A 72,089-nucleotide genomic window follows, 5' to 3' on the forward strand; every position below is an offset into this window, starting at 1 on the left:
CTGTCATGCCATGAAGGGGCCCAAATTAGCCCAGGGGAGAGACTGCATTGAAACTTCCTGAGACTATATGAAGGATGCAAGGGAGAGGGAGAGGAAGAATGAAGGGAGGGGTAAAGAGAGAGAGAGAAAGCGATGTCCCCAGGAAGCCTCCACTGGCTTTGTTTCAGCTCTGGGCTTTTCTAGCTCCTGACTACAACTGCATGTGATACCCCATGCCAGAACTGTCTATCTCAACTTCTCCAAAATTTCTGACTCTTAAAAGCTATGAGATATAATAAAATGGATGTTATTTTATGTCACTAGGTTTCGTGATGATTTGCAAAATATGAATAGATGACTAGATTTTTCTTTCTCAATTGAAAGCTTTCTTTTCTCTTCCTCCGTCCCTTCCTTCCTTCCTTCATTCCTCCCTTTTTCTTTCTTTCTTTCTTTCTTTCTTTCTTTCTTTCTTTCTTCTTTCTTTCTTTCTTTCTTTCTTTCTTTCTTTCTTCTTTCTCCCTTTCTCTCTTTCTCTCTTTCTTTCCTTCATTCTTCCCGAATGGAAGAATATTTAGAAAGGAGAGGGTTTAAAGTCTTGTTAAAATTGCCACCTCTTTCTAGATCCTTTGCATACTAGAGGAAAGGGGAAAACATAAAATTATTTATAAAAAAATCAAATAGTGGACATTTACTCCAACAGAAATTCTAGAAGAACACATATATAAAGTTCTACCTGATTTAAATATAATGCCATTGCACCTTGGTTTATCATTGGGAGAAGCAAAATGGTGCTGCATGACCTTGTGAAACATCAGGCTTATGTACATGACCTGGGAGCAGGGGTATTCTCTCGGCCTTAACTCGTCAGTGGATGGGGGCCTGCTCCTCATGGGCTCACTCTTCTACAGGCTTTGTCCAAGGGTCCTGGTAAAGGTTCTGATGGTGAATGTGCACTACATTCCTCCTCAGACCCCTTTCCAGTTTGACAAGCTCCAAGAAGCCAGCACATAAAGCAGCACAGGAAATGCAAGACATCTGTACTGGGGCCTGGGAACACACTTTCCTCAGTCCCCTTGCTAGTGTGGTCCTGGCATGGAGCAGGGCCTCTTGAGAAATGAATTAAAGAAACAAGTCCAGTGGAGAACATGGGATTCCACTTCCATTCATCTTCCTTATTTTGCAAACACCACATTCTGCAAATCCCATGCCAGTAAAGCTCTTGGATCAGCCCTCAAATTCTTCGGGATCCTTAAGGGAGGAGATGTCAGGGCTGGCCAAGAATCTAAGTGGAAACTGATGACAGAAGCTGACATTAATCAGCTACACAGTATGTTCTTCCCAGCAGGTTTCTTCCAATAAATCAAAGGCCAGCAAATCCGAGGGGTGTTTAGCCATGAGAGAGCAACTGTTTGCTGTTCTCTTTCCTTGCTAAAGATGATGAATTTAATGTTTAATTGAATCCAACACTGGTGGCCGTGGGAGTGTTTGCTGTAGGTGTTGGGTGCACATACCACGAACAGTCACATTTCCTCATAGACCAGGGGCTTTATCCAAGTATCCCCTATTACACATGGTTCATCGTTTATGTTAAAGTTTCCTGGCCAAATGGAGCCACCACCCTATCTAGTGATCTGAAACAGACTCACTCTTTCAAGTTGGAATCCTCAGGCTGTTTTTGGTGACCAAATAATTTCTTTTCCTTCCTGAAAGACCTAATTAAGATACTTAAAGATATTAATGTAATAATGTCTGTTTAAAATCCAACCAGGGCCAAGCTCTTTCAACATCAGTGTGTGTGGGGATCGGATGCTGGACTCAGAGAATAGGGTAGCTTTCTATCTAAGGCCATGACCCACTCATGCTAGCTGTGCCACCTTAACTACATCACTTTACATCTCTGAACTTCCTCTTGCTGTCTTGAAAATGAGAATTAAAACCTCTATTACTGATTTGTGATAATGATTAATGAAGAAGATGTGTGTGGAAAAGCTCCTATGCTGCAGAAGCACTATGAACACAAAAAAGTCAGATTATTATAATTTGTATTATTAATAACAAAGTATTTATTAAGGAGCCTGAAAAAAATTTGGACTGGCTTTTAGGGTAGAAATTTCTGAGTGAGGAGCATAAGAAAAGCAAGTGCCATGATCTCAGCAACAGATCCAACGTGAAACTCTCTTCTGAGACAAATATCTTGATAAAATAAGAAATTTATCTCCCAGGTAAGACTCATAACAAATCCACATTAGGCCAATAAATGGGAAAATTATTTAAAAAATTCAGCTACTTACGACCAAATAACAATTCCAGAATCAATTATTCGGATAATTAATGCAGCAATATTTCTTGGGCATGAATAACAATTCAATTGTAAAGTGATTTTGCATAATTTTGGAAGGTAGACCTAGTTATATTGATACGTTTCCAATTTTTCAAATTCTACCCCATAAAGATCTTGGCTTTGGTAAGAAAAGGAATATGAAATTTGATATTTTGTATTTTCTTAATGATTACCAAATTAATACTTATACAAATTTATACTTATACCAAATTAATACTTATACAAAATTACTTATGTTTACATATTTTAAAACATTATCACATTTGTTATGACATTAGATTCTTACGATGGTCCTGAAGTTAGCAGGGAAAATATCACATCCTTCTTCAGACACAGAAACTGAAGTTCAGGTTGGAAAAGAGATCTGCTCGAGGTCCCGAGATACCTGGTGGTCAAGTCCACACTGGGGCTGGTCTTCCTGATGATTCCTCATTGAATCACTCTGTGTTATACTTTTAGCAGTCACCATATATAAACCTAAAAAGAGTAGAAAATCAAAATGTTGAAGACAGTTTTGTGACATGCATCAATGCTGCTAGAAATTTCATCCTAGACATCTCACAAAAAATGTATCAAAGCACCCAGTTTGTAGACCAGTACCATACATCTAGAATATGTTCACAAAATGACTATAGATGCATAAGATACTTGTTCCACTCACTTTCTCTTCTACAAGAGACAATATAATATAATGTTTACACACAAAGGTTTTGGAGCTGAACAAATGTGGCACAAACTTTTGTCGGGCCACTTACTACTTTGTGTGACTTAGGCAAAATTCTTTCTGGGGCTTGGTCTCGTCCCATATAAAGTGGGGCTAATATCTAACCAATAAGATGGTTGTGGGGATGAAACAGCTAACGTATGCCTGGTTCTGCCTAATGATTTGTCTCAACTCTAAGTTTCCCCTCTGCGAGAGGTCTTTCCAGACTCCAGCAGATGTATAGCCCACCCCCACACCTCTCCCAGAATCCACTGGTGTTGATGCCATCATCCTATTTTCTTTCTTGGAGCACTTTCCGTTATATGAATTTATATTATTTGTTTGTTTATTAATGAGCTTATTGTTTGTTTTTTTTTTTAACTGCAGGTTTTAAAAGAGTAGGAACTTGACTCTTGTCTTCACTGTCCTTCAAGGATACTATAATATGGTGAGACACCAATTCTGGGAATGCTGCTCCTAATACACTGAATGTTCATAGCACCACTTTATGTTGTATGATGCGATCTTTCCAGTCATATATGTGGCAGCCTGTTGTTTCTCAGTGAATGCTTAGTAAGTTCTTTGTGCACAAAGTAAGTGTACAACAATAGCATTAAGCATATATTTCTTACCAGGTCTTAAAATAAAGGCTAGAAATGCAGCAATGAATAAAACACAGTCTCTTCTTACCATAGGCTGATACTCTGGTACTGAAATGTTTTATTGCCTTAACATGGTTCTAAGGTTAAAATACAGCTAACTTTATACAACCTTCTCTATATAGAAGTTATTTGAAAAAAATTTTTACTATTTTACATCATTTATGCTCATCATAATCATCATCATTAAAACTAAGACATGATTTCCTGAGTAACTGCTTCCTGAAAGCTTCTGTACTAGTCATTGTGGGGGCACAGAAATGACTAAAATATTACAATATGATATTCTATATATGGTAAATATTTTCAATATTCAGGTTTATATATGATAGAAATTCTATGACACCAGAAAGCCACAGGCAGTGTGGTATGTTGGCTTACACCTAAGATACAAACCTGGATACAGCATGTCCAATAAGACAGCTGTGGCACCTACTCCATTCATAGTTTGTGTGTGATTTTGGTGAGGAGAAGGAGGGGGAGGATGAATGGGGTAGATGACTAGCTAATAACCTAGTATAGAAAGGTCAATATTTGCCCCTTTACCTACAACTCTACATCAGATGATCCAACATGAAATCAGAGGTCTCCAGGTCAATCAATGGGGAAGACTGAAGGAAAGCTTCTAGATATCTACTCTAGGTATCTAGAGTCTTGCTTTGGAGTTCTGCAACCCTCTTTTAATGATAGAAGGCTGTTATTAGCAGAGGGGAGTGTGTTTCTGCACCCCCTTCCCATATCCAGGTGGACATTTGCCCACATTGCAAAGTCAGCACCCTGCCATTTACCGGTTACTTCTTTATCCTCAGAGAGGCCAGATCCTCAAAAGCTATTGAAGTCAAATTCCAATGGAATTATTGCTGTGACCAACAAGGGCTGCTGTCAAGATATGTGATAACCCCCAGAGCTAGTGCTGTAGCTGCTCCTGCTGTGTAATGTACATTAAAGAGCACGAGACACACCACATTAGACTCCAAAGACACAGTCAAGGGCATTGAGAAAAGGAGACAGCAGTGTCTTAAGACATATTTTAATGCCTTGCTTAAATTTCTAATCCCCTTTCTCTATTCTCTGTTGTTTCTTCCTCCAAATCATCTACAACTCTACCGCATATGTCTGTTAGAGCTTTATTTCTCTTTGGTCCTCCCTTACATTACTCCATTAATGCATTACAATCTCATTTACTCTTTCACAGACTCATACAGGGGAACTTAGAGACCATCATTTGCAACCATCAACTTACAGATGAGGATTTGAGAGAAAAGTTGGTTCCCAGAATCGACTAAAAGATTGGACTTTTCTTACCAGGAATGTGAGAAACCTCTACTTTCTAAAAAAAGATAAATGGAAGAGGAGAAGGATGATCTTGAGGAAGAATCTGGAGGCTGCATAAATGTCCAAAATATAGCGACTCATAGATTTACTTATGAGTCATCTAAATTTATGCAGTAGTGAGTGAGTATGCCAAATGAATGAACAGGTCCACACGTACTCCTAGGTTGAAGGCAGAGTTTAAAAAGGACAAAACAAGTTCCCTTCTCTCTCTCTCTCTCTCTCTCTCTCTCTCTCTCCCCCTCTCTCTCTCCTCCCCCCCTTTCCTCACTGCTCCCCCCTCACCATTATTATCATCCTCATCATCATCCTCACACATAAACTACTAGGAAAACTATCAGAAGAGGAGTTAAGATACCAGTACAGAGAAGTTGAAAAATGTAATGATGTAAACCAAGAGGGCTAAAACGGAACATTCAGGGATGATGTCAGATTAGGGAAATAGAAAGATAGTAGAGTTGTCAAAGGGAATCAAAGATATTTCTAGAAACAAGGCCTGGTGAGCCAAAGCAAAATTAAATGAATATGCTGATGTTTACTTTCCCAGCTCTTCATAGGAAATTGAAGATGGTTTTGTGGAAGGCAAGTGGGGAAAAGGTGAGTCTATAAACCATTATCCACTCAAAGTCTTGATTTAAAACATTTGCTTTCAAACACACTAAGGATTCAATATTTAGTTGTTAAAATTTGCAAAGTGAAGTTTTTTCACAATTTATTTGAAGAAAATACCTTGAGAAATTGGAAACATGCCAAACAGGAAAAAAAGATGTATAGCATAAAGCATACTGTTGGAATTTTAGGGGCTATAAGCCAGCGGCTCCCATACCAAAGAGATTTCCGCCCTTCCCCCATCTCCTAGATTTTTTGGTCTAAGATGGCAGGGGGCTTGTTTTTCAGGGACCACAGAAAACAAATGCCTAGCACTTGGCTTCAGAATATGTTGGATGTATTTCCAGTCATAGGTCACCTTTTCATTGTGGAAACGTAAGGACAGGAAGACTATAGACAAAGTCTTGTCCCACCTTGACTATCCCTGAAGAACAAGTCTGACTGGGTGTTGTATGGAAACTAATTTGACAATAAATTTGATATTAAAAAAATTTTTTAAAAAGGGGAACCTGGGTGGGTAAAAAAAAAAAAAAAAAAAGAGAACAAGTCTGAACAATGTTTCTCAATGTGGGGCCTGTCTGGGTAACTGGGAGTACTAGGGTATTCTGAAAAGCTAGATCCAGACTGAGAAAGAAGTAGCATGATTGAAGGCGAGCTTGGCTCATAGGAGGGATTTGTTCCCCTCTTTCCTCCCCCAAACTCCATCACTTCGTGATATTAGTTTCCCCCGATGGGTTAGAATTCGCCATTCAGAAAAGGTCTTGAAATCCACTCTGCCCTGGAGCCATGACTGGACAAAGCAAGGGCCTAGAGGGCACAACTGGATGGATCTCAGGGTCATTTCCTCAATCCCTGCTGGGCACTGGTCAGGAAACTCCTCTGTAAGCCACCAAAGGAACGGAAGAAAAATAAGGATGAGTGAATTGTCTAGGAAGAAAAACAAAGGTATCAAATTACTGCAGCTAGAAGAATTCTGGGGCCAGTAATTCATTGTACTGCCTCTGGTTGGCTTCTACCCTTGGAGCAACATTAGTCCTCAAGGTCTTTGGACCGTGTGGAGCAGGGTGGGTGGCACTTGCAGGTCTCTGGATCTCACTGGTCACTGCAGTTGGGCTTGGCGTGTGAAGAGAAGAGAAGAGTGCAGTGCACCCAGTGCAGAGCATGCAGTGGTCAACCTTCAAAGAATACCTGGAGGATGGCTATAAATGGAAAGAAGTAGATAATTGGAGAGAGCACAGAGGGAGATGAGGGAGAAAAGATGAAGGGAGTGGTGAGCAGTAGAGAACAGTCATCTGTGTACCTCGGCCCTCTCTGCCTCTTCTCTCCTGGACCTGTGAATAATGAACATACCATTGAGACCTCTTGCCATGATGTATAGTGTCTAAGACCTTCCATTATACTTTCTGCATATTATATTTTCATGATCACCCCACTGGAAAGTCAACCTTTGTGATCCCATTTTATGAATTAGTATATTGAGGCTCAGACATGTTTAGGAGTCCCTGGAGTCACCTAACTAATGAGGGGAAAGAAGGGTCTTGTGTCCCAGTTGTCCAGACAAAAGAGGGGGAGCCACAGTCATTCCTCTGGGGATCCACGAAAGATGTCTTCATTGCTCGGGGATCTCAGGGAGCAGCCAGGGAAACAGAGACACATGGTGAGAGGTCTATGGCAAGAAATGTGGAGGAGAAGGCCAAAGACCAGAGGTTAAGGAAAAAGAGGTGTGAAGGAAAGAAAACACTCTGTCTGCGGCAGTAGTCCCTGGGCTGATGTGTTTCACTTAACAGACTGTGTCCTGGGTTGGACGATGGATGAGAAGATGAACAACACCCACGCTGATGACTAAGGCCCTCAGGGGACGTGACAGAGTGGAAGGGAGCCACAAATTCTCACCCAGGCCTTCCAGAAGTGAGAAGGAGCGTGCCTGTGTGACCATCAGTTGTGGCCAGAGAGGGCAGGATGAGATTGGGAAGGGCAGACCCTGGGCAGAAGCCATGGAAAGCAGAGGGAGAGAGTAAGAGCCACAGCAGGTGTCCTCGCCTCATCAACTGCTAGTCCCTGATTAGCCTCCCCCCAGACCTCACATTCCAGAATGAGTCAGTGTCATTATTGATTCCTGCTGTGTATTCCAGGGCTGGAGGGGAGGAACCTGGCGAACAGAGGAGGCCCCTCAAAGCATGCATTTGGCCCAAAATGCACCCAAAATGTTCTGTTCTTTGTAGCTGTCCACATCCACAGGATTCTTGTAGCTAGAACACCTTCTGTGCTATTGCACCCCTGATGTTCTCATAACAACACTTTTAATTCAGTCAGTGAGTTGCTCATTCACCTGTTCAATAAGCATTATCGGGTGGCAGGTAACTTGCTGGACAACAGAGGTGCCTAGCCTTGAAGGTCCCAGCCTTCTGGGAGAGCACAGCCTAGGGGCACCCAGGAAAGTCAGCAGACAATTTCAGTTTAGTATTATTGGAAGATGTAATCAAGCCAGGTGCTGAACTTAGGTGCACGGAACCTAGTTGGAAGATAGATGGTGAGTGGGAGGAAAGTATGAAGCAGTCCAAGGGTGGCCTGACACTGCCACAATCCTGTAGGACTAGACTCCATCCCAAAAGATCCCAAAGAACATTCTATAGTATAGTACTCAGGGTGTGCTTTTGTCGTTATGGCCCAAACGGTTAATAGAGCCCCAGTCATCACCTCTTAGTGTTATAACATAGGCATGAACAACAAACCCCATGGAACTCATGCTACTCGATAGTCCTAGGGATTAATAAGAGACTTCTTCCCAGCTGTCTTTGTCATCATTAATTCACCCATACTCCCAACTTCAGTGTTCCTTCAATGCCCTATCCTGAATGTAGAGCATTAAATTGTACAAAAGAATGTAGTTGTACCCATCAACTCTCATTATTCATCATCACTGTACAAAATAATTTTTGCTGTACTTGGATCCATTGATACTCTTGCTTCTCAACACACACACGTGCACATACACATACACACACACACAGACATGGGCTGGATTATTAGCAGGGACCACAGAGACCTGGAGCTTAAAGATGCCATAAAGGGTTCTGAGTCCAGCCATCCCTCATAACTTTCAGTTTGCTGAAAATCCAGCTTCGCCACAGAGGTGGACTATTAGAACACTCAAGTAACTGCCATGGAGGGCTGAATGACAAGATTAGGGCCCCAGGTCATCTTCTGGACCCATAACTGGTGAGTTGACACCAGACTTAGTTATGGTCATGGGCTTTGATAATCTGGTACAACTTGTGGCTTTATGTACAGATTTATGTCCTTTCTCCTTTTTCTTACCACTGTGCCTTTCTACTTGGAAAGAGTGAGCCCACAGCCTGAAATGTTGTATTATCTAAGGGCTGAACGTGGACCCAGGCATTCAATGACTCTGAGCCAGGCCCTTTTAAAGTTCTATGATATGAGATAAGTCACTTCAGTGTTGAGGAACCTGCTTCTTGTAAAAATAGAGACAGTAATAATTCCTGCCTCAAGGTTTTTAGGAACATGAACATTTAAATGCAAATAAGTCTGGCAGAGCCTTTCAATAAAAATGATAGTTTCCTTTTTTTTCTTTAAAGGGTTTTTCTTTTCCAAAATATTTGCATCCTAGGAAATGGAGGGTCTCTGATAAAAGAAGTAAGTCGGCCACAAAAAAAAAAAAAAAAACAACTCAGTGCTGGCTCAGATTTGAGGAAGCTTCCATAACTAACAGCACAAATTTCCCTCTCTCTTGGCTGACAGAATTGGAGGCGAGAGCCTGATACTTATCTCCTTCCATCTGTTTCTGTGTGCAGACTTATTATAACGGATGTTTCTATTCCAAAACAGTGGCCCCTTCTATACAAATGTGCAAAACATTTCTCTTAATTTCCTCGTGCTTTTCTCTCAGGCTTCCAATTGTAAAAGTAAGAGGTGTTAAAAAGATGGCTTCCTCCTAACTTCTCTGCTGAGAGGCAGCCCCTGGGGAGAGTAGGGGCATGAAGTGAACTCTGGAGTGGGAGTGTTATCTCCAGAGACCTCCCTCACTCCCCAAATCCACCAGTATCCCTTCAACCCTTGCTGAGCACATCCTTAGTTTGAGTCCTATTCATTTCTTCATGTTCCCAAAAACATAGTCTTTTTCCTCATCTTGCTGATTCTGATCTATTCCCCCCGCCCCTTCATCCACCTTCAACCTTCACCCAAAGCCCTGATTCTCATCTGTAGCTCCCACCTGTCACCCCCAACCCCACCCCCAAGCTTGGGCTGTGCTTTGCTCCAAGAATTGGGAGAGTGGCAGGTTATGTTCTTAGGCTAGTCTGGGAGGACTGGGGCTTCAAGCATTACTTAGTGGGAAGCAGAGCCTTTCCACAGGCAGAAGCAGGCGTTGTTGGGGCTCTGCTGAAATCTCATGAAAGAGGTTGAATGCACCAGCTTTGCTGCAACCTCTTTACTTCCCAGGAACCTTCATTCCCATGGATCTAAGTCTGTACTTAGAAACTGTTATGGACTGAATGTGTCCTCTCCAAATTCATATGTTAAAGCTCTAACCTCTAATGTGATAGTATTAGATGGGATCTTTGGGAGATAATTAGGATTAGATGAGATCATAGGTCTTACTTCAGATTGCTATAACAAATGACCACAGACTGGGTGGCCTATACAACAGACATTGGTTTCTTGCATTTCTAGAGGCTAGGGGGTCCAAGATGAAAGCAGATCCCATATCTGATGAGGCCTCCTAGGTTGCAGACAGCCACCTTTTAGCTGTATCCTCACATGGCAGAGAACAAAGAGAAAGGGCAAGTTCTATGTCTCTTCTTCTAAGGGCACTATTCCCACTCAAGAGGGCTCCACCTTCATGATGTAATCACCTCCAAAGACCTCATCTCCTAATACCATCACATTTTGTGTTAGGATTTCAATGCATGAATTTTCAGGGGACACAAATATTCAGTCCATAACATGGCCTGATCTAAGACACCAAGGAAATTTAGAAGCTCCGATAGACATCGATATCCCAACATGCTTTTAGAAAATGCATATCCAGCTTGGAAACCCATTTAAACTGGTTGGTATAGCCTGACTTTACTGCAGGGCCTGGAACCTAACATTCTGGGGCTGTACCTGCAAATAGTAAGCTTGTAGGAAAGTCTCCTATCCTAGATTGAGTTGATCATCTTCTTTCTAGAAACATTTTCCTTTTTGCATATTTTATGCAATTGCTTTTACTCTAAGGAAACAAATGAACCTGTATGCCATGAGCATGATTTTACAGGTAAATCTGTAATTTAATCCTCAAAATAACCCAGTAAGCCGTGCCTGGGTGGCCCAGTTGGTTAAGTGTCTGACTCTTGGTTTTGGCTTAGGTCACGATCTCATGGTTTGTGAGTTGGAGGCCCTTGTCGGGCTCTGTGCTGATATTGAGGAACTAATTAGGATCTCTCTCTCCCTCTCTCTCTGCACCTCCCCCACTCACATGTGCATGCACAGGCATACCTGCTCTCTCTCCCCCCAAATAAATAAATCAACTTAAAAAAAACAGTGAAATATATATATTACAACTCCCATTTTTATACATGAGGAAGCTAAGACTTAGAGGAGTTACTTCCTCTAGTACTGTACAACTCATAAGTGGTAGACAGATTGAACAAATGTAATGTTCTCTACATCTAAATCTCTTATTTTCTAGTGCAATCCTTTTCAGATTCTCAATTCAGAATGCTGAAGTTTCTATAGACATAGGATTAGCATGACAAATCGAATAAAATAAATCTCCAAATCATTCTTAAATGACATCTCAGGACAATAAATGCCTGACTGCACGATCAAATAAATGTATTTCTACTTAGTTTTCTTTAGGTTGATCAAATAGTGACCATTTTTTCTTCTCTCTCTCTCTCTCTCTCTTTTTTTTTTTTTTAGAAAGAAATAACTCTCCCCCCTCACCCCCGTTTATTTTTTTTGTTTTTTGAGAGAGAGACAGAGAGAAAGAGAGAGATTGAGCTCAGGGGAGAGGCAGAGAGAGAGAAAGGGAAAGAATACCAAGCAGGCTCCATACTGTCAGTGCAGAGCCCGATGCGGGCTTTGAACTCACAAACTGCAAGATCATGATCTGAGCCAAAATCAAGAGTTGGACACTTCACATTGAGCCGCCCAGGCACCCCTACCATTTTTACTTTGGACTTTCACTACATCATGCCATTGTTATGGCATCTGTGACCCATGGGTGAATTTATTATATTACATGGCATGTGGAGTTAGAAGAACTTTGCACACAATAGGAGATCTCCTTGAGACCAGGAATCATAACTTAGTGACCAAAGAATGTCAACACTGCCCCCCGACCCAGGCAAAGGGGTATCTGCCACAAACTGCATGTCAAGCAGCCTTATACTTTGGAATGGCTTCCTGGATATTTTCTAAGTCTCCCTTGAATTCCAAAGGCCAGTTCAGTCTAGCAATTCCATTTGAGTGGATGGAGTTGTCTTAGGGCCTCATGGACAGGCCCTGGTTCTAGATTTCTGGGAGGGAATCTGGGGAGAAGTAGCTCTCACTGGCCAGGATAGTATTTCTTTCAGCAATGACATGAGATTGTTTTGCCAGGTACTGCTTACATGCTGATATTTGTGACTTAAATGTTTATACCATAAAGTATTTATCTAGAACCCTGTGTATCCATAAAGCAGCCTTGATCTGTTATCCGTATCTGTAGCCCCCAGGCACAAAGCATCTGCTCAGTAAATACTTGATAAATCAATGAATGAATGGATAAATGATCTGTGATAGTTCAAAATAAATTAAATTAGGAACATCTGGATTTTTTCTTGACTATGGAGTTGGCATTAAAGGCCATTTTCCAAAGACAAAGTGTATAAAACTCACTCCAGTATCAGAGAGAGTAACCAGTGAATTGTTCCCAGAGTCAACTTAACTCTGGGAACAGTTGATACCAATCTGTCCATTCAGAAAGCCCAGAAAGCCATTAAATATGCCTATATTCCTCAGTCATGGGAAACCTAGCATCTTTAAACAGCTGCCCTCCCCCTACATCCACCATTACAGGGTCACCAGGGCCAGGAAGCCCCAAAGACATTTTTAAAAAGCCTGATTTATCTCAATCTTGTTCAGGGCTAAAGTGACTTTTTTTTTTTTTTTTATTCCTATGCTGATGTTGAAATGAAATCTTCAAGACAAATGGCTTTTGAGTGGTGGAAATTCCAGCCCCAAGAGAGATGAAGAAAATGAGCTTTGTGTAGCAAGGGCTGAAGCCACCAAGACTGCGGTATCTGATTGGCTAATGTGTTATATTTTGAGTGAGGACTGACAAGAGCCTTATGTGAAACCATTATGTGATTCTGTGGAAGATACCTCCCTTATTTCTTACTACGTGATTTCCAGAGGACTTGGGCCTGTTGTCAAAAATAACATGCTTCATATGAAATACAGATTTATTGGGACTGGGATAAGTTATTTATGATCTTGGGTTTATGGCTTTAATAACCTATTCTTCCAAGAGGGTGTCTGAAGAAGGAAGGCCCTATGGCGAAGGGCCAGTGAATTACACACCATGATAGAGGGGGAGGCCAAGCATTCCTCTCCCATAGATGGCTTGTCCTTACAGATGTCTTGAGCAACGAGGATGTATGCATTAACCACTGAGCATATACATACAAGACATAGGTCCTAAACTCAAGGCCTTGTAACCAAACTGCTGTAACATGAAAACATCATGAATCATTTAAATGGATGTTTAATTTACACCATAAGAGTTAAATTCCCAGTGGACTGAGATTCTCAGAAAGTTAGTATATTTGGGGCAGGGCCCTGTATATTGGATTTGTTTGTGAGAAGTTTAAAATTCAGGAAAATATTTGAGTAAACATATGAATGAAATAATGTATATGGGAGAATTCAAGGTACTTTCAAGCACAAAAAAGAGGTCAAGAATTGTTGGAGGCTCAGGATTTGGAGTAGACCAGAGGAACTCAGGATAAAAAGGCAGATTTGCTGATTTTATCCTACCTCAATATTTCTATTTAACTAAGACATTGACTATAATAGTTTACACCCTTCTTGATAATTATAGAGAATGTGTCCCAAATAAGTCACAATGTTTTCCTCTCCCAGAATGTATGCATGCACAATATGCGCTGTATAAGACTATCCGTGTGTGGATGGCAAGTGTTTGGTGTGTGATGTGTACAGGAGGGCATGGCGGGATGCAATGATCTAACACGTGTTGTACTTGGATATACATGTTTTATGTGGAGGGTACATAACCGAGCTAGGCAGGAATGTCGCAAAATTTTCCAGTTATCTGAGCCCCACCCGGTGGGCCTTCTAGGACAGCAATGTGCGCAAGAGAGACCCTGGCCACGACATATGCCTTCTCAGGAAACAATCTTCCTTTATCATACCTTTTTGCCACACTAAGTCATAAATGATTTTATATTTCTGTTAAAAACAGAGGTCCAGAGGCAGGAGCCTGGAGATTTGGCCAGGTTACTTTGTTTTAAAGCTGTGGACAATGGCTCTAAAGGCAGTGATTCAGGCACTAACAACAAAAACACAGAACTGAGCTATGCTTTGGACCCAGAGATAAGCATAGATAGTTCCTACTCCCAAAGGTTAACTGACCAGTGGAACAGGTAAAACAAGCCCTAGTGAAACACAGGAGGTAAGTCAGGGCCCAGATGGAGTATAAGCTCTATTCTGCAACAATGCAAGAAAAGCACAGGCTGGAGACCTAGGGAAAGCATTGTGAGAGGTTTTTGTTTGTTTTGTTTTTGATTTTTTTTTTTGCTTAGTTATTTTTTTTAATTAAAAAATATTTTTTGAGAGAGAGTGGGGCAGAGTGGGAGAGAGAGAGAGAGAGAGAGAATATCCCAAGCAGGCTCCATGCTCAGTGCAAAGCCCAACACAGGGCTCGATCTTATGACCCTGGACCCTGGGATCATGACCTGAGCTGAAATCAAGAGTCAGATGTTCAACCCATTGAGCCACCCAGGCTCCCCAGTGATGTGAGAGTTTTTCAGCTGTGTTTGTAGGATCTTGAAGTTAGGAAAGAGATGGGGTGAAGAAATATTTCTAGGATGAGGGTGTCAGAGATACACAAAGCCAGACACTAGTTAAGGTAGATTTCAATCAGTAATGTACTATTGCAGTAAGGAAGAGAGTCCAATGTGAACTGGACCCTACTTCCATCTACACAGCAGTGGCTGCACATTATTAAGGCAGAATGAGGAGTGGGGGAGTGGGGTGAGTAGAGGCTCACTAGAGTCAGGAAAATGAAAAGTCACAAAAAGTGGAAAGGAAGGGTTGGTCCATGTGAATCCCAGCTGGGTTTGCTACCTGGTGCTTATTGAAGTCAGGTTCCCACTCTCCCACAGATGCTGGAAGACAAGGGGCCCTATCTTCAGGTGTTGGCTAAAACAGTGAATTCTTTTGACAGTCTTGAGTTTTTCCAGGAAGGCACTTTAACAGGGGCCAGGCTCCTCCTAGGGGTGCGGCCTTGAGCTGTTACAAACTATGTCAGTATTTTGCTCAAGTTTCTGAGGCCAATATTAGGGCTTCATCCAGAAAGTGCTCAGAGGAGCCTGGCTAGAGTCTGGTCAAGGGACAAAATGAGCTGAGGTACAGAAGCTTGGCAGTTTGCTGTGAATGTGGAGAATTATAGGTGAACCAGGGCATTTGGGCCACAGGTGCATCTGGTAGAGGTAGGCTAGTAAAAGAGTTGAAGCCAGATAAGTAGTTAGGCTCCAGCTTTGGGTAGGCTCTTTGGGGTTGTCTGGTGGGATGACTCTTGTCCTATGACATATGAATCCTGGTCAAGAAAATGCAATTGAGAGTAGGATAAATATAATGGGGTTATATATATAAGCTGGACTATTTAATTGGATATTGCTCCTTAATTCCCTTTAAATTCTCACAATAGGGAAGACAGTCCTCTAATCCTTAGCAACGCCTTATCTTCCAGTTGAATATCAGCTGTGCTATTGAGAAATAATGAACATTGTTAACAGAGACCCTTCTGATAGCAAGTGACAGAAATATAACTCTGTTAAATCTAACAAAGAGACATATAGGGATTGGATTAAGTGGATTTAAAACAATATCTAGATCATCAGAAAAGACATTGCTTTGGATAGCTGTTCGTGTCTGCAAAGGTCTCACAAGATTGTCCTTGATTATCACAATTCTCTAGAACCTTGCTACTCAAAGAGTGGTCCACAGATCAGTAGCACTGGCATCATCTGAGACCTTGTTAGAAATACAGAATCTCTGCCCTTTCACCAGAGATTGGAATCTGCATTTTAATTAGATCCTCAGGCAATATGTGTGCACGTAAAAGCCCTGGAAGCACTTACTTAAAACATCCTCTCTCCTGTGCCAAACACTGCAAAAAGGCAAAAGTGGAAATTTGAAAGAATGGAAGGAAGGATAAATGGCATGAGCTTTGAAATCAGACAGAAGTGGGTTCCAATTCAGACTGTGACGTTGAGTAAGTTACTTACATTAATCAATATCTGGAGCATATCAGGCGCTCCTTAAATGTTAGCTCTGTTTTTCCTCATCTTCGCCTAAATCCAGGGACACTAATACAATGTACCTTGATCTATACAGTCTGTGCAACACTTAATGGGTAGGTAGTTACTGGCATTTAGCATGAGCTGGGAAACAAACATTTTATGTATCAAACTTCTAAGATTATAATCTTAAGGGGTTATGTGGCATAATCTACTCTAATCTGGTTAGTATAAAATTAGTGGGACACCTGGGCAGCTCAGTCAGTTAAGCATCAGACTCTTGATCTTAGCTCACGTATTGATCTCAGGGTCGTGAATTCAAGCCCCGCATTGGTCTCTGTGCTGGGCATGAAGCTTATTTAATAAAAATTATGTATATATATATATATATATATATATATATATATATATATATATATTGGCTTGCACATCAGATGGTAAGAAGAGGTCCCTGAAAATACTGATATTGGAGGTGGTAAAAAGTGGTGGTGATTCATGGCACGCAATGTAGAAATGTTTGGTAAAATAATAAACAATTATGTCAACTTAATAAAGTTATGGCTCTAGGAGAAGGAGTGAGAAGTAAAAATCTTAATAGTGTGTCAATAAAGGTAGCATTTGGCAAAGTGTTATCGCAGAGATAGCTCAGGAAAGAGTCGACCAGTTTAAATGCAGAAATAATGGGAGGAAGAACTCAGAAAAGAGGGTGTGTCACCCAGTGCCCATTTCAGAAATGACTGAGAAGGATAAAAATGGAAAAGACCCTTCTAGAGGGCAGATCCAGAGACCAAAGAGAACGAAGAAGTAGGGCGTGTCTCTGCAGAGAGCAGCATCAGAACTTAATTAAGGAATATTCTCCTTCCCCAGGCCAGGGAGCTCAAGAATATTCCCCCAATTGGATTTCAGGATTGTCAGCTTAGTGCCTGATAAGTGTTCTCATTCTTTGCCTTTCTATGTGGCAGTATTTATTATGCCAACCCTGCTCCTATTCCATGATGGCCTATTGCCTTTTAAGTACATGAGTCTTGAGATCAAGGGGAAAAAATGCCCCAGTTGAGAGAAGGAAACAAACCATAAGAGACTCTTAACGATAGAGAACAGAGTTGATGAAGGGATGTGGGTGGAGGATGGACTAGGTGGGTGATGGTATTAAGGGAGGCTCCTGTTAAGATGAGCACTGAGTGTTGTATATAAGTGATGAATCACTGAATTCTACTCCTGAAATCAATATTGCACTGTACGTAAATTAACTAGAGTTTAAATAAAAATTTAGGGGCATCTGGGTGGCTGAGTCAGTTAACCATCTGATTCTTGATTTCAGCTCAGCTCATGATCTCAAAGTTTATGATACCGAGCCCACATTGGGCTCTGCACTGACAGCACAGAGTCTGCTTGGGATTCTCTCTCTCCCTCTCTCTCTCTCTGCCCCTCCCCTTCTCACTGTATCTCTCTCTCTCCATCTCTAAATAAATAAAGAAGCATGAAATAAGTTAAAAATAGATACATAATTTTTTAAGTGCCCAGACCTAACATACAAAATACTGTTCATGACTCTGACATCTTGGATGCTAACAGATTTGTGATGAATGAATGAGATTTTGGATTTTCTACTGTGGGCAGGAGGGTAAGTGCTTCCTGTGTGGGAACAAAAGTAATGCAGTCATTTGATGACGAGAGGGCAGATGTGATTGACATTGCAGGTACTGACCAATACTTGGTCCTTTCTCCTTCTAAGTTGACAGGGAATTACATTTCTCCTCTTTGCAGTTGTTGGAGACCATGTGACTGGTTCTGACCAAAGAAATATGAGCAGAAGTGACAATTGTCATTTCTTGGCTGACGCAGTAAAACGCCCATGTGAAATTATCTACTTTCTTTTCTTCACCGCCACAAAGACCAGAGAAGGGGCCCTCTGTCTACCCGGGTCCTCGAGTGGTAGGGGTTCCCCTTGGACGTGGGTTGGACATGCCATGCGAGCAGAGAAACATACCCCTTAATAGTAAGACCTGAGATTTCAGGGATTAATCTGTTACTACCATGTAAGTAAGACTACTTTGGCAAGTGTTATGATGGCCCCACAGAATCTTATAGAGTACAATTACTCACCCAACACAGGCTAACCCTTGAAATTCCATATGGATTAAAAACACTTTTCTTCTGGGTCCCTCAGCCTTTCCTTTCAGTTTGCCAAGGGCACCACAGACTACAGAGATTGTCACCGCTGTGAAGGATTAGCTTGCTTTTCCAGCTCTCTTCGTTTTAACAAAACCAATCTGCTGTGCTAATTTTAAATCAGAAGATGCTGCAATATGAGTCATTAGTTTGTAACTGAGAAATATCAAGAAAGATTTGCCAAAATGAAGAAAAGCAGCTGACTGAAACATAACTCTTTGGCAGGGACAAAGTAAATACCAGTCCAAACAGAGGGAACAGCAGAGAATATAGTCTCTCCGCTCTCTAGCAGTAGAGGGGACGCGGATGACAGACAGTGGGACCTCAGAGTACACTGGAGTGGTGTTGGTATCAGGGCGGGCATCTGGGGCATTTGGAATGAGGGAGTGGTTTTAAAAAGAAAGGATATCAAACCCCAGGACAACTGTGTTGCCCATCAGTTAAGCAATCACTTGTCAACGTATATGAATTACTTATTATGTGTCAGTATTAACAATATCAACTGACTGAAAACCATGATGTAAGGTATAAGGATTTTTTCTGACTGAGTCAGAGACCATTTTCAACCAGAGGATAGAATTTTCTGTAAAAACTCCCTTGGTAATTTATTCAAAGTATTGCATATTTCTCCAGAGAAGAAAAATAAGACAGTTTCCTTCCAAGCTCAAATCTCACACAACTTGAAAGTTCTAAAAGTGCTTTTGAGAAACTATTGTGGAAAAAAAATAACAAAAGAATCAGGCTCCATTCATGTTAAATGTATTAGCAAAGGTCTGAGTTTGCTTGAGTCAATAACCACTCAAATGGGAAAAGTCCATGTGAAATGTGGTGATCCCACCAACCAAGCTCTGGTTCCATGTGCACAGACTAAAAGTAAACTGAAAAGTGTAAACTCACTCCCTCCAAGTCAATGGCCAACAGACACAAGAGAAGCAGCGAGGCTGTTCCCCAAAGTTTTGTACCACAGTGGCTCAATCCTTCTGAGACTGGGACCTCATCTGAGGAAAACAGATGGCTTTGAGTATTCACATACCTGTGGGATGTAGCCATTGCTGCTTTTTCTTCTGCAGACTAAACACCCACTCACAGATCGGGCCTTCACCTGCTGGGCTCCTCTCTCTGCTCCAAGTAATGGAGAAGGGTGCCAGCTTCCTGCTTTAAGGGACAAATGGGGAGAAAAGTTTCAAACAAACAAACAATCTCCAGGCACAATCATAAAACAATGTAGCATAAGGAGGAGGTCTGTCAGTACAGTTCCTGCTTCCCTACCTCCAGCCTGTTGGGTTTAACCCCCTGTTCTTTGTCATGCCTCTGTGACTTCTACATGTGCTGGTTCCTCAAACATGGATCACGTTCCTTACTCTCCCATGTATTGAAACTTCACTTGTCATTCATTGCCCTCGGTGTCACCTCTTCCATGACAGTTTCCTTAGTCTCCCCAGGAGGATTCTCTGATCTTTTTCCTGCATTCCCTCTGCCTTGACCATATCTTTGTACCTCCATCAAATCCCACTAGGATGTGTGCTCCTTTGGAGAAGGACATTTTTGCCCATTTTGTATCATTTTTGTGTCCCAAATGCTCTTAATCAAAGCTTAGTTAACGACTGTTGATTGTGTTTATTATGAAACAAAGAAGTGATTTTGGGGGGAGGGGAGAGGAAGGAAGACAAAAGGGTTTGGGTTAGCTAAGGCTCTTGGGTGAGTTAGATTGCCAGAACATGAAAGGTACAACAGTGGCTGTGAAGGCCCAATAGTCTCAAAGGGGGTATGGGGAGCACTCTCTCCAAGATGAAAGTGGGAATAAAAAATATGTGTTGGGACAGGAAAGGGAGGTCTCATATCTGAGCCTGGTGACTCTAGATAAGTCAAAAGCAGTAGAGGTGGCCATCAAGCATTTGACGGGTAGGTGGTGGGACAGAATTTTCTCACAAGGGCCCTCTGTTGTGAATGTCCTCCTATAACCCTGTGAGGAAGCAATGTTACTTTGCTGAGAAAATTGCCAACTTTTTATTTAAATGGAGAAATACGTTCTTGAGGTAAATGAGCCTGTGGGTTCTGAGATGGGGTCTAGGAATGCTCAGTGCATTCATTCAGCTCAGGGATTGCTGCCATCCCCTTGGTTCTCATGAGGAGATGCTCCCTGGCCCCGAGGAGCTGCTTCTCCACCCATCCTGGCGCTCATGGTGGAGTCTCTGGGATCCATTTCACCCATATAATCATCATGCATGTGATCCACACATGCTTGGCTTTGTCACCACATTTGCACGTTTTCCCATCATGCCCTCCTTTTGCCTACGTGATTGTTACTTACTAGAGTAAGTTGCCCACCCAAACATTTCAGTGAAATGCTTCCATAGCTTAAAAAAATAATACTTAGAGTACTTATGGGTTCAGGGTTGTGTTATATGGTATCTACTTACTCACTGATTAGAAATAAAGGCAGTTTTGTGTTGGATATCTCAATGTAAAGTGGATAAAAGGCAGAATGACATGTGATAGAGGGGCACCTGGGTGGCTCAGTCGGCTAAGCATATGACTTCAGCTCAGGTCATGATCTCACAGTTTGTGAGTTCGAGCCCTGCATCATGCTCTGTGATGACAGCTCAGAGCCTGGATCCTGCGTCAGATTCTGTGTCTCCCTCTTTCTCTGCCCCTCCTCTGCTCATGCTCTGTCTCTCTCTCTCTGTCTCTCAGAAATAAAAATTTAAAAAAATAGTACAAAAAAAAGACCTGTCATAGAGATATACATCATATATTCCAGGAAACCAGCCCTACTGACCATGCTCTCCACAGCCTAGCTTTTCCTCTTCACTGCATTGTCTTTAGGCAGTCAGTCTGAGAAATCTCTCCTCCGGTCTCCTCTCCAGTTACTACTGCTTGTATGAGCAGAACCTGATGAGCCCACAGATAAGTGTCATACTTCCTATCTAGGGATATGCCAATACCAACAAAGTTACAAATGTGGTGCCGATTTTCCTTGCCCATAGGACTCCTAACATACTGATCAAGTGTAAATAAATTAAGTTTGTCAAACTGGGAAGCAGTCTGGAATGGTAATAATCTATAGCAACAAAATTCCTTGCTGATACTAGTTCATCCCCAACTAAATAAGAGCTGAACAACTATTTAAAAGACACTGGTTTAGGGGCACATGGGTGACTCAGTTGGTTAAGCCTCTGACTCTTGATTTTGGGTCAGGTCATGACCTTACAGTTCATGGGATCAAGCCCCTCATTGGGTTTCACACTGAAAGCATGGAACCTGCTTGGGATCCTCTCTCTCCATCTCTTTCTGCCCCTCCCCCACCCACTCACATCCTCTCTATTCCTCTCAAAACAAATAAATAAACTTAAAAAAATAAAGAAAGAATACTGGTTTGATGAGGAGCCGAATAATCAGTTGCCTGGAGAACTCATGGTCTCAGTCTGGCCCTACATAGAGGCTCTTTTCACTGAAACAATAAAAAAGGCCCGGGGTCCCCAACTGCTCCTAGATGCCCTGCTCTTTACTTGCTACAAGGTCACTCCTCTTTGCCTCTTGCCACTGTCCCTGAATATTTCTAGGCTCCTTTCTTTACTACCCTTCTCTCCACCATTCCTGTCCAGGTGGTGAATCCTGACTTGGATGCAGGAGGTGAATCACAGTCTCAGAAAGTATGTCATTCTCAGGCCCCCTGACTCATCATGAAGAAGCACAGATAACCTGGTAAAAGAAATGTATAGTAAATCCAAGTATTTTCCTAGTCTTAGTTTCATTCAACAAAAATAGCTGTTGAGTGCTTACCATGTGTACTATCACGCTTTTTTGAAAGTTAGATCCTTATTCGTGGTCCCAGAATTCCCTTATTCTCTCAGTTTTCTTATGTTTCTACAGTTTCATTCAAAACTATCTATTCTTTGCCTGTTCTGTCTCAGGCATTTTGCCCACATTCCCTACCATTCCATTATTTATTCTATTCCCAAGGCAGGATCACTCTCACTTTATAGAACTAGTTTATAGATTCAGTTTATTAGAAACTGATTCTATTATTGAAAACTATTTCAAGTGTAAGTGACAGAACCCAATTCAACCAACTTAAGTTAAAAAAAAAATTAAAAGACAAGGGAAAGAATGTAAGAGTTCAGAAGTAGACTTAAGACCAAGGGAAAAGTGACAGGAAGGAGGACAGCTCTGAGAGACTCCAGACTGGGGAATCCAGACTCTCAGCCTCTGTCTGAGCTCTTCCCTGACCATTGGATTCCTTGTGTAGTTTCCTTTCTGTGGTGAATTGCATTATTATCAGTTTCATTCAAACCCTTAGCCCATCTCTAATAGGAAGCAAAGTGTCAGGGTGCCATATCAAAGGGGAAGCCTGATTGGATTCTTTTGATCATTTGCCCACTTGAACCACTTATACCAGAGATGAGAACGGTAATTAATCTGACCTGGGTCATGTGCCCAGCCCAGTGACAGCAACACAAGAAAGTGGGATATCTGCTTGATAGTCTATTATAACCCCCTATCTGGGGCTGGAGATGATCAGCTCTCTGATGCGGTGGTTGGGTTTATGCAGGGATTGCATTACTATAAGAAGAGATAAAATGTACAGTGTAGACAAATATGACACATGTCCACACACTGACTGCCAGTTCATGTCCTCTGAGGAGAAAATGCCAAAATGGAAATCAGAATGCAAGAGATTTATGGGGCACAATTCCTATGAAGAAAAAGGCGAGAAGAAATGTGAACAAGAAGAGGGGTCTTCAGAGTGGGATGCTGGTCTGACACTTCCAAAAAGAGAGAAAAGATGGAAGAGGGTTGTGTAGGAAGAGGCTCAGTCTCCAGTACGGCTCTGAGCAGCCTGGAAAGGCAATAAGGAACCCAGGGCACCCACTGCACATTAGACAAGGCCTGTGTTGAGCAGGAGGGCCCTGCTCTATATCTCTGCAGCACTCGGTAGTTATCTGAGAGCATCCCAAGAAGAGTGCAGCCTTGGCAAGAGTGCTGTGGTAGACCCCGAGTGTGTGGCAGCCACGGGTATCCAGCTAATCACAATCCTCATAGGAGGCTTTCTCCTTGACAAAGATCTGAGTATGCACTTCCATGGTTACCACACTGATGTCAAGAGAGATCTCGGCTCCTGCTCAAGGTGAATCACATGGTTAACTCAGTGATGGAACTGAGAGCTGAAGTCAACATGTTCCATTCCTACTCCCTTGAACTTCCCAGCTCCTCTTGCTTCAGAATCTGCTTCTTGTTCAGCCATGCTGTTGATGTGCATTAAGAAGGCTAAACTTTATTCTGGGAAGGCTCTCATTCCCAAGACAGAGACCTGATCAAGAAGCCAGAAGAAAAGAGGTCCAGCCAAAGCAGTAGGAGCCATGATAAGTCTCCCTCCGCTGCAAGGTGATATGTGAGCATGTTAAAAATACACCATTCTTTAGCCTGATGTTACCATAAATCTTGAAATCTTGTCCAGCTAGAATGGACTATCCAGAACCATAAAACAGTGACACAAACAACTTAATATTGTTCGGTTTAAAAGCCCCCTAGGTATATTCCTCTTAAATACAAAATCTCCCATCCAACTTGTCTCCACTATAGGATTAGATTTATAAACTTTATATTACCAACTGGTTAGACAGCAAGAAATACATCAAGAATGACACAACCACCTGCAGAGCTCAAAATTCTGGTATTTGCTCCTCCACCGAAACAGGAGCTGAATGCATATCCACCAATGTGGCCGAGGCCCAGTCCTGCCTCTGCCCACCAGCAGGAGCCGGCAGTCACATCAGGCACGTCCACGTGTTGACAAGAAGAAATATCATTTTTTAAGTTGGAATCCAAAGCATGAGAAGAAATACCTTTGTGGTATCTAGCCAATCCTGCTCATCTCTAAATATACATGAGTCCTGGAGTTAGTCATGTGCATGCATCACAGAACATTTTAGTGGCCACTGACCCTAAAATTGACCCAGGTCACTGTTTTCCAACCTTGACCTTATGGTGCTTTGAGAGAATATATGGCCTTATGATCAGGGGTGAGGATGAAGAAAGTAATCATTATAAAGGGAATAAAAGGAAGGTGATGCCAGTATATGTGCAAATATACAGCAATACCTTACTTATTAAGTGGACACATCCATTTACCAAAAAAATGAATCCTTCCAGATATCTAGATACAGTTATCATAAAAGTCAGTTAGGAAATCAGATGCATTTATGAGATGCACAAAGATGCATCTGTTTAATACTATTTTGTACACAACCCAAATAGTCTTGAATTATCTTGATGGCAGGTTCATAGTCAATTACAAAGTGCAACTTAGAGGGGATCTTTGGGGGTAGAGAGTCTTAGAGGAACTCAGAGTGATAGCTAAGCTAGCTGGCAATAAAGGTACAGGACAAAGCAAACTTAAATACAGATACAAGAGCTTAATAAGCAATAAAATCTAGAATTTATAGTAGAACTGAACATTTCAATATCCTTGGCGCTTCTTACAGTGATGAAATTACTACCATGTCTAGTAATAATTATAATAGATGATATTTAACAGAGTGCCTATCATGTGCCAAGTATTAGTCTCTAAACTCTTTTTCATGTGCTAACTCATTTAATCCTTTAAATCTTAGGGGTAGGCATTATTATCTTTGTTTTACCAATTTGGCAAGTGAGCTGCAGAGAGTTTAAGTAACTTTACCAAGATTAAAAGATTACAGAAAAACTATATTACGTTCAAGTAAGCCCACTTCGGTTAAAAACAGATTGTGTCGATTATTTTAGATATATGTCTTTCCAAGATTTTTACAAATTATCCCTAAACTAGCAGGCTTTAGCTCACTTTAACAAACATTTACCTGTTTACATGCTCTGTGTCATTCACTGAGCCAGGTAGCAGAAATTCACAGTAGCTAGGACTCAATTCCATCCTTCCTGAATCTGATAATCTAGTGGATATCTTCCATGAGCAATCTGATTCACTGATAATGCCAATTTCTCTCTCTCTCAGAGGTGTGTGTGTGTGTGTGTGTGTGTATACTAAACCTAATGCTAAAGAAAATTATCCTGAATAAGGAAGGGTAAACATGGTGAACACGTGCATATTTGTAATTTTGTGTCTATGTAGTTACTTCCATCTCACTTTTATATAGGTCCCTTTATATTTTACATGGTACTCATTTAAAACTATGAGCAAACAAAGCAGTTTTCAGGAAAGAAATAAGATAGAAGGAAAATTGAAGAAAGTTCCCCCCTGAACAGACAATAGAATGTTCTATGTCTGGCAATATATATCTTCACCTAAGAAGGCCGCACCCACATGTATACCCTTTGACAAGAAGAGAACTTTCTATATCAGCACACTAGTATCCCAAAGGGCTCAAGCAGAGGTTTCTACCTGGAACTCTCACTTCTCCCCAAGAAATCAATGGGCAGAATTCAGCAGATTCTTAAACTTGTTTATGAAAAACACCACCATTTTCCCCAATAACGTTAACTGAAATTGAGCTTTTTTTTTTTTTTTTCATTATAAATGTAGGTAATAAGGCACAGGGACATTAGCAGAACTTACGACTTTTCACCACTAAAAGTCATATAGTTCCATATTGCATTACAGTTATTACAGATACTTAACAATTCTTTAAAACTGTGCTAGTTATTAGACACGAGATCCCACATGGTCAGTCTTCCTGGGCAGTGTTGCCATTTGGCTGTCACGCAACCGAATCCAGATATCATTCAGTCACCAACTACTAGCTACCCAGACATCTGCAATACATTCTCTCTCTACAATTGTTTGTTGATCAATATGTGGAAAAGGATGAGTCATTTTCATTATGTGTTACTGAACAGTTTTGGATATAAACTGTATCAAAAGAGTTGATCTAGCCAAATATGAGCTCATTGATCACAAAACTGAAATCTTACTACATCAGAGTCTAACTCAAAAATCCTTGGAGAGTTCTGGTATTCCTTGAGAGAAGGCTCTCCTGGCCCTTTAATGCCATCTATGAAAGTTTTAATTCCAAATACCTCAATATATCTTTGTGAATTGGGATTTCTACACTTGCAACCATCAAAACAAAAAAAAATCAACACTGACTAAATGTGACATGTGTGTTGCCTTGGCAAAGACCACCCCCACAGTTCAATATTCTTACTCAAGGCGAGAGACACTAGCCAGCCTTAACATAGTGATGTATCTGTAAAAACTCCACTTCTAGTTTGCTTACATTTTTAATGTGTTATTTTGTTCTTTAACATGTTCAAAACAGTGTCATAAATTTTAATTTTTAAGGTTATGGTAATTATTCCAATCTAATGAGTGTCTTTTGCAACACTGTATGGTTTATTTTAAACGTACAAAAATATTTTCTTCTGAAATGTATCCATAGGATGCATCAGGCTGCCAAAGGTATCCATGGCACAAGAATAGTTAAGAACCCCTGAGCTTGGCAATTTTACAGTAACTAGAAGCCATGAGGCATAGGAGATTAAAGAGTACCCAGATGTTATTGAGATACACCATGGGAATGACTGATTTACCATTACCTTTCATCTAACTGTATTACTTAGTGACATGTCCGCTGTTACAACAAATAGTCCTAAATGTCAGTGGCTTGGATCAATATAAGTTTGCTTCTTAGTTATGTTACAGTACTGTGAGGAGTCAACAGGTAAGCAGGGAAACCCTCTTCCATGCATTATGTCAATGAGTCAGGATGACAGAGCCTGCATCACATTCAATTCAGGACTTGCAAGTTTTCCATGAGTATTGACTCAGCCAACTGGAAGAGGAAAAAAGCATGGAGAAATACAAATGGAAGGTTTTTGTGGGCACATTACTTCCATTCACAAGCTAGAACTCAGACACATGACCTCAAGGAACTACAAGGAAATTGAATGTCTTGAAAGGGGAGGAACTAGGTTTGGTGAACATCTAGCCAGTCTCAGCCTCTTGGTCCCACTAGGTCCCGCTTGGTCCCACAAGTTACAGACATAGTTTACATACTATCTGTAAAGATAGCACCACCTTGCATTTACCCAACAAATCATATATAAAATGGTGCTACACAAACCACTTAGAATCACCTGGAGAGCTTCTTAAAAGTATATATCCAGGGTCTACTGAATAGGAAGCTTAATAGTGTATTAAACAGTCTAATATAAAATGATAAAGGAGTTTAGATAGTATCTTTATTAGGGAATAGTATCACAACAGGAAAGAAGGCAGAAGAACCAAAGCAAGTAACTTCCAAAGAAAATGGATGAAAGAATAGGAAGTTACAGGAATGAAGGAAGAGTTCCAAGAAGGAGGCAGCAGCCAACAACTTTGAATGCTTCAGAGACACAAATGAAACAACGGAGACAATCTGCACAGTTTATGACTTCATTGTAAGCCGAGATGTGTATTTTATTCTTTTTGAAAGAGGCCTTATAACATCAAGCCTTTAGGACAATATCTCTGGTAGTGGTGCAGGTATATTTTGACTTTGAAAGATTGGGTATGGTGACCATTTACTAAGATTATCAGGATGGAGGAGATACTGGTTTTGGGAGAACAGGGTGGGTTTGGTTTTGAAAACATGCTTAAGGTGTCTCTGAACAATCAAGAATAGCATTGGAGAAATTATCAGAGCTCAAACTGGAGGTTCAGTGTACAGGTGACAAGTTAGGTTTTATCATCCTGTGTGTGGTATTGGGCTCTGAGCTTGAATAAGATTGTCCAGAGAGAATGTGCAGTTGAAGACAAAAGCAAGAATTACCTGTGTGATTCAAACGTGAAATGTCCGTACAGAGTGAAGGTCCAGGCCAGTGTTAGATGACATGACACAGAATGAGACAGTTATGGGGCACCTGGGTGGCTCAGTCAGATAAGTGTCTGACTCTTGGTTTCCACTCAGGTCATGATACCATGGTTTCCTGAGCTCAAGCCCCTCATGGTCTCCATGATGAGAGTGCAGAACCTACTTGGGATTCATTGTCTCCCTCTTTCCCTGCCCCTCCCCCACTGTGCTGTCTCTGTCTCTCAAAATAAATAAACTTAAAAAAATTAGACAGATATTCAACTAAGCTGAAACTTTCAAAAATCTCTGTTTTGGATCTCTAGGTATTGTACAACTGCTTGATTTTTCTGTGTTTTTTTTTTCATTTCAAACAATCCTTTAAAAAAGTGGGGGTGCACTTGGGTGCTTCAGGCAGTTAAGCATCTGACTCTTGATTTCGTCTCAGGTCCTGATCTCACAGTTCGTGAGTTCGAGCCCCTTATCAGGATCTGCACAGTGTGGAGCCTGCTTGGGATTCTCTCTCTCTCTCTTTCTCTCTCTCTCTCTCCCTCTCTCTCTGTCCCTCCTCTCTCTCTCTCTCAAAATAAATAAATAAACTAAAAAAAAAAAAGAAAAGAAAAGAAAGATAATCCCCTGGAGATGTTATGGGAAAAGTTGGCTTAGGTATTTATTCCCTCCCCACTAATGGGGAACTTTTTCTCTTTTGACTTCATTTCTTGGTAAAAAGCATCAGTTACCCTGTAGTACTTTTCAGTGTATGCCTCTTTTTTCTTGGCTCTTTCATCTCCAGATAAGAGAGACCATGCCCTATAGACAACTGTCCTGCCTCCAGTCTCCCTGTGGACATCTTCCTTTCCACCAGCCCTGAGATGGACACTTCAAGCAGGAGGATAGAGTCTTGCACAATTATGATCAAATGTATGACTTATTTTTAAACTAACAAACAGTCCTTCTGAATCCCCCAGGAGACAAATTCTAATATTTCCAAAAGAAAGTAGAGTCAACATCATGGGCTGGCTCCCTGGGATGTACTGTAAATAGCCTCCAAATCAGGAGTAAAGAATGCAGTTCAGTTGGAAAAAAAGAAGACAAGGCCCAGAGAAATGAGCACGTTGGCTTGTTGTTTTTCTGAGTATGTCCACATTGGCGCTGCTCAGCGCAGAATATATTTATCGCCTCACACAGCCAGCCTCTGTCATGTGCAATCAGTTGACATCTGGGGGCTGTTTCCTGCTTCTCTCCTTCATCGGCCCTCACTCAAGCATTTGGAGACATCAGTTACTAAACCAAGCAAGAAGAGAGAAAGCAGTGATAATTAGGTCATCTTCTATATTGTATTCAATTGTATTCACATAGTAAAACTCTGAAACAAAGAATGGACTCACTTATCATTTGTTAACAAAGTTATGTCCTGCATGTGTGAGTCTTGTGTGGGGGCTGGTTTCATTAAGAGAAAGGTTTAAATGGACAGATGTGTGAAAATGTTCAGGATATTGAATGTTGGGGAAGGCGATTCAACAATGTGCTTGCTTTTATCCCTTTCTTGTGCCATGTCAGGAATTGGGAGGCAGGCTGTTATTAATTATTTCCTAGAGTGAATATATAGGGGGCAGGAGTTGGCAGATAGAGGGGTGGGTCTTCCAGCTAATAATGATTCAAGAGCCAACCACCATGATGGACAATGCTCCATATGGCAGCAAACATAGGTTCTTGTATCATCTTGGCAGGTCTGCAAAGGAAGTTCATTCCTAAGGGTGCCTGGGTGGCTCAGTCGGAAGAATGTCCGACTCTTGACTTCAGCTCAGATCTCAGGGTTTGCAGGGCTCTGCTCTGCACTGACTGAGTGGAGTCTGCTTAGGATTCTGTTTCCCTCTCTCTCAGCCCCTCCCCTGCTCACTAGCACACTCTCTTTCTTTCTCTCTCTCTCTCTCAAAATAAATAAATAAACTTAAAAAAAAAAGAAGAGGAAGAAGAAGAAGCTCAAACCTAATACAGAAACTGTTTTGTTCAAGGAGTTGAGGTTTAAGGGTAAGGCTAGAAAGTCTAAGAGTCTATTCCATAATGAACAAATATCCAAGCTTCACCCTGAGTCAAACTCATCCTTTTTTCTGTCCCTGAATATAACCTTCACTGGACCCTAATGGATGTTCTTTTATTCACACGTAGAAAATCACATGCTGAATTTCCTCCAGCAATTGTGTCAACCACAATTTTTTTTCTGTTTTTTTTTTCTGTTTTTTTTTTTCTTTTTTAAGTTTATTTATTTTGAGAGAGAGAGAGAAAGCACAAGCAGGGGGAGGGACAGAGAAGGAGAGAGAATCCCAAGTAGGGTCCATACTCAGCACAAAGCCCAATGAGGGGCTTGATCCCACAAACTGTGAGAACATGACCTGAGCCAAAATCAAGAGTTAGATGCCGAGCCAACTGAGCCACCCGGGCGCCCCTAAAACACCTGATTTTTTTCTCATTCTTTTCCAAACTCTATGCTAGTTGTTTTCTAGAAATAACTTGGACCACTTTTTTTGCTAAGATTGAGGCCATCTAAGAGTGGGGTTTTTTTGCCTCTCTCTTTATATAGCAGAAGTTGACATAGCTTCTCACACCTTCCCCTCATCCTTGGAGGAAGCCCTGACTTTCCATCAGACCACAGCAAGACCTTCCACTTACCCTCAGAATCTACCATTTCCACCTTCTCAGAGTCTTCCCTTGAAAACTATTTCCTCTCCCTTTCTCCATTCACTCCCTCCTGTATTGAGCATGTTTGAAATTTTATGTTTTGACACTGGGCATGTGCTGGGTGGGGCTAGCTGGCCAGGGCTCAATCAACCCAGGGCCAGGTACCAAGTAGCTAGAGACTGCTTCTAAATCTCAGAGCCCACAGACATTATTCCAGCAAGCCAGTATGAACTGTTTCCCCCTCCCCGTCTTGTCTTGCCCTCAGAAAGCCCAGTAATGGCTCTGGATCATGGTTTCCCCTCACTGAGGCTTCTGGCTTCCGGAAAAAACCCAGTGCTTCATCATGTGGTCTTGTGTGGTATGGTGTGCCCCCTTGTCTTGAAAATTGTATGTGATAAGCTTTTCTGTCAATGGCTTTGGTCTCTCTGTATTGGCTCCCAGTTGTCTCCATAAATTAAAACCCCATGGGTACATTGTCATACACCTCCCTCCTCTCAGTCCTTCTCTTCCTCCTTCCCTTCCCTCCTTTCTTTCTTCTTTCCTTTAGTTCCTTCTCTTAATTTGTTTTATGTATTTTATTTAGAAATGTGATTGTTTTGGCAAAAAAAAAAAAAAAAGCTTTAAAAATTTAAACATTGATGCAATATAGAAAAATGTCCAGAAATCTAACAATCCAGAGAACATCTCTCTACACATATCTTGTAGAAGTACGTAATCAAACGTATGTTTATTTATGTATATTTATGTATATGTAATGTTCTAAATAACTGGGACAATACTACACATCTTCACTCAATAATATGCTAACAACTTTACATTTAAATAAAAAAGGATCCATGTCATCAACTTTGGTAGCTGAAGAAAATTTGGTATCACATAAAGTCCTGATGTGGGTGTGATGGCTCTTTGTATGTATCACTTATATGTACTAATATGTATTTATCAAATTGAACACCATGAAGACTGCTATCTCTTATATTTCATCCCCAGCCCAAATAATATACAATAGTAATCATCTCTCAATCTGTCATAAAAACAGTATTTTCAATCTTTGTAATTGAATAAAAAATCTAGTAGGTAAAAAAAAATAGCCCTTTATTTTATTTGAATGTCTTTGATTAAGATCTAATTGGTTTTCTTTTGTATATTGATCATTTGCATTTCTCCTTTTATAAATTACTCATTTCTATTCTTTGCCTCTTTTTCTATTTGTCTGCTCGTTTGTGTTTTTAATTGTTCTGTAAAGCTCTTCATGTGTTCAGAAGTCCACTCCACGTCAGTCACATGATCGGCCCCCCAAGTTTCCCAGTTTGCTATTTTCCTTCCAATCAATCCTATTCATTACTTTTTGTTATATGAAAGTCATCATTTCTAATGCAGCCAAATGTACTAATATTTTCCTTTTTGGTTTTGAGCTTCCCTGGAGTTCTTAGAATCTCTCAGCTGCTATGTTATAAAACATCTCCGGTTGTTTTAACAATGTAATCTTTATCCACCTGGAGTTTATTTTGAAGTCCAGGTGAGCGGGGACTCCCCCTCACCCTTCCTCTTTCTCTTCATTTTCCTGCACATGGGTCTCCACCTTCAGAGTCATTTTGGTGCAAAAACCTGAAGTTCGTCGGAGATCCTTCACTTCTGTTCATCCCACAAATCCAGGTAGTAACTTAAGTAACCACAATGAACTTCTGGCTTTTTTTTCAGACATTATGAAGTGTTACCACATATATTACCCCACCTGAGCCTCACCACAACCCAGGAGGGATTAGATGACCCTTCAATAACACGTGCAAGAGGACACTGCCGAGGGGGAAGACACCGGGTCCGGGAGACATTGTGACTTACTCCAGGTAGTTCCAAATGAGAGAAAAACGTGAAGGTCATCCTAGTCTGTCTGATTCCAAAGCCCAGACTCCTTTTGTAATAACATGTAGCTCCTGAACACTTACCAAGACCTCTGCTGTAAATCTCTACGCATTTCTTCTTCTCTATCCCAACTGCTCAGTGCACGTTTTTATGCTCTCTCGCCCGCATCTTTTCAGGTGTCCTTGTTGCAATTTATTCACTGCCTTAGACTAATCTTCCTGAATTACAGTTCTGTTTTCATGCTCAAAACACTTCAGCCAGTTGAATATGCCTTTGCCAGACACATAAAGACCTTCAAGATGAGGCATCTATCTGCCCGGCTTCCACCTTTGTCTCTCATTATTCCTCTAAACGGACTATGGGTTTCAGGGGTATCAAGTATTTGCCATACTCAAACATGCCTCAGGGCTGCCCTATACCCACGTCTTGTTTCGAGCCACGAGTTCTTTTTACAAGTACTGTCTCTCCTGTCTCTCTTCCAACACCCTATTCTTCCCCCAGGCCCAGCCCAAATTCCATATCCTTCATGAAACCCTTCCGGGAACATTCCAGTGGACACTTTCTTTCTTTTCCCTTTAACTTTCCCCAATCTTTCATCTTTGACTCTCCCATGACTCACAACTTTCTACTTTAGTTCGTGCCAGCATCTTACTTTTCCTATCAGACCGTGGACTTCTCAAGTCAATGGGTCAACTCTTGTCTAAATTTTTATTGCCCATTTCCCAATACTTAACACAGTGACTAGCACAGGTAAATATCTGAAAACCAATCAGCAAATGATGTGTAAACGGACCATAAAATGAATGGTTGCTTCTGATTCTTTTGGGAAGCCCCCATATTCTAAGAGAATTTCTCTTTTTATCCCTTTTGCCTGTCCCAAAACTCACCAACATATGCTCACCCTGGTGACTAAAGTCTGAAATCCCACCAGTAGAATGCCATGATTTCCATGTATTACTCTGATCAGTGCCAAAGGTTGATGTCCCAAGGATTGGATGCTCACATTTCCCAGAGAGATATTATATCACCTGTGATGAATAGAGGACTTGAGAGTGGAATTTTTCTCAAAGTCTGGGGATGGCTGCATATGGAATAGAACAGTGTGTCCGACAAGCCTGCAGAAGCAGTAGCTAAAGGAAAAATCGGGCAGGAGTTGGCCAGTGACACGGGATCCACCTGCTTTGTAGTTCTGTAGGTCAGTTGTATAGCCTTCAGAGTTCCACATATGAGCCTTTCCTCCTTTATGTTTTCCCCCTGCCTATGACATCCTGGCCGCCTTCCGGGACCTTATGGCTCTGGATCTACTGCCCTGCCCTTGAAGCAGCAGAACATGTTACATGCCCCTGCCACCTCTCTGCCCAGGGAAGTTCTTGTCCTCAGCAGGGACATCATCTCTCAGAGAGAAGAGGAGGAGTCCCGTGACATGTGGAAAAGATGGTATGTTCAAAAAGAAAGCTGACAAATAACACTTTCTTGCTCCAAAGGCAAGGCATTGCTTTAGAGACGGCTGAGTGCCAATTTGTTATAATTGAATAAATCGGATTTCTGATGTTTAATAACAGATGTTCTGGCTACAACTCATGAAATCACTTAATATTGCCTTATGCTCTGGTAATAAAAAAAAGTCATCTGGCTCCACTTGGTCCAGGTTATGTGTCTTCCTCATAGGGTCAAAATGATTTGATGCAGTTCTTGGATCAAAAGAGCTGATGTTTTCTGTATGCTATAGGCTGTGGACAGGGTGTGCTCATGGGATGGGACAGATGCTGGCATCATACAAGCTTTGCATCCAATGGCTGGAGGTACACCTCTGACCCTGAAACTTGCCCTCACTCTTGGCCTTGGAGAATCTGCACGGATCCAGAAGGCTCACTCTTTCCATTCTTCATATTTCCCACACCTGGCAGTCCCAGCATGGGACAAAGGCTCAAGTAGGTTGAGCAGCCACACTGAGTGTGGCTGGAAGGGTACCAGACCTTTATCCCTCCACCCCTGAAAGGGAGCGAATACATAGGAATGATCTGACTTTCTGGGAACAAGCTTCGTAGATCAGTTCGGATTAATCTGGAGGTGGGGAACAAGGGAAAATGTGCCTGATGAAGTCTGGTAATAAATCAGAAGGACTTGCAGCATCAATAAATGGTGAATTGCCAAGATGACTCAAATATTAAAATAACCAGGTTAATCAAAAAAGATCTTCTAAAGAAGTTGATGATAAAACAAGGGGATTCCTTATCCTCAGAGAAAATCTAAGGGAAAAATTAAACAAAGGCAAGCAGAGAGGTCAAAGGGGGAGACAGGGGGATAATTTAAGCATTGTTTGAGAAGCAAATTGACAGGAGATAAAGGAAGACCCAAGGCTATAAAAAAAAAGGACCTTTGCCACAATTTCTCAGAGAGAGCGATAATTCCTTCCAGGGAAGCATGATGTCAATACTTAGTAAAACAAAAGGCAAATTCCAAGCTACAACATAAACACCATGCTGGATAACAAATTCTAGAACAGCACACTACATGCACTCGTAGAATCCTGGAGGCAAGAATGCAAGGTAAACCTCCTGGTCAAATTCACACACACACACACACACACACACACACACGATACAACAGCAGGTAGGAGAAAGGTAGAAAATAGTCTAGGGATTGCTTCTGAGGTCTTCTTCCTTCTCCCCACAGGAGTGTGGGCCCATGGTACCTGTTCTGAGGAAGCCCCTTCCCCTCACTCCAACTCACAAAGGAAATCTCATAGTTAGGCAGTCGCTGAATTCCTGCATTCCAGGCACTGTGTCAAATTCTGTGGCTGCAGATACATCAGGTGCATTTTGAACCTGCAAATAACTGACACCTTTTGGGGAAACCAACGGGTACACGGTCAACCACACACACTGGGGTAGAATTGTGTGCAAAGGTGTGGTGGGATCACGGGAAAAGATGAAAATTGGGTTCAAGGTCTAGCTTTGCATGAAGCCTCTGGGGAGATGTCTACTGCCTCCAGAAGTCCAGCCTAGCCTGGAGCTTCATGGCGGGGTGTTAGTCTTTGGTTCTTGTACTAATGCTGCTGGATCAGAATCCTTGTCAAGGCTGTCTCAGCATGGATGGAGAACTGCTCTACAATCATCTAGGGAAAGCACAGGTTGCCTAAATCAAATGTTAAGGTGCATTGCCTGAGAAAAGATCCTGGGCTGTTTCAGGATTCCAGGGATAACATAAAAGGTGTAAAAATGTTGTGATTCAGGACACCTGAGTGACTCAGTGGGTTAAGTGTCCGACTTGTGATTTCAGCCCAGGTCATGATCTATCTCATGGTAGTGAGATCAGTCCCAACGGCGGGCTGGCTCCATCATGAGCATGGAGCCTGTTTGGGATTCTCTCTCTCCCTCATTCTCTGCCCCTCCCCCAGTCATGTTTTCTCACTCTCTCAAAAAAAAAAAAAAAAAAAGAATGTTGTGATCCCCAGGGCATTTTCGATTATGCAGACAGAAACAAAGGCAATCAATAGTAATGATAATAATGTTGTCTGACCCAGTAAGGTAAGGCAGGTCTGGGAATCAGAATGTCAGGGAAGAGAAGGATTAGGAAGAAAGAGTATCTGATTCACTTCCCTGAATGATAGATGGTGAGATTCAGACTTGGTGAGAACCGACCCAACAAGGTGATGGTTGACCAGTGGAAGAACCAGAAGTCAGATTTAATCTCTCTGTATTTTTTTTTTCTGAGAGACTGTCTATAATTTCATACTCACTTTTCAATTTTAGTAAAATTTGTGTCAGGTGAAAGGCCATGACAACATTTTATCTTAATAAAACTTTTAATTTCTTTATCTCCAGACATCTTATTTTAGAACATGTGCAGCCCAAATTCTAATCCCCCTTGTGCCATTTTACCCAAGGCAATGAAAGGGTGGAAGCAACTTATTTCCTCAGAGAACAAAAGACTAAGAGTCACATTGAATTTAAGTGTATGTATAGTCCCAGATATTCAACGAGGAAGACAGGCCTGTGTCTGCCAGAGGTAAGGGAATCCCATAGTGCCAAAAATCCACTCCAAACACAATCTAATCTAAATGGCAAGCTGATAACAACAGTGAGATCATTTATTGAACACTCACTGCCCCCCAGGGGCTCCAGTCAGCACCAAATTAAGCATGCGGCAACTTCTGCCCCCCACTCACCTCTGAAATGCCAAGTCACTGGTGCTGGTGAGCCAAACTCCTATGTGTCCATCTGTCTGTCCATGTTCAAGGAACTCAGAGCTGGAGCATCTTGAGGCAAACTCTAATACAAGCTGGAGGACTGGAAAGCCTGCCCCAGGGCAGAGCTGCTCAGAGATCCGCTGAGGGTGGAGAGTGGCTCATAACAGTGAATAAACACTGACTTGCAGCAAAATCTTGGGAGTCACTGGCATCCCTTGCACCAAAATTCTCCTTCTGCCACCAACTCTGTGTGAGGTCGGGCAAGTCTGTTATTATATTTCACTGGTTTTAAAGGCACATTCCTCCCCACCCCCCCCCCCACACACACACACACTAGTGTAAAAATCTCTTAAATTCCCATGTCTCTTCCAACTGATGGAGTCTTACAGCTACAAAGATCAAAGTTGTGTATTTCCTTTTGTGATGGTAAATAAAACAATGACATACAACCAGTGGCATTTTACATTTGATAATATTTAGTTGTATTTCTGATCTTCTGTTTATCTGTAAGAGAGAAATAATATTAAATTAAAATTTTAATGTTTAAAATCTAATATTTGCTGTAGGGGTTAAATTATACGATGCAAAAAAAAATTTTTTTAGGAAAGTATCCAAGATTTGAGAATAGCCTCAAATGGTCAATGTAGATGTTGAATGATAACTCTGTCTGCTAGCTGCGTGAGCCAGGCAGGGTCTGTTCCCAGTTTCTGGTTCACAAAGATTACCTGGGAAAATTGAATACGAAAATAACTATTATCTGTGGATTGCTTATTTGGTGCCAGGCAGTGTGCCAATTGATTTCATGGGTTTTACTTCACTTTGTCTTACAATGCTCTAAGGATCCAATGTCAAAGATCACACCTACCTGTCAAAGGTCCCATGGTTAATAACAAAACAAGGACTTGAATCCTTTCTCTGTGACACAAATCCATGCTTCCCAGCACAGAGCTGATGAGTACAGTCGATTATTGCAAATCCTAGGAGTTCCCTGAATCCTTCTATGGTCTGTACACCAGACCTCTGAGTTCTAGGAAAGGTGGAAGTGAGCTTTTCTATGCATCCTAGGAAACTGGGTTAATATGCTGGAACAAGGTATCAGGAGCTGGATGAAGACTGGCCCAGGTATTATAGAAAATAATCCTGCAAACGTGCCTAACGCCAACTCAACCTGAGATCTTGCCTGGCTCCTCCTCCCACCCTGACAACCTCAAGTAGAAGCAAAAGGGGTGGGGAAACACCCTCAGGGTCTTGTTACAATGGTTTGAACTCAAACAGTCTCCTGATGGCTTCTCTGGGCCAAGGCCAACTGCAATGGTGTGTTCCTCACAAGTAGTCTATTCCCATTTCTGGGACTCCCTGAGGTGTATTCAATAATGCACTCCTCATTCTGAAGCAGATGGAAAAGTGTTTAAAAAGGTGCCAGGTTTATTTATGGAAGCATGAGATTGAATTTAAGAGATGCGCTTTGCCAATATGAAATGTGAACTCTCAAAACAGGAAGTGTGTTTTACTGCCTATTTATTTTATTGCCGTATCAGCTGCCCAGACCCTAAGAATCCTTCCTCTCAGGAATTATTTATTTTCTAACTTCTGAACCAGAACATCTTGACCATCAGCCCTTGAGCTTCTTACTGCCAGATTCCCAACTATAAACATGTGCCTTGCTGTCTTTCATAGGGGATCCATTGAGCTTTCAGTGAAAAACATTTGGACTCTCATATTTTGTATGAATCCTTTTTGTTTTAATGTAAGTAGAGGCGTTTCAAATAAATTGAATCAAATGGCAAATATAATGACAAAATCTTAAAGCCTCTTAGAATAATGGAGGGATTATTGAATTTTCTCATATACTTCAAGACAGTGATCAATACTCTGTCATTACCATTGAATCCTTATGAAGAATTTAATGGTAGAGAATGAGTGTCTAGATATACATAATCAAAAGCAGTTGGGGGGGAGGGGGGTAAAATGAATATATAATATGAAAAAAGGACAGAGCTACTGTGTAAGAGTTCTTTCAGTTTTTAGGAAAACCCATCCCAGTCTAGTCCATTAGAATAATCTAGACCATTTTAGTCCAAATGCTTCAGAAAAAGAACATTTCCACACATGGACTTGACCTGCCAAGCTAAAGCAGCTGGGAGACACTCTCAGGCAAAAGACATGTTACAATGGCGCCATCTTCTGGATACTATCTGAAACACATCTTTTCTTCTCTCCCACTCAAAACTCCTCAATGGCTCCCTATTACTGACTGAAAAGAGTCTACAATTCCTGGCATTCAGGGCCTTTTATGATTTAGCATAAGTTTATTTTTGGGTCTGTCTCCTGACACTCGTTTCATGGGTATTATGTACTCCTCCCCAGTATAATGTAGAATTTTCTGCCTCCTCAATCTCAATACCATCATTAATTCAATAAAATAAACCAACAGAGAATACCAGAGCAGTGGAGAGATTCAGGGCCAGAATCCCAGTAGGAAAAAGTCAAGAAAGTATGGGGTGTCCCAATATCCAATATACACATTCTGTAGGGCACCATGTGTTCCCAGCAACCTGAAGACCACTCTTCTCTGTGGTTATTTAGAAGGTTAAATAGCAGAAAAGTGAGCGATAGGAAAACAGGTAAAGGGCATGAGCACACACTCACAAAAGATTCATATTAAACTAAATATAAGAAGACAGATGGCTAAGTATACAAAAGATCAAAAAATGCAAATTAATGTCAAGCGATATCATGGTAGTTCATCAAATTTAAAATGATTGGTTGTAAAATGACACTGTGCGGTATTGGTGACTGTCCAGAAAATAGATCGTCTCATACACTTCTGTAGGGTAGCATTTCTGAAGGGCAATTTCTGCATATTCATCACAAGTCTTAGAAATGCTGACACTACAATCCAGAAATTCTATCTTAAAAAATATCTTTAGGATATAATCACAGTTTTGTACTAAGATAGATTTGCTAGAATGGTAACTATCACTGCAACATTAATTGTGGCAGACTAAAAAGCAGGAAAAAATTACATGGCTGACCACAGGATATTTGAGATATTCATATGATAAATTTAAGTAGTCCTTACAAATGATACATGACAAAAATGTTTATCACATATGTGCTGTTCATGTTCTATTACTTAGTGAGAAATAGAGGACTGAAACCCTGCATGTTCTGTTCTGTTCTATTTTTGTTTTTAAAAAATGTGCATAGAGGGGCACCTGGGTGGCTCAGTTGGTTAAGCATCCAACTTCGGCTCAGGTCATGATCTCACAGGTTGTTGGTTCGAGCCCCACATCAGGCTCTGTGCTGACAGCTCAGAGCCTGGAGCCGGCTTCAGATTCTGTGTCTCCTTATCTCTCTGCTCCTCCCCCACTCACTCTCTCTCTTTCTCTCTCTCAAAAAATAAAAATAAAATAAATAAATACACATAAAAATTAAAAAAAAAAGATATGTGCATAGAGCAATAATCGGAAAGAGTTACTCCAAAATATTAATGATGTCTTATCCAAGTGGTAGCAATATGAGTGGTTTTATTTTCTTTTCCCCCAAATATTGAAATGTGTTGTAATAAGTCATATACTTCCTGTATAATACATTTTTAAGAAAGAATGATTTTAAAAACCAATAAAAGCAAGGTCATGTTAAGTTGTATCTGTACATAATTTTCAATCTGAATGGATTGAGCTTGTCATGCTTTTTGGTTTTGGTGAGTACCTACTACAGTTCAAAGTCTCTGGGATGCTTAATATTTCCCTTGTTACTAGGTCTCATGTGGGGGTGGGAGTGGGGGTGGGGGTGGTGAAATGGTGCCTGAACAGTGCCAGGTAAATACTGCAACTGAACAAAGCATTTTGTAAAGCAACATGCACACCACTATCAAAAGCCATAACCATAGTTATGTATTTCAACTTCATAATTCCATTAGAAGGGTTCCATCCTAGGGACATTCTTCTCTTGAAAGGAGAAATGTATTCATACCCCAAAATGTTCATTGCTGAGTTATCGTTAATCGTGAGCAGTTTGGAAACTATGTAAAAATCCAGTTATAGGTAGTGGTTAACTAAATTCTAGGATATACACTCAATGAAAATTTTAACTCTTATGAAAGTCACGGAGCAGGATTGAAATGCCTATGGCATGATGTTAAATGAAAAGTAAATGGAAATAAGACGTAGTTGGCTTCTTGTGATTATGAGTACATAAAGGAAGCCTGCATATAATGGAAGAGGAAAAGGAAATATGTAAAGAAAAATATGACAATGAAAACAGCAAATTTCATCGCTTTTAATTTGAAATAAAAGTAACCTATGTTAATGGTCACACATCTCTTCCCCAGATGTTTAGGCTAGAATGCAAAATCCACAGTTGTCCCAAGTGGTGGAAAATTGGGCATCTAAAGGTGTGAGCAAGAGCGGAAGCACTTTATCTCCCCGGACGGCTTCCTAAGCAAGTCTGCTCATGGAAAACTCCATTCTCTTATGACTTTCTTGAAGGATTTGTTTTGTCTAAAAAAAAAAAATAATAATACAAAATACGATGTTTTAGGTCGGATGTCTCAGAGCAATAGGTAGGGCTCTGACCTCCTACCCCACACTCTTTAACTCAATGACTAGAAATTTTATAACAGGAACTTGGATCTTCAGTTTATATAACTTAATCCATTTGTAATTTTCTCTTTTACAGAGACATCCTATTTTGTAGAGCAGTAGACCAACCCTCCCTAAGTGACCTCGAACACCTAGATCCAAACAAGGGAAGAGAGATTTTTAAAAAGAGACAAATTGCCCTTTAATTGAAGAAAGAACAAGCCAGCTCAGTACAGCATTCTCTGGAACAGCAGACCCTCTAAAGACATGCTTCTGCTCTCAAAGAGGTTGGCCTGGCAACTCGCTTACACACTCCACTTGGGGAAAATTCTTTTCAGCACTAGCCAAAATGCCGATCCAGGTTCCTTTGCCTAGCAGCCTTGAAAGCTTGCACACATTTACAGAAAATACTTTCAAATGACTCTGGAGTTCTGCTTTATGTTTCATGTTCCTTTGAACTTATTACCTCTTTACAATGCCTTGGACTATTAGTTTGGGAACATTTAAAGTTAATGACTATATGGAAAGTAAAACAACACTTTGATGTTGTCCAAACCATTCATTTCTCTCTTTCATACACAGGAGGTTATAGAAGGCTGGGCGATGCCAGATCAAGTCATTTCAGGAATAAATAACTTATTTGGGGGTCTATATGGATTGTTGCTTGGGGGAAAAGGGGATATATCAGCTCTGGAATGTCTAAGAGAACCAGAGCCATGATTAATGAGGGTCAACTTTAAAACTTGAGCACACACAGATAGGATTACTTCACACAGAACAGAGTCTGTCTGACCCAGGCTACCCCGGCACAGTCCCCTGAGGTACATCATTCACAAATCCCGTTGGTTTCAGGGATACACTGACAACAAGAAGAGATATGGAGAGGACCTCCTTGGCCATAAGAGAGAGAACCTAAAGTACTATAAAATGCAAATATGATGGCTTTTAAAGAAACTTGGCAAACATTTCTAGAAAATCAAGATTCTAGCATTCCAGTCGGGTGTCTTTCAGTAAAGTATAGTATGTTCTTCCAGATAATAGGCATCGTAGTTTTTGTTTGTTTGTTTCTTATTTCTGTAGATAAGAGCTTGGAAGCTATTTGTGGGTTGGATTTCTCTGCGCTGCATAAGAGACTCAGAAGCAGATGTGATCCCAGGGATGCAGAGAGACAGAAGAAAGGAGAACTGCTCCTACTATTTCTCTTAGATATTGACCAAATCTGAGACTTCTGAGGGAGAGACAGATCCTATCCCACAATAAACCACTTTATCTTATTGAAAACCTAGCAAAGAACAGTAGAACAGGGATGGAATCTCTAAAACATGAGAAAAACTCCAAGGTTATTCAGCAGAAATCCTAGAACATAACTCGCCATTCTCCTTCCCCCCCCCCCACAAAAAAAAAAAAGCTAAATAAATGTTTATATGTGTTAAAAATTGTGTTAAGTTGTTCATGGAAAATCATAAAATGATGTTTTCTCTCAGAGAGCTTGTTTTTTAAAAATACAACTAATATAGATGACGTTGTGTTCATTATTTAATTATTGAGCAAGTATTTGTTGAGTATCTACTATATGTTTGAGGCTGATCTAGACATGGAGATACAATGGTAAGAATACAGAGAAGGTCCCAGTTCTCATGAAATTTGTCTTCCAGTGGAAGAAGATAGGAAATAAATAACAGTAAATGAAGATTGGTGCAGTTGTTTAGAGCAAAGAAGGAAATAGAGCAGAGTATTATGGCAGAGGATGAGTGAAAATGGAATCATAGAGACTGAATGATCAGGGAGGAAGTCTCCCTAAGAAAGAGACACTCCAGCCAGGACTGTTCAGAAAGACCTGTAAAGATAGTCAGGACAGAATTTCTAGGCAGGGGAACCATATGCAAAGGTCCTAAGGCAAGGCCCAGCGCTGTTTCTTCAAGAAACAGAAATAAAGTCACGGGAGCTTAGGTTGCAAGGAAGAGAGGGAGGAAGATTATTTCAGAAAGGTGTGCAGGGGCAAGGTCATATTAAGACCTTTTGGGCCTGGGTAGGGAGTTTTTATTCTATTTCAAGTGCAGCAGAAAGCCATTGGAGAGACTGAAGCACAGAAGTGACATAGTTTTGTGTGTCAAGAGATCACAGTTACTGCCTTGCAGAGAATGGATGGTAGAGGAACAAGGGTAGAAAGAGAGAACTAACTAGGAGGGTGTGAATGCTTCAGGCAAGAAGTCATGCTGTCTGGCTTAGAAGCTAACAGTGAAGTGCACAGAATCGGGTATGTTAGGAAGTCGAATCTCCAAAACTTTCTGTAGAACTGGGTAGACAGGAGAGGTGGGAAGGAACTGGCTAAGAAATGTTATACTTTGGGGAGGCCGCATGAACTCAGAGTTGTGTTTGGGAGAGTTTTATAGAAGAGGTGAGCCTGAGTTGGATCTCTAAGAATGGAAGAATGTGAATATGTATTTAATGATGAGTTGCTGAGATTGATTTTAAACTGTGACATCACCTACTTGGGCCGCTAGTGATTTTTTTTTTCCTCATCAAATGTACTTTTATGTAATATGTTTTCCTTCAGTTGAATCCTTCTCTTTTTGCTCAAGTAATGATATTTTAGTCTTTCTTAATGTTTATTTATTTTTGAGAGGGAAGAGGGGCAGAGAGAGAGGGAGAGTGAGAATCCCAAGCAGGCTCCATGCCGTAAGTGCAGAGTCCAACACAGGGCCCAAACCTATGAACCTTGAGATCATGACCTGAGCCAAAACCAAGAGTCAGATGCTTAACCAACTGAGCCACCTAGGTACCCATTAAGTAATAATATTCTAAAAAGTAAATATTGTACCAAAGAATTCATGGGCTGGAACTCCTTGAATGCTGGATTGAGTTATTTGAATTCCATCAGCCACTCAAGTCTTGAAACTAATGCTGTGCCTTTATTAGCACTCCCTCCCCTAAACCATGCTGTATAATCATCAGTGTCTTTCCTAATGATTGTAGGTTCCTTGACAGAGGTAGAAATGTATATGTTTTTTGCTTGTTTTACTATTGTTTTGGGGACGTGTGGGACAGAACCATGTTGGCTTTCTCTTAGCCATCTTTGTCCTTGTCTGACTTGGAGCCAGCAATGTTGGGAAAAATTTGTTGAACATATAACTCTATTCAGATTATCTCATGGTTTGGGTTTCTGAATTTCTGCCTCTTGATTCCAATCTGTTATGGGTTTAATGATGACTCCCAAAGTATGTGTCTACCCCTGACCTGTAAATGTGACTCTATTTGTAAAAATGGTCTGACAGATGTGATTAAATTAGGGATCTCAAGACGTGACCATCCTGGGTCATCTGGATGGACCCTAAATCCAAAGACAAGTGTCCTTATAAGAAGGAGAGAGGACACAGATAGGGAAGATCATGAAAAAAAGCAGAGTTTCGACTTATATTGCCATAAACCAAGGAACCCCAGAAGCCAGAAGCTACCTAAAAGCTGGAAGAAACAAGAAAGGATTCTCTCCTGGAACCATTGGCGGAAGTATGGCCCTAGTGACACCTTGATTTTGGACTTTTGGCATCCAAAACTTCTTAAACAAAACTTCTTTTGTTTTAAGCCACCAAGTTTGTGGTAATTTGCTATACCAACCCTGAAAATGAATATACAATCTTTACGTCCAGCTCAGTTAAGTGCTCAGTGAGGAGCTTCCTGCCATGTCCAGCAGGACTAGTATTAGGGTGAGGTGAGTGAGGTACCTAGGGCACAAAATTTAAGGAAGCACTCACTCAAGCATCCACATGTCTCCTATTCCTGCAGCCTGAGGAACTACCCATGGGAGCTCCCAGAGGGGGTTGGCATTTAGAATTCAAGACAAAGTTAAGTGTACAGATATACTTTCAATTTAAGAGAGTTGAGGCATTGTGATTGGAATCAAGACACCTCAGAATGACCCTGCAGATGTTCATAGAGACCTCATTAGAGACAACAACCCCCAGGAGAGTCCATTCAGAGGGTTGGCTAAAATTTCCAATCATTTAGACACTTCATTTTGAGAACGGAAAAGAGGGAAACAATCTCAGGCAGAATGGTAATTCTGTTCCCATTCCCCTTGACCCTCCTGGGTATGCCAAACATAGATGGCAAGGAGGAGAGTGGGGGAAAGAGCAGGGATTTCTGAGTGTGATAAAGAGAAGCCCAGAAAAGAGTTGGATAGAAAGAAATTCATAGAGGAGAGCCCAGCAAATTTGGAGCATCCTCTGCCAGCATTTATCAGTCCAAGTGGTGACTTGGTCCTGAGTTGTTTCTCTCCCATCTGCTCCCCAGTGAAACAGAGTAACTGATTCCTCTTGAAGCAAATTAACCAGACAAGTAAGCTTCTATTTCTATATTTCTATATTTTTTTAAAGTTGGGAATTCCTCTAATTTTCAGTGGAGCTAGAGTTGCCATTGTTGTGGTTAAACAGATTTGTATTTTATTAACAGCTCCTCAAAAAAGAAGTAAGCCAAAGTTAGAAAGACAGTAATACATAAAATGAATTAGATGACCTAATCTCTGATTATTTCATAAACAATTTTAAATGGCTAATCTTTTCATATCCAACTTCCAAAATGTCTCCAACTGGATGACCAAGAAGAAACACATTCTTTGCCCTCAAGTCCATGATTAAGTGAGAAGAGGGAATTCCCTTATCTTTTGTCTTCAGTTTATTTTTTTAAGTTCTTATTTTATGGAGAGAGTGTGTACAAGTCACTGTTGGGTCAAAACATCTTTGTCCAGTGATGTGAGTTTTCAAGTTGGCAGTGACCCCCCCCTCCCCAGAGCATCTTCTAGACCTAAATTCCTTATTTAGAGAGGCAGCCCTGAACCTCAGCATGAGGAAATGATTTCCTTGTTCCATTTTTCATTGTTCCATTTGACCCCATTGTTCCAGTATTTTATTGGATAGTTTACCTGCATTTCCTATCTTAAATTGCTTGATAGTCCTACGAGGTGAATATCACTGTTGTCATTTTATAAGCGATGATAATAAGATTCAGAGCAAAGTTCATGTTGTCTCACAGCCAGCCTCTTTCTTTGAGGGTCTTTCTTCCTCATTACTCCAAGTGTTCATTAAATTAGAAGTCTGCTCCAATGGAGGACAAAATTTAAGTATGGATACCTCCATGTCTACTGCCTCCTCGTATTCATACCCTTGTGTAGTGTCCTCTTGAGTGTGGGTGAGAACCGTGACTTATTTCTAAACACTAGAATATAGTAAAGGTGATAGGATGTCACTCACGTAAGACTCTGTTTTCCTAGAAGACTGACTCTAGAAATATTCTCCCTTACTTTCTTTAAGGAAGTGAACTACTGGGGCCTTGTAGGCGGCTCAGTTGGTTAACAAATGCCTGTTGATTTGGGCTCAGGTCATGATGCCAGCATTGTGGGATTGAGCCCTGCATCTGTGCTGAGCATGAAGCCTGCTTGAGATTCTTTCTCTCTCCTTGTGTCCCTCCCCAACTCCATATGCTCTATCTCTCTCTATTTTATAAAAATTTAAAAAAAAAGAAGTAAACTACTGTGTTGTAAGAGGGTCTATGGAGGCCACATGACAAGGAATAGAGACAGATGTCTTCTAGGAGCTAAGAGTGGTCCTTGGCCAATAGCCATCAAGAAGCCACGACCACAGTCTTACAACTGTCAGAGATGGATTCTGCCAACAACATGTGTGAGTTTGGAAGCAAATTCTTCTCCAGTTGATCCTTCAGATGAGAATGCAGCCTGGCCTACCCAGCAATCAAAGCCTGGTAAGACTGCCCATGCAGAGAATCCTGTTAAGCCAAATCTTGATTTTACTCACAGAAATTGTGAGATAATAAACAGGCATTGTTATATGCCACTAAACCTATGATAATTAGTTACTCAGCTTAAAAAGTTAATATAACACAGTATCTATGAGTTCCCTCTCCTTCTTTGGCAGATGGTATAAAAATTTTGCACACTGCCTGAAAGTTGGAGTATATGCCATGTGGCAGGTATGTTGGTGTAGTAAAGTGTTCACATGCCTGGCTCCTAAAGGCCCCCACAAAATCCTTCAGAGAGAATGGTTGCCAGGCAGAATGAAGAGGATCTTATGGAATATTCCAAGGCCCTGGAAGATGGAAGGATCCTGGGTCCCTAACCATGTTGTGGGAGGACATCCATCACACAATTATCTCACTATGGGATGAGCAAGAAATAAACATTTGTGGCATTAGTTACTGGGATTTGGGGTGTGTATTACTTCAGTTGGTCTATAGGGAAATTAAATTTTAACTGGTATCAAAGATAATTAAAGAGAAAGGACCAATGGATGGAGACCTTTCTCAATGTTGTGTGTAGCATCTTTGAGACCTCCAGGATCTTAAAGTTAAACTCCAGGGAATATATCAACCCGTGGGCACTCTGAAGTTAGGAACAAAGGCATGGATGGAGTCTGTGCACAGGAACAGCTCTTTGCAATCTTGGTCTAGGCAGTAACAAGGCCAGTGCTCCAACTTTCTCAGAGCATGGGCTCTCCCTCCCTAGCAAGTCCATAGTCCAGACTTCCCAGTTCATTTCTAGCTGGTTTCTAGGACTACACTTTTGGGGTGAGGCCCTTTCCAAGGGCTATTATAAACTCTGGGAAAAAGGCCAGAATGTTTCATATTGTAATGGAAAATAATCCTTCCACCCTCGATCTGCACATTTTATTTAAGGTGTGAAAAATGCTTTCCCAGCTTCAGCCAGGAGCATTCAGGTCTCCATGGGGACCTGGGCTGAGAGGGGTGGGGGGGTAATGATTAGGTGAGGGAGAAAACCCTCCCTGCAGCAGTTTCCAGAGGAGCAGCAAGCATGTAGTCAGAGGAAAATAAGACTTGACCTCCAGTCTGGTTCATATTACATGTCTCTGCCTCACCCTGGTGCCCAGAAGCTCTAGCTCACACTTGGCTTGGGACCAAAGGAAAGTGAATGGAGAGAGACCCCTGGTGTGGACTTGGAGTTTAGAAACTATAGTGCTGCCTTTCTTTGGAGGCTGATACTATCACCAGGCCAAAGGCAGGTAAGGAAAGGGGGACCCGGTCCAGGTTAGCATTTGGGGACAGTGGACTAACACTCAGACCCTCAAGTTGAGAGTTGTTAGGGAAGCTAAATCAAATAATTTTTTGAAGGGACAAAGTAACAAAGGAGTTAGCTAGGTGATATGTGCAGTAGGTAAAGTTTAATTCTTTCACAATTCTGGGTCCTTATTTAAGTACTCCATTATTATGTTTCCTTAAATATTTATGATTAATCTTAGGCCATTTTCAACTATGGTTCCCAGGTGACTAGATAATTACTTACACAATTAGAGTCCATCAGACACAATGAGGTGATATTTGTTGGCTACTAATATGCTGATCTTACTTTGGATCTTTTTCAACATCTTTCAAATTTTTGAATGAATCATTAGCAATGTTTTAAGAAATGAATTAATTTTTAAAGTATTATTTAATTCAGAATCATTAATTTGCAACTTTGTTTTGTTTCTTCTGAAGTAACATTGAAATTTTCAAACTTAATGATGTGACATTTTTTTAGAAATTGAGTGCCTGGCTCCAGGTTACAGACCAAGTAGTATAACTTCCATTGTACTTGCAAGACACCTATAGCCCAGATAGCTTACTTCCCAAGTGCAAGGTCTACTGGGGAATAGGAGAGTTGGGATTCTCTAGGACAAACTAGTTTTCCCTGACTTTGGGCAAGGCAGTTAAAATATTCACATTCACCCTATGAGGAGAGGTTTTCTCATTCTGATCCACATTGATTTTCCTTTTTTATGAATGGGGAGAGCACTCCTCATCAGATCTTGTCATTTAAACGTTTAACCAGAGACTTCCTCATCTTGGTAGGGCTGACGCCTGACAACACCATCCACTATTTACTGGATGCCAAGTACGTGCAAGGCATTTTAGAGGCATTATGGAACTTGATCTTTATGACTAATTTATGGAGAAAATGATATTAGCTCCATTGGGCAAATAAGGAAATGGAGACTCATAGAAATAAAGTTACTTCCTAGAGACCACATAACTAACCCATGCTGGGATCCATCAACTCCACAATGGCATAAGCCATTGTCCGACTTGATTTCTTTTTTTTTTTTTTTTTCTATTTTCTGCACATCTAATCCATCAGCTAGTTCTACTGGTTCTTACCTCAAAATAGATCCTGAATCTAAGCATTTCACACCATCTTCTCTGTTATGATCTTCCTTCCTTCCTTTTTTCCTTTCCTTCTTTCTTTGTATCCTAGAGAGAGAAAGTATGAGCAGGGGAGGTGCAGAGAGGGGGTGTGGACAGATGACCCAAAGCGGGGTCTGGGCTGATAGCAGAGAGCTGGGCTCAAACTTGATAACCGCACAGAGAGCCCCATGCAGGGCTTAAACCCACAAACCCAAACCACAAGCTCATTATCTGAGCTAAAGTCAGACACTCAACCAATGGAGCCACCCAGGCACCCCTCCTCTGTTATGATCTTAATCCAAGTCACCTATACCTCTTGATGTAGTCAGATTCATTCTCTATACAATAAACCTGAATGATTTTTAAAAAATCTTTTCACGACAAACTCCCAATGGTTTCCCATTTTGTCTCATACTTTGATGAGACATACTTTGTCTCATAGCCTGTGAGGTCCTGATGACCCAGCCCTTACCTAAACTTTACATATTACAATAGAAAAGAAATCTCGCACTCTCAATGAGCACGTTTTATTTAAGGTGTTTATTATGGGCAAATTGTGTATTTCCCCCAAATTCTTATTTGGAAGTCTTAACATCGTGTACCTCAGAATATGACTGTATTTAGAGAGATGTCCTTTAACCAGGTAATTAATGTAAAATGACACTCTACTGATACTCCATAATCCTCTGTGACTGGTGTCCTTACAGGAAGAGGAGATTACGACACAACACACACAGTGGGATGATCATATGAGGACACAGGGAGAACCAATAAGAGATAGACAAGAGGAGATTTATTACAGAAATTGGCTCACATGGTTTTAGAGGCTGAGAAGTCCCATGAGCTGCCATCTATAAGCTGGAGAACCAGAAAAGCCAGTCCCAGTCCAAAGGGTGAGAATGGGGGCCCAGGGGGAAGAGCTGGTGGTGTAAGTCCTGGTCTGAGTCTGAAAGCCTGAGAACCATGAGTGCCCAGGTCTGAGGGCAGGAGGAGATGGGTGTCTTAGCTCAAGCAGAGAGAGTGAATTCTTCCTCCACATTTTTGTTGTATTCAGAGCTTCAACTGACTGAATGATACCCACTAGCGATGATAAGAACAATCTTCTTTACTCAGTCTACTGATTCAAATGTGAATCTCTTCCTGGGATGCTTTTACAGACACACACCTGAAAATAATCATTTGACTGACTATCCCTTAGCCCCATCAGGTTGACACATAAAATTAACTATCATAGAGCCCTAGTAAGCTAACATAGTTTAAAAAATGCTTACCCAGCTTTAGCCAGGAGCATTCAGGTCTCCATGGGAACCTGGGTAAGATAATAGGGAGCAATGATTAGCTGAGGGAGAGAACCCACCCCCTCCTTGAAGCACCCATCTTGCCCAGCTTCCCTCAACCATGCATATCTAGACTCTCTGGCTTCTTTTCTTTCTTGAATTTACTCAACCTGTTCCTGATTTTTTTTTAATGGAATGATCAAACTTGGCAGAGCAGTCTTCCTCTTTTAATTCAAGTACCAGTGAGACGTCTTATTTAACCCAATTACATTCCCCTCACTATTTTGCTTTTGTTTTCCTTCACAGCACTTTTTGCTCTCCAAAGTGATTGATGTTTTTATTTGATGAACTGTCTCCTCTGACCAGTTTCATAACAGCAGTGCCTGGTTCATAAGTAGAAGCTTATTAAATCTTTGTTAAATAAATGAATAAATGGGTTTGGCTCTAATTTCTTTAAAGCTTATTTATCTGTATTCCCATGTCTCAATATAGAGCTTGTCACAAAGTAGATTCTCAATAAAAGCCACATAAATTAAACAGAATCACTCATAAACACTGTGTGGAGGCTGAATGAATAAAATTAAGAACATGTTTTTTATATATATCTCATGCTTATAAGTCTCTTCCTTTATGACTTTGAAGTTGGGAAGAAATATGAACAGAAAGGAAAAAAATCTGTTCTTAATAAACCAGAATATTGAATTTCTGCCCAGGGTGTCAGTAGATATGTGAGAAAGTGATCTGGAGGGTCACAGAGCCAAACCGAGGTCCTGTCTCAGTCCTTTCCCAGCCACCAACATCATCCCAGAGCATTCCTAGAACAATTTGCCTATCTCTCTTTAAAATTGGAAATTGATTAATTCCTTATTTCCAGTATAAAAAAGGAATCTGAACTTAGAGAAGGCCATCAATATGTTCAAATATCTTAAAGCACCAGATTGAAGATAAGACCATATGCCAACTCGGGCTGTATCCATATCCCCAGGCTACTTTAACTTCTGTGAGAACCCTTTACTACTGACTTCAATCCTTTGTTTCAATTCTCCACTCAATTTGAACACAAATTTGATATGCTCAGGTTTCAGGAATGAAAACAAAAAAAAAAGTGATAGAGGCTAGATGGATGGTCACCAATATTGTTTTCCCTTTCTGGGCACAGAGCTAAATCATATTTCCTGGCTCTAATTTAGAAAAGATCTGGCTATAGTACTAGTTGTTGACCATAGATTGTGAGTAGAAGTGGCATATGTCACTTCTAGATTGAGATATTTTAGAGATTTACAAAATCTTCTTTCCCACTTATGTTTTCCATGGGGATTTTAGAGGTCACGTGTGGATGGTTGCAGTTCCTGAAGATAGAAGATATCTGGGTCCCAAAATAATTTCATGGGACAGAAACTATGTCCAACAAGCATTAGACTATTTCACATCAGCAAGAAAAACACTTCAATTATTTTGGTATTGTTTGTTATAGCAGCTTTATTTTACCTCTTCTTACTAATGTGAGTAGAGTGACTTAACAGAATTTCTTAGGTTAATTCTGTTCACTGTTCAGGATTACGTATATTTTTATTTCAAGGTATATTAAGAAGTTTCAGTGCAAGTATCCTCTTATTACGAGTAATAGTAAATAGTGAACCACAGTGTTAAATGTTTTGGAATATAATAAGATTATGTAACTCTCAAAATTTTAATACTTTAACATTATATTTACATGTATAAATGCATATATTATTTTACATAACTGATGGATGGGACCCTGATTGCCTTGAGGTCATTAAGAAAACTCATTTTCTGGCTGGAGCAAGGGAGATAGTGATTTTAAGACTGTAAAAAGTTAGCAATATAGTGGAGGCAGACAAGAAATGTGCCGCATCCTGACAGACCTCCTGAAGTCCTACCGTGGTCCAGGATACATCCACGTACCGATGCCAACAACATGACGGACACTCATGCCCAGGTCACGCCGTAGTTCACCTGTACTTCTGTTCTCCATTAATGAGTTCTGTGATTACCACAAATCAGTTGTTTCTCTTCTCAAACCTGTTGATGGTAATTGTCCTTGCTATTATATTTATATAATGTAATTAAAGGTTATATAAAATGATAAAATATGAATGAAAAAAGAAAATTGTTGTTTCTATGAAAACCGGATAAAAGAGACTTACTGAAAAAAATTCAGTTGAGTTCTGAAGGGTCAAGGCAAATGTCAAAGAGAGGAAGTGAGAGTGCTTATGTGTTGGTTGGAAGTATACCATTTAACTTTCCTTGTATAATAAACCAACAAAAATGTTACGTCTTATAAAACAACAACGAATTACTTAGCTAAATATTCTGCAAGTCAATTTTACTTGGACTAAGTAGAACTTCTCCTGGGTCAGGTTGATCTTGAGTTGGCTTGTTTATGTAGCTGCAGTCAGCTGCTGGGCTGGCTGAGGGTAGTCGAGATGACTGGAGCCTTCTCCACATGGTCTTTTATCCTCCAAGGTCTTAGCCCAAGCTTTCACATGAGGTTGCCAGGTGCCAAAAACATCAAGAAGATAAGCCCAAATGTGCAAGTGCCTTTCAAGTCTGTTCACATGTTTGCTGCTTATTGTGCCATTGGCTAGTGCAAATCATACGGTCTAGAGCATGAATATTGAAAAAAATGAGAACAAATTTGGGTTGCAACTACAATTACTCCCACCATAAGGTAAATAATCATAGAAGTTCTTCACTTAAGTCATTGTACAGGTGTTTTTAATTTCTTGTTCCATTAAAGAAAAACCCAAATAACCCTGAATATCTTGGATAATTGGGCAATAGTTTATGCAAAAAGATATGTATATATGTGCATGTTGTGTGGTAATATATATATATATATATTAATATAATATGTAATAATATAAGTAATATAAGTAATTTAAGATAATAATATATGTTATATATATAATTATATTAAATAACTTCTATACCATCACACAATTAAAAGATATAATTCATACTGGAAAAGTACCTTCACCAAATGTGAAAAGCAGTGGTTTGCAGCTCTTACTATATAATATGGCTTTACCAAAATTATTTTTTATATTTTCTGTATTTAGTTTTTAAAATTATGATAGTAATTAGTTGTTGTTGAAACAAATGATGCTATGTATACACAAATGCAACATAAATCAACCCTCTACCACCCTAATATTTATAGATATATTAAAGTATTCCTGATTGCTTTTTTATTAAAATATAATTATATCATACCTGTTAGGCAGCAAATTACTTTTTCTATTTGACAATATATCATAGCTATTCCTACAAGTCAGTATTATAGAACTGCTAATTTTTTCTAAAATTTTTACATATACATGCATTTTATACAAATGGCACCATATACATGTAGAAAATTTTTTATTCATTTCATTTATCGTGATAAAAAAATACATAACATAAAATTTACTATCTTGCCATTTTTAAGTGTACAGTTCAGTACATTAAGTACATTCATATCGTTATACAATCACAAGAACAACAGAGGTTTCCTTCTCATTTTTTTTCAAAAAATTTTTAATATTCATTTACTTCGAGGAGAGTACAAGCAGGGGAGGGGCGGAGAGAGGGGGACAGAGGATCCAAAGCAGGCTCTGTAGTGACAGGCTGCCAGCAGCCAGCCTGAAGTGGGCTTGAACTCATGAACTGCAAGATCATGACGTAGGACACTCAACCCCCTGAGCCACCCAAATACCTGTCTTTTTTTCGTTTTTTTAAAAATGTTATTTAAATTCTAGTTAGTTAACATATGATGTAATATTGTTTCCAGGAGTAGAATTTAATGATTCATCACTTACATATGACACCCAGTGCTCAACAGGACAAGTGCCCTCCTTAATACTCGTCACCCATTTAGCCCATCCCCCACCACTTCCCTCCATCAACCCTCAGTTGGTTGTGTATCACAAAGAGTTTGTTTCCTTCTGCTCCCTTCACCCCCTGCACCCCGCAAAGTGTCAAGGCTTACCAGATTTGCCACAGCAGGGTAAAAGAGAAATAGAGAATTACCTGAGCTACTTCAAATCTTTAGCTTACATGTTATTGGCTAGATATGGTCACATGGCTCCACCCAACTGCAAGGGGGCAGAGAAGCCCAGACTTGCATGTGCTCAGAAAGGAGGAAGAACCCAGTATCAACAAACACTAACAATGTCTACTTCTGAAACTTCAGGCTAAGGATGGAGAATCAGGCAGATCATTCTTTGTGGAGATACCAAGGGAAATTTTTTTGTACCTGTTGTCTTCAAGATCTACTTGGCTTGGAAGTAGAATGGATCCAATGCAACTATTCAGAATTTCCTTAGCATCCAGATGAGATTGGACATATCCATTCCCAAAGATCGAGCTCTTCCCAGGAACCATCTCCTTCAGACTCCATGTCTGAGGTTTTCCGTGCTGGTCCCCAGACCCAGAGAGGAAAGAGAGCCACCCTTGCTTCTGACCTACAGCTCCTGGCTTTGCCTGGTTGCCACTCTAAGTATAGAAGAGAAACTGATTTGGAGTGGGATTAGAAGAGAGGCCAGGTGCCCACCCACCCCCAGAAATCTCTGTAAGACATTTTGTCCAAAACGGCTTTTAAAGTCACTTATGGGAGATAAACAATGGATAAACATCTTGAAGCAATGAAATACAAATGGTAAATGAGTGTGTGATAAATGATGTTTAATCACACTAAAAATCAGAATAATATGAAATTTAAAGTAGTAAGATGCCACTCTCACATAGTAAGTTAACAAAATTTCAAAACTTATGGTATTTCTTGTAGCTATTAGAAACAATAGGGTATATTTACACATGTATTGATATGAGAAGATAAATACATTACATGAACAGAGAAAACTGCAAAATAGTTTGAATCATGACACATTTGTGTACATCTTAAAAGGGGATCTCCATTAAAAAAAAGATCTCTCTCTCTCTCTATCTATCTATATATTCTTTTGTATATATATAAAGTGATTGTGGAATAGCAAAGGGATGTGTTTTCTTTTTATGTGTGCATTTTCTAGTGTGCATAACTTTTTTTTACCATGTCATGCACTTTTTTAGTAAACTAATTTTTAGAGAAAACAACAGAAAAGATCAAATAAACAATACAGGGAAACAAGTCTATTTGCAACCATAGTTACAAAAGTATTTTTTTAATTATAAGAAAATACGATGTATATTTTTATACACATAAACTTTAAAAATCTAAAAGAGAAGCCCTGTATAGCATAATATTTAATGCCAGTAAAAATGCAAGAAAGTGACATACTCTCACTGCGTGTGGGAATATAGGCCTTTCTCCATTGTCTTGAAATAAATTGGTAATATATCGCAAGAACCTTAAAAGTGTTCCTGAGTCTATAGTTAATAGAAATAGTCACAAATCCATTCAAGGATTTATGCAGAATGAAAGATGTATTATGAAACTAATTCTATATAATAAAATATCAGATCTGGCGCCTAAGTCTAAACTAGGAGGGTGGTAACACTACAAATATCTTTAAATAATGAAACAGTATGAAACTAGCTTTTTCTAAGGCTCTTTATTAACGTGGTTTAGTATTTAATGTTAATTGACTATAAAAAGATTTGTTTTACATACAGTAACAATTTTTATTTGAAAATATATAAAGTATGGGAGAAAATGTACACAATATTAATAGTAATTATCTCTGTGTCTTTTGATTTCTTTTATATTTCTGTGTCTTCTGGTTTCTTTTATATTACTTTGTCACATTTCACGTTCTCAATGATGAATTTCTTTCTTTTAGAATGAGAAAAATACAATACTTAAAAAAAAACTATGATGCTCCTAATAATGTATACTAAGTACACATATATCAATTAAGGTCAACATTGAGTTATTATTTTCCATATGGTAATGGGCAATTCTGATGATGTTATCAATTACTGCTTAGCATTTTCTCACCATTTATTAGATTATGGTTATAACTGTTTGTGTCTGCAGTAATTCAATAGAAATATTCTTAAGACAAAAACACAAGAATACCTTCCATAAGGATATTGGTAGAAATGCTGTTAGGATATTGAATTATATAACTTTTTCTCTATTTAAAAATATCTTATTATACTTTGCCATAGAATTTACAATGTTTCAAATTTCATTACAATAAAAACATGGTAATACGGATCTTCTTTGATTTATGACGGGGTTATGTCCCCATAACCCCGTCATAAATTGAAAATAAATAAATAGGGGCACCTGGGTGGCTCAGCTGGTTGAGCATCCGATTTCAGCTCAGGTCATGATCTTGTGGTTCATTGAGTTTAAGCCCTGCATTGGGTTAGCTGCTGTGAGTACAGAGCCCACTTGGGATCCTCTGTCACCTTATCTCTGCCCCTCCCCAACTTGTGCTCTCTCAAAAACAAATAAACATTTAAAAAAAAAAAGAAAAAAGAAGTAAAAATTTTCACTTAGTACACCTAACCTAACCTACTGAACATCACAGCTTAGCCTAACACTACCATCAATGTGCTCAGAACACTTTCATTAGCCTACAGTTGGGCAAAATCATCTAATATAAAGCCTAATTTATGATACAAAGTTGACTATCTCATGTAATTTGCTGGATACTGTGCTAAAAGTGAAGAACAGAATAGTTGTACGGGTACAAAATGATTGTTAAGTGTGTCAGCTGTTCACTCTCGTGATCATGTGGCTGACAGGAGTTGCGACTACCCAGCATCACAAGAGAAGATGAAACCACATAGCACCAGCCCAGGAAAAGATCTGAATTCAAAATTTGAAATACAATTTCTCCTGAATGCATATAGCTTTCACATCATCGTGAGGTCAAAAAATAGAAGTCGAACCATCATAAGTCTGACACTGTCTTGAAAAAGTAATTGCATTTAGCCTGAATATAATCTTTACTAGAAATAGTCTACCCAGGGGTGCCTGGGAGGCTCATTCAGTTAAGCACCCAACTCCTGATTTTGGCTCAGGTCATGATCTCATGGTTCGTGAGTTCGAGCCCCATGTTGGGCTCCAGGCTGATAGTGCAGAGCCTGCTTAAGATTCTTTCTTTCTCCCTTTCTCTCTGCCCCTTCCCTGTTCATTTTCTCTCTCCCTCTCTCAAAAAAATAAGTAAATAAGTGAGTAAATAAATAAATAAACTTAAAAAAAGTCTACCCAAACAAAATCCAGAATTCTCAATGCCAAAAGAAGTCGAGAATCATCAAATTGATATCATAAATTATTCTAATTTTGTTATTAAATGCCTGATTAGTTAATTAATTCAAGTTTTCAATAATCCACTAATATTTATTGTGCACCATCTTTGTGGCAGTCTTAATACGAGGGACTGGCTTTTTAACCATGTATTAAGACAAAGTCCATGCCTTTGGGGGTCTCACAGCCCAGTAGGGGAGAAGGGCAGGTAAAGTGACAAATAATTACAAACCAGTATGCTCAAATGCAAATATACCTTGAACAGAGAAGGGGAGGGGGAGCTTGGGGAAGAGGAGAACTATTGAGGAATTACTTCCGGGGGTCAGAGGCTAGGGTGGAGCTGGAGTGCTTTTGGTTAAAGTGGCAATTGATATCAGTATTTGAGTGTTATCTGCTGGACAGTCTTTAGTTCCAGAAGGAACCATATATTAAAGATTTTAAAAAACAACAAAATTTTCCCATCTTTCTTAATTCCACTAACATGAACAGCTAATAGCTTGTTTTGAAAGAGGCAGAAACATGAGTCACCTGGAATAAAACCAACAGAGTGGACATTCCCAAAACACCAGCTACTTTGCATCTCATTATCTATTCTGATTTAGGGGGAAAAAATCTCCAAATTCCAAGATAAAAGATATTTAAACAATGCCAACCTCAGAAGACAGCAGAAGAAAGCTGTGTCTTTCTTTTTTTAAACTGGAGGCAGCTCTCAAGACCCTTGACTCACCTCTGACAGTGAAGGCTTTTTGGCAAACGTGCTTACATTAGGACACGGGAGGGAGGGATGTTGGGACCCCTTGGCTTCCTTCCCTTCTGTGACAAGTTATCCCCTTGAACTTATTGCATTTAAAGATGTTCTTTCTTATCATTTGTAGAAAATTTTACAACAGCCAAAGAGAAAATGTCTTAGACTCCACATTCATCAATAGCTTGCTTACATGGAAAGTTGTATTTTATAAAAGGTGACTCATATGTTTATGTAAGCATATCTAAGTGTTCATATTGTCCAATGTGGCAGCTCACAATAAATCTTTTGAACAAATGTGTTTTTGCATTTCTACACATGTAACACATAGAGTTGCAACTGAACTAATAATTTACATTTTCAGATGTTTCATCTTTCCAAGCTAATTGACTTCCTGAGCTGGGACTCTGCTGAAATCTGCTGGGCCAAATCTCCCAGTGCCAAAACTACTCCCTAGAAGGGTGAGACCCATTTGGAAGCTGCATTAAAACTTTTTAAGGCTTCCAGGCAGTGACTGTTTCAAGAAGGGCTCAAAGCTACATTAGAAAAGTCAATATATCTTGAAATAGGAATATTTTTTAACTTAAAATGAAAACATGTATTAAGTTTTTAAAATGATGAGTTGGAAATGCTCCTCTAAAAGAGAGAAAGAGAGATTTGTCAGATTTTCTAGTATAGACTACAGGTTTGTATGATTACCAAACTGGACAAGCTAATTGAAAAGTAAGCTAAAAATAAGAGGGAATGGGTAATTCAAGCTCTTTCTATTCTAATTTCATTGCTTTGAAATTTAAATACCTTTTTCAAGGATAAGCAAGTTCCCCAAAATATCAAGTCAATCACTATGGTCCTAAAGGATCCATTGGTCATGGAATGGGCGGGGTGGTGGGCGGGATGAAGCAATCTGAGATAGTAGGAATGTGCATATTTTTTATATATTTCTGTGTCAAATAGCATTCTTACCACTTACTGGCTGTATATTTTTTGGGAAATTTCTTAACCTCTCTTAGCCTCAACTTCCAAACCAATAAAATAGAAATCATATTTAGTGAGGTAATACATAAGAAGGACATACGTAGAGTACGTGTTCAAAATGCAGTAGCTAAGGGTTTATGTTTTTAAACACTTAAACTTACAAAAAATCATTATTTCAAATTTAAATCGTTCTAAAAATGCGTTATGCACATTTGTTCCTTCATAAACAATTACTCACTATGAGTAACATTTTAAAAATAACTTAATAACTTGTTGGATCTTGCTATTTTTTAGATCTTTTGAGATTGCAAGGCTGGGTTCTTATACTAAATAACCTTTATACTGAAATTTAGCTGTGTTTGCATTATGTTATTTAAAAATATTCTTATTAGTGGTAATGTGGCCTGAAAGAGCCCTTTTTTTTATTTCCAAAGCAGACAATCTTGCATGGAAAGAAGGAGGTGGGCACAGCAAAAAAGGCTAGATATTATATGATGAATTTTAGAAATTTTCTAATTAAAAGTATTTTGGAAGGAAATAAATCATATAATGATAGAGGAGCTGAAATTTAAACTTTCCAAAGTTTAAATTATATTCCAATCCTCTAGCTGAAAGAGAAAATATCACTATCAAATGGTAATTGTCCTAATTGAGTTACCATACATATTCCTCCAAAAGTGACTCAATATTTTGCATTCATATGCATATTTAGAAACAGAAGACTCAGATCTTATACTAGCTAGCCCTATCAAGATTTTATCTGGAAAATAATATTTTTCTTTTCTCTTTAATCATTCCTTGAGATTATATAGGATGATGAATTTACAACTTAGTAAAACAATTTTTCATTTCTTTGCTTTGCATTTCTAAATATAAAATCCCTATAGATGTCTTATGATGAGAATCTGACCCAACAAAGTTATTTCCAAAAGAAGAAATTTTCCTTACTTTTTCCAATGATTTAATCAGAGTGCGTTGGCATATTCACTCCTGGAGCAGCCAGGGAAACCTATATGGATTATTTCAGTGCCATAGAAATGAAAACGAGGAGGTACTTAGAGCATTTTACAATGATTTACTCACACTGTATGACAAAATTTTCCAAATTTAAGCTTAGCTAAAAGTAATTTAATTTCTACATTTTACTGAAATACAAAGCCAGATATTCTCAGTGGCCAGAAGACATAGCCAGCTGGAATTATAGAGCCCAGAGAGGATGCCTTAATACCCTCAGGCCACTGAGTTTTTATTTAGAGTTGCTTGGTCTATAAAACTAACTTCCTCCCTTTTAACAGGAAGCAGATCGAACTAAGCTGGTGTTGAAACATGAACTGGGCAAAGATCGTTCTAATCATCCTGAGAAACAGAACTCAATTCGTTCCTTTTCCCCAAGAAGGTAGAATGTCAGTGGATTGAGGGAGTCATAGAAACTGCTAATAATGTCTATGATTAACTGAACTTGCTCTGTGGCTTTGCTCTGAGCCTAACATGTTTGCTACTGGCCTAGGATTGGATCCCAAGACCTCCTTAAATGCTATGTATGTAATGGCAACCATAACCTCCATCAGTCAGGATCCGATCATGAGATAGGAACTACACAGTAATTTGAGTAGGGAAAATTTAATAGAAAGAATTAATAGCTATAACAGGGGATTGAAGTAATGAGGAATTGGCTAATAAGAAATAAAGACACTTGTAAAGAATACAAGAATGGGGGCATCTGGGTGGCTCAGTCCCTTAAGCCTCTAATAGACTCAGGTCAGGATCTCGCGGTTTGTGAGTGTGAGCCCTCTTCGGGTGAACCCCGCTTCTCTCTCTATCCCTCTCTCTCTCTTTCTGCCTGTCACGGGATTCTCACCCTCTCTTTCTCTGCCCCTTGTTCACTTGTGCCCTGTCTCTTTCAAATAAAAAAAAAAAAAAAAGAATACAGGAATAGCAGATATAAGGAGCAACCTATAGAACAATCTATAGAACTTAAATGGGGGGCCCAAGGAAGAGCCTCCCACCCATACCCCCAGGGCTGAGATCTGGTCCTTGTTGAAGGGCATGGTCATGGCTCACAGGGTAGTAGAAAAGTTTCTGTGGTACATACCAATCTGCTGTCCAGAGTGCCAGCGGAAGTGACTTGCTGGAGGCCCGGTGCCATAAAATCACTTGAGGGGATCACGTGGGCAAGCAGCTGGCTGCTGGTGCCTTTCAGGCCTCAGGAGTCAGGTGCTGGAGAAGCTTCACAGTCTCCAGGAGCCCGTTATGGGAAAGTCTATGCAGTGCAAATGCCAGGCCCAAGGAAAAGTGTGTACTGTCAGTGCTGGGCGTGATGCGGGAGTCTGCTGAGGGGGCACACTAGAACCAGGAAGAAAAACTCCCTCTTCCCGCTATGTCTGACAAAGACTTACATTATGCTAGACCGCAAGATAAAAATTAGTTCTCTCTGTGTTTTCACAAGAGAGACAATGATGAGTGAATTTGGAGCTGAAAGGCAATAAATTGGTAACTGGCAGAGAACTCCAAGAGAGCCAGGCTACCTTCACCATGGGTAAGAGAGATCTTGCTGTCAAGGAAGTTGTGTGTGCACAGCTTGGAGACATTTCCAAAAGTTGATGCCCTGAGGCTCTCTTCTTCTCCCTGTGCCACTGAGTGATTATTATGATTTTTTTTTCTCTGCTCTTTTACATAAATGCCAGGACCTCTATCAGGAATAACATGTTCGGTGACTGCCACCGCAAAAATATCCTGTTTGGGTAATGAGGGGATAAGCCAGTGATGTGTGTGTATATGTATACATACATATGTATATATATATATATGTATACACATATATATATACGTATATACATATATATGTATATGTATACATATATATATGTATATACGTATATATATATGTGTATACATATATATATAACATATTCACATATATGTGTATATATGTATGTGTGTGTATATGTACACATATATATCAGGCTCCTATTTTTTAATGTCAGACACTGCTATGGATATTTTTCATGTCTTATTTTATTTTAACCTTAAAGAATGTAGGTATTTCATCCCCATTTGACAGTAGGTAATTAATATGGTCAAAATTACTCAGCTATTAACCATATATTTAATATTTTTACGTGAATTTAAACTTGCAACTTTTGGAGAATTACATAATCCTTGGATGCCTCAGTGTCCTCTTTAGCATAGTGTAACAGCAGCACTGACCTCATAAAAAAAAACCAGGGGTGCCTGGGTGGCTCAGTCAGTTAAGCACCCAACTCTTACCGCTCAGGTTGTGATCTCGGGGTTTGTGCGATGGAATCCCGCATCTGCACTGGCAGCCTGCTTGGGATTTTCTCTCTCCCTTTCTCTCTGCCCCTCCCCTGCTCACACACACACACACACACACACACTCTCTCTCTCTCTCTCTTTCTCTCTCAAAGTAAATAAATAAACTTTAAAAGAAAAAAGAGAGACATGAAAAAAAGGTCATCCAGAGTCACAAAATTTTATTTTATTTTTTTTAATGTTTACTTATTTATTTTTTTAATGTCTTTTTTTTATTATTTATTTTTGAGACAGAGCATGAGCAGGGGAGGGGCAGAGAGAGAGGGAGACACAGAATCTGAAGCAGGATCCAGGCTCTGAGCTGTCAGCACAGAGCCTGACGCGGGGCTCGAACTCACGGACTGTGAGATCATGACCTGAGCCGAAGTCGGAGGCTCAACCGACTGAGCCACCCAGGCGACCCTAATGTTTACTTATTTATTTTGAAAGAGAGAGAGATACAGAGCGAGCATGGGTAGGGCAGAGAAGGAGAGAGACCAAGAATCCCAAGCAAGCTCCACACTGATGGCGCAGGGCTCAAACTCATGAACCCTGAGATCAAGACCTGACTGAAATCAAGAGTAGTAGGATGCTTAACCAACTGAGTCATCCAGGCTCCCTTAGAATCACAAATTTTAAAGTGCCAAGTTGGAATTTCAATGCGGTTTCATTAAAATTCAAGGCCCATTTCCTTCATATCATGCCATCCTTCCTTTTAGGCTAAAAGTCTTTTTTTATTTAATTTTCCTTTTTTTAATTTAATTCCAAGGAAATGGCTTACAGAATTTCCTTTAGACCAAGTAATTGTGAGAAAAGCAAATGGGACATTGTCATGTAGATGGAGTGCAGTTGAATATGCAAAGGTTCTTTTCCAATATTTCCTCTAGATGAAAAGAAAAACATGTAAATGAAAGCATTAAAATCCTGATCTGATCAATTACTTAATTTAAAAAATTAAAAAGTAAAAAGTAAATTCTTTACTTGACAGAATATTTGGTACAGATTTTCTTTAAGCAACCAAATCTTATAGTGCCTTAAAAAAACACTATAGTTGACACAACTTTGATTAGAACAACGTTTTTCATGAATAATTTTAACTGTTTAGGACACCATTATATGTATGTGCCCATGTGCATAAAATCAGGGTATTAATTTGAAGATTACAGACTAATAAGTAATTTATAAATGCCATTTATAATTAATTGTAAAAACATAATAAATTTGACATAGATCTTGATTTGTGCATCGATACAATGGTGGAATTGGACCAGATCAGGGGTTTTCAAACGTGGGTGAGTTGTGGAACCCTTTGTATACCTACCATGTGGAGCAGTGAGAAGCAAAACTATGCTGGCTGGAAGAAAGAGACCCTATGGGCTGGACTTGGTGACCTCTGATATTCTAGGATTCCATGTTTCGAGAAAGAAGCAGCTCAAACATGTACTCTGTTCAAATTCACCATAAGAACTGTCAGTATCATATTGTAACAAGAGTTTGACCTTCATTCAAATGACATTTGCCTAAGATCTGGGGGCCTTGGAGCATCCCTGCCCAGGAGCTGTAGTATTCCTATGGCACCAGGCCTTTGATGGAGCTCTGACAACTTGTCAGATGGCAAGTATCTTAGAAGACGACTTCTTTACGTCTTCACATTTAATCACCAGGAAATACTAGACACTATTATCCTCATTTTACAGGTAAGAAAATAAAATCTCCGAAAGACTGGGGAGGTTTTTCTTTCAGTCACCTAGTTAACAAATAATAGACTTGGATTTAAAGCCAAATTTGTCCAGTACCTGAGCTCTTTTACTGTATGATGCTTGCCTCTCCCCCAAAATATCAACACACTGTTAGTTTTATAATCTCAACACATGCTGCCATTGCCCCATTTCCTAACAATGCCAGATATCAATCCTGGCTGTCTTCATGCTCCCACTCAAGTGAGTCTCCTGCGAAGTACCCTCCCGCTGTTCCTGCTACCACTCATCTAAACATCCTATCTTTCTCTAGTCCTGCCTCCCCCACAGGGCTGCCTTGGCTACTTTAAACCTCAAGAATCTCTTATCTCTGGATTGGTTTGTCCCATTAGTACCAAACATTCAGTTTTGATTCAAATTATTGTTTTTATTAGTCATTATTCTAATGTCTTCCATTCTGTATTCTTAACATGAATTATATATTTAGCATGAAACATATATATTTCTAGATACTTTTTTTATCCTCTACAATGAGGCATACAAAGAGCAAATATATTTACTCAGGTGCTCAGTAAGCAAATGTTGAAAGAATAGTATCTATTCTCAATAAACATTCTTGGTTATGGAATCATCCAAAGCACAGCACTCAATGCAGACATCATTAATTTAGTCATCGGTTCAAACAACAATGATTGAATGTCAGCTATGTGCCAGCCATTAAGCATAAAATGCTGCTATGTATACATCACAAATAGATTGGAGAAACCCAGGCAGATTAACAGATGAGACAAGACAAATGCAGGCCTGAACTAAGGCAATGGCCAAGCATGTGAAGACAGTATGGTCATGAGGAATTTCCTAGGTCTGATTGCTGGTCAGATTTTCAGAATACAGGGCAGGAAACAAATTAGAACAATGCCCAAGATTTTACTCTGGGGCTCCAGACTATGCTAATCTGATGATTGGGGCAATTTACTGGGGAGTACAGATAGAAAAACAGGATAATTAGATTGATCATTAATTTAGGAAATAGTGAGGATAAGACCCAGAGGATATTCATGAGGCGTGTGGATATACAGAGCTGAAGTTTCTTTAAAAAAATTTTTTAATGTTTACTTATTTTTGATGTTTATTTATTATTTACTTATAGATAAATAATGTTTATTTATTTCCTCCCTAGAGTGGGGAGGAGCAGAGAGAGACGGAGACATAGAATCTGAAGCAGGCTCCAGGCTCTGAGCTGTCAGCCCAGAGAACGACATTGGGGCTCGAACCCACGAACCACAAGATCATGACCTGACGAAGTTGGCCGCTTAACCCACTGAGCCACCCAGGCACCCCCACACCTGAAGCTTCTTAAAGACACAAGCCTAGAGATATATATTTAAAGTCATTAATATGTAGGTATTAATTAAAATTGTGGGCATGTGGAGGAGATTACATAAAAAGAGTATACAGGGCAAAAGAAAAATAAATCTCTTAAGGGACCCAAGAGAACACCAATATTTAAGCAACAGGTACCAATTATACCTCAATAATTTAGGAGATAAAGGGGGACAGGTGAAGAAAGAATTGCCAGAGAAAGTGACTAAGAAGGAATTTTAAAAATAAGTAATTTCAGAGACAAAAGAAAGTAGTGTCCCTCGACATTTTTTTGTTCTTCTTCCACACGACAGATGTTTAAAATTTTTGTCATTCTTCTCAACAGGGACATTACATTTGTACAACTGTAGGGGGTACCATTTATATAACATACAACAGGAATGGGCCCTTCAGGATCTGTGCAACTCTGTGATGGGTCCCCAAGTCCCTTTTCTATTTGCCTTCATGCTCAACACATAAACATTTTTCCTAATTCATAGAAGATGTCAAGAATGATCTCCTTGTTTCTACCTGCCTTTCACTATCACCTCAAAATCTTCATCCACCCTAACCCTAGAGGTCCTTTTGGGTCATTTGCATATCATGGAAGCTAGCTCCTCTATTAATGCTCTCCTGATAATGTAGTCCAGTACCACACTAAGTTTGAATGGAAATTTTATAGAAATGTATGGAGAGAAATGCAATGGCAATGGATCCCTAACAGTCATTTCTGCAAAGGTGTTTCGTCAATTCATTTAGCGTTTGCCATGACTAGAGGATATTTCCTCTACCGTAAAAATAAAACATTCAAAAGTATCATCAGATAGAGAACTTTGTACGTGCTCTTATGAAAAGATGTTCCCTTAAAGATGTAGCTCTTAATGCACAGTGTAAAATGCTTGTAGCTTTTATTATGTCTTAGATGAAAAACATGTTTTACTGCATACCAGAGTAACAGACGTCAACTCACTTTTCAAATTGGGAACAGCTTTTCATTTTGTTCTATTCAACAATTTCTGGGTCCTAATTCAACCCTTCCCTCCCTCCATCCTACCTCCCACCACTATGCATTTGTCTTTGCTCTGGCGAAACACTGTCACAAACTGCTTTTTCAAATGGCAAGGGCAACATGTGCAAGGTGACAGAAGGAGAATTTTCAAGATAGAAATCTACCGTGCTCTCTGTCCTCTCATTCAGCAAGAATAAAAGAGGGGACCTGGATGGTGAAATATTTACTACCTTAACATTGCTGGTCGGGAACACAATCCAGAGGAAACCCAGATGTCCAGAGTAGTAGATCAGAGAGGGGAAATCATGTGGCTATAGAGCCAAATTTTGATTTCTAGCCTCCTGTGTAAGAGAAAAAAAAAAATGACCATCTGCCACACTGCTAAAATCCAAAATGGAAGTATCTTTCACAACCCTCTTCCAAGTTCCACTTTATTTACTGATGATTAGTAAAATAAGTTCATTATTTTAAGTCTAAATATAACTGAAAGTTTAAATATGATTTCAGATGGTAATTGGTAAAGATTTTTCAGACATTAATACATAAACTGATAAGCTTTACACCTTGGAGGAAAAAAAAATTCAGATCTCATTTCATTTTATAACTGAACACAAACGTTGACCCAAACACTACTCCTGTATGTTAAATGTGAAGTTCATGGAGTCTAAACAAGGGTCTAGTACCGACATTTTCATCATCCATGTTCTCTGCTGGTGGAAAGGGTATTTTTGGCTTTGTTTTAAGAAACGACAGAGTCCAGGGTCTGAACATGATCCTCGAGATCAGGAGATCTGACTTTTAATCCTGATCCCCAATCTGGACAAGTCTGTAAACTTTCGGTACCAAAATTCTAAACGGGATAGATGTAGAACTTGCCTCCATTTGCTCCAAAGAGCGATCACAAGCAGAAGTGAGGTAATCGGTGTGAACGCACATTAACCTCTTCAAACAAACAATGGTGAGGAAAAGCAAGACAGTGAACATTTTTTGAAACAATAGATGATATTTTTCCTTCAGCTTTTTTTAGATAGCCAAGTTTAAAGTCAGTTGTGCCCATTTAAAAAGTAAAATCACAGAAACATGCAGGGAAATTTGGAATCAATTTATTTAAAGACATGTTCTGTGCAGCTGTTGTTCATTAGGACACTTTTATTGACGTGTCCAGAAATCTTTCCTAGTAGTTTAGGCACGCGGGGGCTTTGAGCCCTATGAAGTATAGCAAATTGCAGATGAATTGGTCCAGAAGTGTAGGGTTTTTTTTTTTAAATGCTTTGTAAAATAGAATATTCTCAAGGGAGTGATTGGTGGGGGAAGGGAAGTATGTACTGACACTTAAAAGATCCTTGACCTTCTGGAATGCACATCTAAACTTCTGCAACAGTAGCCCAAAAGGACTGAAACTCAGTGTTCGAAACCACTTTAATAAAGCCCACTTTCTCCAAGGATCCCAAACAAAATGATCCGGGGATAGTTTATGATAAGGTGATACTTGCTTTAAGAGACCTGTTTTGCTGAGAAGGATTTGTATTTGCGCATCACAGATTTTCTGAGTCTCAGGAAGAACAGAAGTGTGCCAAGTGAACTTGGAAAAAGATGGAGGAGGGAAAAGAGCACTTGAATAGATGGAACAGCATATTCAAAGGGCTAAAGGTTAAGAGTGTAAAGCGATTTTGGAAGAGTTATAAGCATTATTTATTGATTTGTTCTTTTATTCTTTTTTTAAAAAATTATTATTTATTTTTATTTATTTAGAGAGCATGAATGGGTGGAGGGGCAGAGAGAGAAGGAGACAGAGAATCCTAGACAGGCTCTGTGCTATCAGCACAGACCCCGAAGTGGGGCTCGAACTCACCAACCGTGAGATCATGCCCTGAGCTGAAACCAAGAGTCGGAAGGGATCGAGCCACCCAGGCGCCCCTTGCTCATTTCATAAACATATCTGGAGCTCCTACTACATGCTGGGTACCATTCTGAGAAATTAAGAAGACCCATCTCCAGTAGCAAACAGTTGGCAGTACAGTTGTGTCAAGGTTTAGGCAGAGGTAGTGATGAGTCCTGCAGGAACTCAGTTGTGCAGAGGAGAAGAGAGGGTGTGCATGTTTTGGGGGGATAGTATCAGCAAGGAAAGACACCCCAGAAAAATGTAACACCCGACCTGGGTCCTGAAGAGCCATGTGGAAAGAGGGCTGTACCTCAGTCACTGCCTTGCTTCTTCCACAGCCTGGCTTCTTCACAGAGCGTGATTAGAAACCGGTGAAGGGGCGCCGTCGCAGAAGGTACAAAATGTGCCCCAGAAGTCAGAAACCTAACACGTAGTAGGTAGTCAGAAGCGCCTGCTACAGTGAATTGAAATGAATTGATAACCCTGACCTTGCCAGCATCCTTACTTGGGAGTGAGGCTTTCAAAAGCAAGGATGGATTTTTGAAGGAAGACAAGCCCTTGCTGTTATTTAATCAAGCTGGGCCGGCATTTCTGGAAAGTGGAGATAACCTCTGCTTTTTTAGATTAAGATTGGGATAATTAGATACAATATATGAAAAGGACCTGACAGATATGTAGATCAACACGTTGTTGGTTTTACTTTTAAATCAATGATGAGAAGAGATAGGAAAACTTTCAATCTGTTTCTAAGATGGCCTGTCCTCAGTTCTCCATCTCTCGTGTTCCTGCTTCCCCTCCTACTTGTCCTCCACGACCTGCCCCATGATTCACTAAAACATAAAGGTTATTAGAGATGAACTCATTGTCTCCTCACCACTTCCCCTCCACCTGTATCAGCGCCCACACTCCCTGCTTCCCTGTCACCTTGGAAGAAGTGTGCCTGCTTCTGTCCAAGGGCAACACCCGAACGTGCATCCCAAATGTCACCTCCACTAGGCAATTGAGATTTCTCTTCTTTAATCATTCTCTGCCTCCTGCACCAGCAATTTCTCTTTCTCTACAGCATCATTACCATCATCTTACAATCGTGCTGTCATTTCTCCCATTCGTCCTCATGTCTCCATCATATCTCTGCTCCAGTGCACAATGATTTTGCTTAACTGCTTTCTCCACTTCCCTTATCATGTGTATGTCTCTCCTTAATCTTCTCTGATTTGTATTCTGTCCTTCCATACCACTGAGGTGCATTTGTCAACATCACCAATGACCTCCATGTTGTCACATCCAATAGTTCCTTCATCGTTTTTGCCTCATATGACCTCTCAGAAGCGTTCAGGACAAATGACCTCATTTTTGAAACACTTTCTCTCCCTGCTTTAGTGAGACCACTCTTTCCTGATTTTTTTCCTACTTTTTCTTTGCTCTGTGTCAATGCCTTTTGCTGGATTGTTCTCTTTTACCAGATCTTGAAATGAAGGAGCTCTCCAAAGCTCAGGGACTCATTGTCTTCTCTGTCTATGCGCTCTGGCTGCATGATCTCCTTCAGTCTGTAGCTTGCAACACTACCCATTTGCCGATGGTTTCCAAACTTACATCTCCAGCGATGACGTCTCTCAATTGTCTCCCTGACATCTACACTTATAGATGGGATGGATGTCTCAAAGTGCAGGTGTTTAAAAACAAAAACAAGAGCAAACCTCTTCTCCATCCTCTTAAACCCATTCTTTGTCATCTCAGAAAATGGCCCTCCCTCTTTGGTTGCTATCCTTCTCCTTTCTTTTTCTCATTCTCTGCAACCACTCCAAGAGCCCCTTTCATGTTTGTTTACTTTTCTCCACCTCCTACTATTGTTCCAACCCACGCCCCCACCACCCCCTCCCATTGGATTGCTACAATGACAGCCTCAGTAGCCTCCACTCCCTCCAATTTGTACTGCATACAATTCTGCGAGTGATATTTTCAAAACTTAAATAAGGGCCTATCCGAAGCTTCAAGTCCTCCAGGAACTCTTGCTAGCACTTAGGGTAAGTCTCTTAGTCTGGTGTAAATATCCTACGTGATCTGGCCCCAAAACGACTTCTCCACCTCTTCTAGGACCACTTCCAACTTCACTTTATTCCCTAAGCCTCTTTATTTTCATGAAACAAACCAAGCTCAGTGCTTCTGATGGTTTCTCTGCATGGAATGCTTTCTGCCTGATCTTGGCATGGTTGCCTCTTAGCCTAAGTGTCACTCAGAGATGGTCTCTCATTTTCTCCTGCCACTCTCTATTCTCTGCATAGCAGCCATCACCTCTGGATTGCTTCTGTATTGTTTGGCTGAATGTGTGTCGATTTGACCACTACCACTCCCAACTAGAATATGATCTTTATTAGAGCACATTCTTTGTCCATCTTTTACAATGCAATATCCTTAAACATAGAATGGTTCTGGACACATAGTGGGGGCTCAAATTTAAACAAAAATAAGCCTTGAATGAATTGATCTCCTTACAGTACTGAAATGAACCTTTAAGAGCATCCTAATCCAATACCCTCATTTTACAAATGAGGAAACTGAGACCCAGAGAGGAATTGTTATTTTCTCAGATTCATTTGAGTGAGAGGTAAGAAATATCTTCCACATTTTCTCTTTAGAACCTTCTTTTGTTTGAAATAATACCAGAGACCTGCATATAAAAATTAATATACATAATGGGGCTCCTGGGTGGCTCAGTCGGTTAATTGTTTGACTTTGGCTCAGGTCATGACCTCACAGTTCATGAGCTCAAGCCCTGCATCGGGCTCTGCACTGACAGCTTGGAGCCTGGAGTCTGCTAAGGATTCTGTGCTTCTGTCTCTTTCTCCCTCCCCTGCTTGTTTTCTCTCTCTCTCTCTCTCTCTCTCTCTCTCTCTCTTGCTCTTTCTCTCAAAAATAAATAAATAAACGTTAAAAAATTAATATACATGAAACCTTACTTTATTTTCCATGAGAATACAACAGGTCAGTTCCATAGGCTGATGTTAGGAATGGGCCCTGATGAGACATGATG

Source organism: Panthera leo, chromosome A3 (genome assembly GCF_018350215.1).
Source record: "Panthera leo isolate Ple1 chromosome A3, P.leo_Ple1_pat1.1, whole genome shotgun sequence".
Lineage (NCBI taxonomy): Eukaryota > Metazoa > Chordata > Mammalia > Carnivora > Felidae > Panthera > Panthera leo.